The sequence below is a fragment of the Somniosus microcephalus genome, unplaced genomic scaffold (genome assembly GCF_052327205.1).
Source record: "Somniosus microcephalus isolate GS21.2 unplaced genomic scaffold, FLI_Smic_1.0 unresolved_chr8, whole genome shotgun sequence".
NCBI lineage: Eukaryota > Metazoa > Chordata > Chondrichthyes > Squaliformes > Somniosidae > Somniosus > Somniosus microcephalus.
In genome coordinates this window covers 14,206,984-14,279,072 of record NW_028225186.1, presented here as the reverse complement: position 1 = coordinate 14,279,072, position 72,089 = coordinate 14,206,984, and the positions used below count along the sequence as shown (strand labels likewise).

Sequence of the window (72,089 nt, the reverse complement as noted above, 5' to 3'; positions counted from 1 at the left end):
AAAGACATTATCGGCCCAGGAAGGCCAGTTAAGCTATCACCGACTCCCGTTATGAAGACAAAACACCCCTGCAGAGAGTTCTGCCCGCCAAAATTACTACAAAGACAGGACTATGATTTGGCGGGAGATCAGAATGTTCCAAAAAGTATAACTGTGGATTGAGTAAAGTCCATCAGGGGTTCGACTCTTCTGCTTCGACTCTTCTGCTTTGGTACGGAACGTGATTGTTTCGTGGTTCGGTAAACGGTGTCCAGCGGGGTGTTCAGCCATGTGTTTCGCGACTTTGGGAGGTTCGGCCATGCAAGGCCCGGCCATGACAAGAAGACGACGAGAAGAATTCGGCTTGGAAGCCAGCTCGGCCAGGCAAGGCTCGGCCACGATGGGAAGACGACGAGGGAGGCCCGGGTACTTTTGTCGGGAGATCATCGATGACCTAGGCCGGAGAAGAAGACACTCAGGGCCCGGGTACTCCAGTTCTTCAACATCACATCGGTAATGGATCCATCCGTGGTGAGCGCTCACCAAGGCTGTATTGGCTGCCTCCTCGCAGGAGAACCAAGAGGAAAACAAGTTGCGCCAGAAACTTCCAAACCCATGTGACGATGGAAAGCTGTGTTGAAAGGCTGCAAAGCTTTTTTCGCAATTCTTAAAGTGGTGAGCATGATCCCGAGTCTCTCAAATCGAAACTTAGTTAGGTTTAGGGGAGGGGGTTAAGGGTAATTGTAATGTGTTGCCCCTTTCACGATGTGCCGTGTGTTCCCCATTTCTATAGAGTTAAGTTTATAGATGTGTGCATGCTAGTAGTTGCTTTAATCATGGAGGAGTACTGATTCATCAGCTGAGGGAGGGTGGTAGGTGGTAATCAGCAGGAGGTTTCCTTGCCCATGATGTTCCTGTGTAACAGGCTTGAGGGGCTGAATGGCTTCCTCCTTTTCCTGCATAACAGGCTTAACAGACTGAATAGCCTCCTCCTGTTCCTGCATAACAGGCTCGAGGGGCTGAATGGCCTCCTCCTGTTCCTGTTTGATAGGCTCGATGGGCTGAATGGCCTGTTCCTGTTTATGTGTAACATACCCGATAAACTGATTGTCCTCCTCCTGTTCCTTTATAACAGACTCGAAGGGCTGAATGGCCTCCTCCTGTTCCTGTATAACAGACTCAAGGGGCTGAATGGCCTCCTCCTGTTCCTGTGTAACAGGCTCAAGGGGCTGAATGGCATCCTCCTGTGCATGTATAACAGGCTCGAGGGGCTGAATGGCCTCCTTTTTTTCATGTATAATGGGCTTGCGGAGCTGAATGGCCTCCTTCTATTCCTGTGTAACCTGCTCGAGGGGCTGAATGGCCTCCTCCTGTTCCTGACTAACAGGCTTGAGGGGCTGAGTGGCTTCCTCCTTTTCCTGTATAACACGCTCGACAGGCTGAATAGCCTCCTCCTGTTCCTGTATAACAGGCTCGTGTGTCTGAATTGTCTCCTCTTCTTCCTGTGTAACAGGCTTGAGGGGCTGAATGGCCTCCTTCTGTTACCGTGTAACAGGCTCGAGGGGCTGAATGGCATCCTCCTGTGCATGTATAACAGGCTCGAGGGGCTGAATGGCCTCATCCTGTTCATGTATAACAGGCTTGAGGGGCTGAATGGCCTCCTCCTGTTCCTGTATAACAGACTCGTGTGTCTGAATTGCCTCCTCCTGTTCCTGTGTAGCAGGCTTGAGGGACTGAATGGCCTCCTCCTGTTCATGTGTGGCAGGTTTGAGGGGCTGAATGGCCTCCTGGTTTTCCTGTGAAACAGACTTGTGGGTCTGAATTGCCTCCTCCTGTTCATTTATAACTGGATCATGGGTCTGATTTGCCTCCTCTTCATCCTATGTAACAGGTTCGAGGGGCTGAATGGAGTTGTACTGTTCTTGTACAGATCTTGTATCGCTGAACGGCTTCCTCCTGTCCAATGCAACAGGCTCGAGGCATTAAAAGCCTCCTCTTGTCCCTGTGTAACAGGTTCGAAGGGCTGAATGGCCTCCTCCTGTTCCTGTGTAAAAGGGTCATGGGACTGAATGGCCTTCTCCTGTTCCTACGTAAAAGGGTCATGGGACTGAATGGCCTCCTCCTGTTCCTATGTAAATCGGCCATGGGACTGAATGACCTCCTCCTGTTCCGATGTAAAACGGCCATGGAACGGAATGGCCTCCTGCTGCTCCTGTGTAACAGAGTCAGGGTTTGAGAGGACTCAGAGGGAAAGTGTCGGGGCGGCAGATTCCCTTCTCTGAATTAGCGATTTACTGCAAAATGTATCTTCGGTGAAGGAAACACCAAACCCTGATCCAAAATCTGACTCTGGTGGGACTTAAACCCACAACCTTTGAATGTCTTAATCTGTCATACAACTAGAATTCCAATGCGCTATCCATTGCGCCACTGTGCCAATTACATAAAAGTGCATTACAAAAGCAAAATAGTGTTGATGCTGGAAATCTGAAATATAAACAGATGAAATGCTGGAAACACTCTGCAGGTCAGGCAGCATTCCATGTCTGTTTAAAAGGGATCTACTTTCAGTCCCGGATCATTCTGTGTCTGTTTAAAAGGGACATGCTGTCAGTCCCGGATCACTCTGTGTCTGTTTAAAAGGGACATGCTGTCAGTCGCGGATCATTCTGTGTCTGTTTAAAAGGGATGTGCTGTCAGTCCCGGATCATTCTGTGTCTGTTTAAAAGGGATGTTCTGTCAGTCCCGGCTCATTCTGTGTCTGTTTATAAGGGATGTTCTGTCAGTCCCTGGTCATTCTGTGTCTGTTTAAAAGGGATGTGCTGTCAGTCCCGGATCATTCTGTGTCTGATTAAAGCGGATGTTACATAATATTATAAAGTCTGCCCCACAGAAACAGTCCATTTGCACGAACTGGTCTCCACACGAGGCTCCTCCTTCTCTATTTCTCCTCACCCCCCGAAAAAACTAGAATCAGTAATGGTAACCATGAAACTATCGAATTGTCATAAAAACCCATCTGGTTCACTAATGTCTTTCAGGGAAGGAAATCTGCGTCCTTACCTGGTCTGGCCTTTGTGTGACTCCAGCCCCATAGCAATGTGGTTGACTCTTAACTGCCCTGTGAAATGGCCTAGCAAGCCACTCAGTTGTAACAAACCGCTACGAAACAAAATAATAACAATGTAACTGGACGGACCACCAGGCCTGATCCATATCAGCCTCCTCCTGAGGTCCCCACCATCACAGAAGCCAGTGTTCAGCCAATTCGATTCACTCCACGTGATTCTGCGTCGGGTGTCTCACCTCCTGACTCCCCAAAGCCTTTCTACCATCTACAAGGCACAAGTAAGGAGTCCGATGGAATACTCTCCACTTGCCTGGATGAATGCAGCTCCAACAACACTCAAGAAGTTCGACACCATCCAGGACAAAGCAGCCCGCTTGTTTGGCACCCCATCTACCACTTTAACCATTCACTCCCTCCACCACCGGCGCACCGTGGCTGCAGTGCGTACCATCTACAAGATGCACTGCAGCAACTCACCAAGGCTTCTTCGGCAGCACCTGCCAAACACGCAACCTCTTCCACCTAGAAGGACAAGGGCAGCAGGCGCATGGGAACACCACCACCTCCAAGTTCCCCTGCAAGTCACACACCATCCTGACTAGAAGTATTTCGGCCGATCCTTCATCGTCGCTGGGTCAAAATCCTGGAACTCCCTCCCTAACAGCACTGTGGGAGTACCTTCACCACACGGACTGCAGCGGTTCAAGAAGGCGGCTCACCACAACCTTCTGAAGGGGCAATTAGGGATGGGAATTTAATGCTGGTCTTGACAGCGCACCCACATCCCATAAACGAATTAAAAAAAGTCCTATCAGCATATCCTTCTATTCCTTTCTCCCTTCCTCTTAAATGCATCTGTAGTATTCGCCTGAACTACTGCATTCTCAGCGCTCTTTGGGCAAAGAAGTTAATCCTGAATTCCCTGATGGATTTATCGGTGAGTTGTTGTGACCTGTCGTCTCTGAGCTATTTCCTGACTCACTCACAGTAGGAAGTATTTTCATACAGCTAATGTGCAGCTGCGATGGCCGAGTGGTTAAGGCAGTTGGATTTGTAAATCCAATGGGGTTTCCCTGCACAGATTCGAGCTGCTCGCAGCGACTTTGATGCAGATTCTTTATTTTATTTCATCTGCTCCCTGTGGCGATCACTGGCCCCGAAATTGATCAGAATTCCCTCCACTGCACTTTATTGCACTGATTAACCCAAAGCTGTTGTTCCAATTGAAACACTAATAAATTATCGGCATTAGTTAGATATTGTGGATTTGTTGGGAACTAGTGAGCAATACACAGACAAAGCAGCATCAAAAAACCAATTAATAAAGAGCCCTGCAGCGTTTGGTAGGGATTCACCTTCAGCTACTAAGTGGGAACACGGTTTGGTTTTATAAAACTGAACACGAATTAAAAAGTGTGTAATAAGACTACGACAGGACTCGAACCTGCAATTTTCTGATAACCTCAGCATTAATAGTAAAGTCAGATGCTTTATCCATTAGGCCACGCGGGCACGAGCAGTAGCTCGCAGATCAGATGACATCTGCGGACAGAGAAATACAGGGTCAACCTTCCAGTTCCTTGAGCTCTCGGCAGAACTAAGGTTTTGAAGCTTTGCTTCAAAGTATTGCAGCTCCAATCTTTTCAGCAAATAGCAAAATTAAGAAACGACCCACACCATCAAAAAGTAAATGGCCCGCACGGGGATCGAACCCGTGACCTTGGCGTGATTAGCAATACGTTCTAACCTACTGAGCTAACCATCCTGACTTCACACAATTTGCTGTTAAATTCAATTTATGTTGATTTTTGGTATTTGTCAATTGACTTCGAAGGCTGTAAAAGAAAGACTCTGATTTCAACAGTGCCTTTCACCTCAGGACGTCTCAAAGCACTTTACAGCCAATGAAGTTGTAGTCACTGTTGTAATGTAGGAAAAACAGCAGCAGCCAATTTGTGCACAGCAAGCTCCAACAATGTGATAATCGAGGATAACCTGTTTTAGTGATGTTGATTTCAGGATAAATTTTGGCTACAGGACACCGGGGCAAAGCTCACCACCCCCTGCTCTTCTTCCAATAGTGCCATGGGATCTTTTATGTCCACCCGAGAGGGCAGAGGGGGCCTCAGTTTTGGAATTGTATTGAGCATTCACGATGCTGAGAGGGTCGTGGATAGCACATTTAGTGAGTTGGTCACACCGCAGGGAAGGGTTGCACAGGAAGAAAGGAAATGGGTGACCACCAGGCGGAGCAATAGAAGCAGGCAGGTAGTGCAGGAGACCCCTGTGACCATTCCCCTCTCAAACAGGTATACCGATTTGGATACTGTTGAGGGGGATGACTCACCAGGGGAAGGCAGCAGCAGCCAACTTCCTGGCACTGGGGGTGCTCCTGCTGCCCAGGAAGGGAGGAAAAAGAGTGGGAGAGCAATAGTAGTAGGGGATTCTATAGTAAGGGGAACAGATAGGCGTTTCTGTGGCCGTAGACGTGAATCCAGGTTGGTTTGTTGCCTCCCTGGTGCCAGGGTCAAGGATGTCACTGAACGGCTGCAGGGCATTCTGGAGGGGGAAGGTGAACAGGCAGAGGTCGTGGTCCACATTGGTACCAACGACATAGGTAAAAAGAGGGATGAGGTCCTGCAGCAAGAATTTAGGGAGCTAGGTGGAAGATTAAAGAGCAGGACCTCAAAGGTTGTAATCTCTGGATTACTCCCGGTGCCACGTGCTAGTGAGTATAGGAATAGGAAGATAGAACAGATGAATGCGTGGCTAAAGGGATGGTGCAGGGGGGAGGGCTTTAGTTTCCTGGATCACTGGGCCTGCTTCTGGGGAAGGTGGGACTTGTACAAGTCGGACGGTCTACACCTGAACCAGAGGGGGACCAATATCCTTGCGGGGAGGTTTGCTAGCACTGCTGGGGGGGGTTTAAACTAACTTGGCAGGGGGATGGGATACAGAGTGGAGCTATATTAGGGGGTGATTTACAGCCAAATACAGAGGAAAAAACAAGTCAGCTGGGAAGGCAGAGAAAATATGTGAGGGCAAAAGGGAATATGGCAAGGCTGGAAGGCATTTATTTTAATGCAAGGAGTCTTGCAAATAAGGTGGATGAACTGAAGTTGTTGTTGAACACATGGGAGTACGATATTGTTGCTATCACGGAGACATGGTTGAGGGAGGGTCAGGACTGGCAGCTCAATATTCCGGGGTATAGAATCTTCAGGAGAGACAGAGTGGGTTGTGAAAGGGGAGGGGGTGTTGCTATATTAATTAAGGAGTCGATTACTGCTGTAAGGAGGGATGATATATTAGCGGGTTCCTCTAATGAGGCCATATGGGTAGAAATTAAAAACAAAAAGGGGCAAGCACCTTGCTGGGAGTGTACTATAGGCCCCCAAACAGTCAGGAGGAGATAGAGGAACAGATATGTAGGCAAATCTCAGAGAAGTGCGAAAATAATAGGGTAATAATAGTGGAGGATTTCAACATTCCCCAATATTAATTGGGATAGTCAGAGTGTGAAAGGCTTAGAGGGTGCAGAATTCTTAAAGTGCATCCAGGAGAGCTTTTTGAGACAACATGTAGAAAGTCCTACAAGAGGGGGGGCGGTACTGGACCTAATTCTAGGGAATGTAGCCGGGCAAGTGGTGGAAGTGTCAGTAGGAGAGCATTTTGGCGACAGTGAACATAATTCGGTGAGATTGAAGGTGGTCATGGAAAAAGACAATAACGGCCCGGAAATAAGGGTTCTAAATTGGGGGATGGCCGATTTTAATATGAAAAGGCAGGATCTGGCCAAAGTGGACTGGGAGCAGCTACTTATAGGAAAATCCACATCAAAGCAGTGGGAGGCTTTCAGAAGGGAATTAGAGAGAGTACAACGCCAACATGTTCCTGTAAAGGTCAAGGGTGGGACCAACAAGCAAAGGGAACCTTGGATGACAAGGGATATACAAAAATGCATTTGAAAAAAAAGGGGGGCTTTTGGCAGTTACAAAAGACTGAAGACGGAGGAAGCCCTAGAGGAGTATAAAAAGTGCAGGGGCATAATTAAAAAAGAAATTAGGAGGGCGAGGAGGGGCCATGAAATAACACTGGCGAGCAAAATAAAGGAAAATCCTAAGATGTTTTATAAGTATATTAAGGGCAAGAGGATAACCAGGGAAATGGTAGGGCCCATTGGGGACCAAAGTGGCAATCTGTGTGTAGAGCCAGATGATGTAGGCGGGGTTTTAAATGAATTTTTTGCATCTGTGTTCACTATGGAGAAAGATGATGTAGACATAGAAATCGGGCAAGGGGACTGTGACATACTTGAACATATTAGCATCGGGAGGGAGGAGGCACTAGCGGTTTTAGCAGGCCAAAAAGTGGATAAATCCCCAGGCCCGGACGAGATGTATCCCAGGCTGTTGTGTGAGGCAAGGGAGGAGGTTGCAGGGGCTCTGACACAAATTTTCAGAACCTCTCTGGCCACAGGGGATGTACCAGAGGACTGGAGAACAGCTAACGTAGCACCATTATTCAAGAAGGGTAGCAGGGATAAACCAGGGAATTACAGGCCAGTGAGCCTAACATCTGTGGTAGGGAAATTATTGGAAAAAATTCTGAGGGACAAAATTAGTCTCCACTTGGAGAGGCAAGGATTAATCGGGGATAGTCAGCATGGTTTTGTCAAGGGTAAATCATGTCTGACAAATCTGATTGAATTTTTCGAGGGGGTGACTAGTTGTGTGGATGAGGGAAATGCTGTGGATGTGGTTTACATGGACTTCAGTAAAGCTTTTGACAAAGCCCCGCATAGGAGACTGTTCAAGAAGGTAAGAGCCCATGGGATCCAGGGTGCCTTGGCGCGTTGGGAAACAGGAGGCTGAGAGGTGACCTTTAAAATTATTTAAATTATGAAGAGGTTTGATATTTCAAATTAATGAACAGATCCGCTTCGCACAGGGTCCAAACCATCACGCCTAAATCATATTGAACTTCAAGACCAACGCCGCAACCAATCAGATATCGCAGCTGAAAATACTCCTCTTTGAAACAGGCCCAGATGCAGAATGATCATAGAATCATAGAATGGTTACAGCACAGAAGGAGGCCATTTGGTCCATCAAGCCCGTGCTGGCTCTCTGTACGAGCACTTCAGCTAGTCCCACCCGCACACCTGCCCATGCCCCGCAGCTCTGCAATTTTTGCTCATTCAGGTACTTACCCAAGTCCCTTTTGAAGGCCGTGATTGAATCTGCCTCCGCCACCATTTCCAGTTACTAACCATCACTGCGTAAAAAAGTTTTTCCACGTGTCGCCTCTGGTTCTTCTGCAAATCACATTAAATCTGTGCCCTCCGGCTTTCGAACATTCTGACATAAGAACATAAGAAATAGGAGCAGAACTAGGCCATTTGGACCTTCGAGCCATTATCTGCTCTAACTAGACCGCTCATGATTTTGAAATGGCCCGGGACTGACATGATCTGTACAAACAGCACATCCCGTTTAAACAGACACGGAATGATCCGGGACTGACAGTACAACCCTTTTAAACAGACACAGAATTACCCGGGACTGACAGTACATCCCTTTTAAACAGACACGGAATGACCCGGGACTGACAGTACATCCCTTTTAAACAGACACAGAATTACCCGGGACTGACAGTACAACCCTTTTAAACAGACACGGAATGACCCGGGACTGACAGTACATCCCTTTTAAGCAGACACAGAATGATCCGGGACTGACAGCACAACCCTATTTAACAGACACAGAATGATCCGGGACTGACAGTACATCCCTTTTAAACAGACACAGAATGACCCGGGACTGACACCACATCCCTTTTAAACAGACACAGAATGATCCGGGACTGACAGTACATCCCTTTTAAACAGACACAGAATGACCCGGGACTGACAGCACATCCCTTTTAAACAGACACAGAATGATCCGGGACTGACAGCACATCCCTTTTAAACAGACACGGAATGATCCGGGACTGACAGTACATCCCTTTTAAACAGACACGGAATGATCCGGGACTGACAGCACATCCCTTTTAAACAGACACAGAATGATCCGGGACTGACAGCCCATCCCTTTTAAACAGACACAGAATGATCCGGGACTGACAGTACATCCCTTTTAAACAGACACAGAATGATCCGGGACTGACAGCACAACCCTTTTAAACAGACACAGAATGATCCGGGACTGACAGTACATCCCTTTTAAACAGACACAGAATAACACGGGACTGACAGCACATCCCTTTTAAACAGACATAGAGTGATCCGGAACTGACAGAACATCCCTTTTAAACAGACACAGAATGATCCGGGATTGACAGTTGATCCCTTTAAACAGACACAGAATGAATCACTTTCGTACTGGGACAAGTAAGTCGTTTGTATCATTCAGTCCAAAAAAGCTGATGGTTAGGAATTTCCTGAATTGATGAACCACAGGCAGCCTTCAGTTGTTTGTAAAGAAACAGACTTTCTAACATGCACCGTGACTGTTAACCCACCAGGTGGGGCACATTCGCCATCATTTTTAAAGTATACTGATATTAATAGCAATTTTTGTTAAACAAGTCTATTATTTTCCCCTAATACCCTGGTCTAGCAAAAGACTATCGAACTCAGATATACAATCATTAAATGATCTAGCAATAACTGCCTTTTGTGGGAGGGAGTTCCACACTTCGACCTTTCTTTGTATGAAGAAATGTTTCCTAATTTCTCTCTTGAACGGCCTGGTTCCTATTTTAAGGTTTGGTCCCCTTGGCCTAGACTCTACCTCACCCCCCCGCACCCCACACCTGCCCTCCCACCCCGCCACCCCCATCCCTCGCCCCAGTGGAAAACGTTTCCCTCTGTCTACTCTATCAATTACCTTCAATATCCTAAAAATCAGAATCTGCCCACATGGCAGACTGGTAACACAGGTAAACGCCCAAAGGATCCAAGGAAAGTGACAAGTTGGAAGCAAAGGGTCGTGGTCGATGGGAGTTTGTGACTGGAATGCTGTTCAGTGGGGTTTAGGAGGGCTCAGTACTAGGTCCCTTGCTTTTTGTGTTATATCACTGATTTAGACTTCAATGTAGGATTAAGAAGTTTGCCGATGTTGTATAAACATTGTCCATGTGGTTGTTAGTGAGGAAGAAAGCTTCAGACTGCAGGACGTTATCAATGATTTGGTCAGGTGGGCAGAAAAGTGGCAAATGGAATTCAGTTCGTGGAAGTGAGAGGTAATGCATTAGGAGAGGGCTAACAGGACAAAGGAATACACAATAAATGGTAGGATATTGAGAAGCGTAAAAGAACAGAGGGACATTGGAGAGCATGTCCACAGGTCCATGAAGGTAGCAGAACAGGTAGAAAAAGTGGTTAAGAAGGCAATTGCAAAAGACTGCGGATGCTGGAATCTGAAATAAAAACAAAAAGAGCTGGCAATATTCAGCAGGTCATTATTTCAGATTGCCTGCTGAATATTTCCAGCATTTTCTGTTTTTATTTCAGATGAGCTGCTGAATATTTCCAGCATTTTCTGTTATTATTTCAGATGAGCTGCTGAATATGAGAATACCATTGTCAAGGAAATAGAAACAAGAAACTGTGAAGGCAGCAAGAAGTAAAATAAAAAGGCTAAACTGATCTTTGGCTGCTAATATGGCTGGCGCCCACAATGTTACACCTTGCTGTTAGAAACAATGTAAGGCAGAGTGCAGAAGTTATACAGACAATAGGCGATCAGAAAACACATTACCGTGATTGCAAACGCATTACCATAATGTTTAGGTGATCGGGAACCCATTACCAGGATATTTACTTAACTGTAACCCATTCAGTAAAATGTGACTTCTTTATTTCAAACTGCCAGGCCAGGAAATCAAATTAACTGTATACGTGCACAGCTCGGGATTGGTGCAGACTGTACGATGTGTTAATGTCTTCTCAAATGCAAGTATAATAATGTAACACACTGTAGGACAAACTGCTTGCTCTGTTGGATTCGCAGACTCTTGCAGGAGTCGGTGTCGATATATCAGAGTAAGACTCCGCGGATAATAAATCGTTTGAATTCTCCAGTTGTTCGACTCAGTGTTTACTGAACCAGACTGAGGGTAAAAGAATCCGTTCTAACATTTGGGGTCAGAAGTGGGATCACAACGGACAGTCACCGAGAGTTTGCGAACTAGGAGCTGAATCGTCTCAGGCGTGGAGGGAGGAAATGGGCCCCCGATGTGAGTAACTTTTGTACTGCCTCGGTTTTCCTCCGATTCCGCCAGTCCGACGATGAGTCGGCCAATCGCTAACTCCCGTGTGGTGTCCCGCCGAGATCCAGGTCAGTCTGGCGAATACTGGAAGGGATAGGTGATTAGGTCAGTGATCGGATATCACTGAGGGTCAGTGATCGGATATCACTGAGGGTCAGTGATCGGATATCACTGAGGGTCAGTGATCGGGTATCGCTGAGGGACAGTGATCGGGTATCGCTGAGGGTCAGTGATCGGGTATCGCTGAGGGTCAGTGATCGGGTATCGCTGAGGGTCAGTGATCGGGTATCGCTGAGGGTCAGTGATCGGATATCTCTGAGGGTCAGTGATCGGGTATCGCTGAGGGTCAGTGATCGGATATCTCTGAGGGTCAGTGATCGGATATCACTGAGGGTCAGTGATCGGATATCGCTGAGGGTCAGTGATCGGGTATCGCTGAGGGTCAGTGATCGGATATCGCTGAGGGTCAGTGATCGGACATCACTGAGGGTCAGTATATGTACTGAGGGAATAACTAGGAACTGTGTAAACTTAGAAATAACACTTGTGTCAGGTAAAGAGTGTCGACCTTGTATCTCACTTGGCCCGCCTAGGCTCTGAACAAGTTTAAAACGCGACTGTGTAAAGTTCACAAGGGGAGTAAGATGGGCAACTGTTTAGATACCACGACTGAATCGGGTAGCGCCTTACAGACCCTTTGTGAACAACATCCTGACAAAGCGAAGCAACTCAGACAGTTGTCGGGAGGATTGAATAAGAAATTAGGAAGTGATCAATGGCCACTAGGAGGAACTAAGAATCTAGATGCCGCTAAAAAGGCTCAAGAACTAATTTGGAAAAGTAACAGGGGTACCACAGCCAAAGAACTAATTGCCCTATGGAGACAGTACTGCCAGGAACTGAAAGAAACTTCCTTGTTAGCAAGCTGGCAGGATAATGCCTTAAAATTAGGAATAGCACTTACAGGGGGAGGGGTAGTCAAATCAGTAGAGGTATTGAAAAAGGAATGCGCTCATGAGAAACGCTCAAAACAGGAGTCTGAAAAGACCACGAGCGAGCCTGGAAAGGCTGATAAGAGTGGATTACGTAATCCAATGGTTGGCCTTGCCTTGACAGAGGGAGATGGTGATGATGATTTGGACGAATGGAATCACAGGGCTCAGGTTGTTTCCCACGCTACCCCCCCCCCGTACGTTAACATTTATCCCCCGGTGGCACCCGCACCAGCTGTACAAACCACCGCGCCGACACCTCAAGTCTCTGCCAGTGCCGTTTCCCCGCCGCCGTCAGTCACGGTTCAAGTAAATAATCCCCCGCCGGTGCAGATGGGAGACCAACAACCGGGTCCCCAGTATACCGACCCTGTTGCCTTTTACACCCGACTCAGGACTAAGAATAATCGGCCCCCGACGACACCCTCCCCACCCCAACCCAGTCCATCAAGGTCACGAAAACGGAGAAATCAAAGGCAGATGATTCAAAGTCAGAGACTAGAGAGTCAGAGCCAGAGTACCCTCAAGGCTTTAAGGTCCTTTTTAAAGTGTCGGGACCATAGTGACATTGACATTGGAGATTCAGGAGATGACTTGTCATCCCTGGAATCACGATCCGATACCGAGAGACCCGCCAGACATAAACCGACACCCCGGCAGTTGCCGGTGAGACAAATGCCTAACCCTGCCTTTAACGCAAATATTCCAGTGGCCGCCGATAACCCCCGAACCATAGGTATCTTCTACCCCTGGAAACCTAACGAGATAATGGCTATCTTAGCCGGGATGCCAGATAGGAAGAAATCCCCCACCTTGTTTGTAGAATTCCTCCGGACTACTATACTCGTCTATAATGCTGAATCAAGAGACTTATGGGCGTTAGTACAGCAGATCTTGAATCCCGCCGAACATGCAAGGTTAACCTAGGCTTTGAGGATCATGCCACATGAGAGGCTCAACACGCACAGAGTGCTGCTCGTGAACGCGCCATACTCACTGCTTTAACCACCACCCTGCAGAAACCCATTGATATATCCAAGGTGTTGGATACTAAACCACGAAAGGGCGAGGGAGCAGAGGAATTCCTAGAGAGATTCTCTGAGGTATATCGGAGTCAGTCAGGAGATGCTAATTACCGGAACGGAGCAAACTCACCACAATACTGTGCTATCCTGATAAATTGTCTACCAACCTCGGTGTCTGAAGCAATTAAGACTAACAATATGGACTGGTCAGAGAATAGTCCCAGCCAGATGGCCAGGGCAGTGAAATATTATTGGAAAGAGAGTAAGAGTCAGGAGAGTCAGCCCCAGGTCAAGGTCAAGACTGAGTACGTGATAAAAAAGGAAGAGCCGAAGCCCACCCAAGATGTGATAGGATATCAGACAGAGCTCCAGTACTGCGTCCCAGGGTGGGTTGATAGACAAGGGTACAGAGATACCAGCCATCCCAACGGACCAACCGTCCCTAATTATGGCCCACCCTACGCTCCCCCAAGACAAAATTTCTGCGATAGAGGAAGAGGAGGGAGGCAAGCAGGGTCAGATACCTGTTTTAATTGTGGCCAGCAAGGCCATTGGAGCAGGGAATGTCCCTCCCGAAGACAAGGAAGAGGGGGCCACATGCAAGGACAACGGGGAGGTTGACAGGGAAATCGGGGACGAGGAAGATATACAGACTTCTCCCAGAATAATCCGTTTCCCCAGTACTGACTAGCCAACCTCGTGGCGAACGGGTTCCAGTCAGACAAGGAGCCCCTTTCTATCCCTGCTGATTGAAGGGAGCCGACATACGTTTCTGGTAGACACCGGAGCTGCTATGTCATCTGTCCGATCAGAGCTCAATCTCCCTAAATCCGGGAAGACACAAAGCCTGTCCAGATTCCAAGGACAAGTGTGCCAGTACTCAATATCAGAACCAGTTGAAGTAACATTTCAAAATGAGTCTGTGAAACACCAATTCATGATCACAAATGGGCTGGATTGCAATCTCATGGCCAGAGACCTGTTATGTGCATTTCAATTAAGAAGCATTGTACTACTATCAACCCAGCATGTTTTCTCACAGAACCACCCCTCGAACAAACAGACCCAGGACATGATTGTTTATTTTTAATCACAGAAGATACCTCCGTCAGTGAGGATCTATCTGATGCCCCAATGCAGAGTCCTGACACAACCATGTATGTAGATGGAAGTGCGTCCGTCAGTCCCCTTGGGAAAAGACTTTCTGGATATGCAATCGCAGATCAGGACAGTGATACTTTGGAGTCTGCCGCCTTTGAGTTTCCGTATTCCGCCCAACAAGCAGAACTGTTCGCATTAATACGAGCTTGTATCTTAGGGAAGGACTTAAAGGTTAACGTTTATACAGACTCGAGATATGCCTTCGGAGTGGTTCATGATTTCGGACAATTATGGAAAAACAGAGGGTTCCTAACCTCTGCAGGAACACAGATATCCCATCAGAAATTAGTATCTGATTTGCGACAAGCCCTCATGCTATCAAAACAGATCTCCGTGATAAAGTGCTCCGCACACACAGCAGGACAGACCCCTGTAGATATAGGGAATAGATGCGCAGACCAGGAAGCTAGGGAAGCATCCCAGGAACAACGAGTGGTTGTGCCTAGAATGATGAGCCAGACTAAAAGCTCAAATAAAAGCAAGTCTCCCTCGGAAAAGCCAATGCCAACCATCCAAGACGTCATTAAGTTACAGGAGGACGCTCCTGACCGTGATAAGGGACTGTGGAAACAGCTCGGTTGTACATATGATTGTGTGTCTAAATTATGTGTCACCCCTGCCGAGCAAAACCTGTAAGTCAGATGAGCTAGCATTATGGGTTATTGAATGTATACACTTTGCAACTCATTGTGGTACCAGAGCAACTAGTGACACGTTATTAGCTACATGGTGGCATTCTAGATTACAAGCTCTGGCTCAAGGTATTAGCAGTCGCTGCCTCATTTGTCAGCAGCACAACCCGGGAAAAGGCATACCTTGTGAAATGGGTAAGACGCCGTTACCCACGGGTCCCATTGAGACCCTCCAGATGGACTATATTGAGTTAGAAAGGTGTCAGTGTTATAAATATGTACTGGTTATTGTTGATTTATTTAGTAAGTGGATTGAGGCCTACCCGACTACGGATAACAAAGCCTCCACTGTTGTAAAAGTTTTAATGAGAGAAATTATTCCAAGGTACGGAATTCCAAACCGATTAAGTTCAGACAACGGCCCTCACTTTGTGGGTCTGGTAAACAAGGAGTTCTGCACTCAAATGGGCATCCAACAGCAGCTACATTGTGCCTATAGGCCACAGGCCGCCGGACTGGTCGAGCGGGCTAATCAGACCTTGAAAAATAAACTTGCCAATTTACAGGCCGAGACGGGAACTACATGGCTCAAATTACTCCCCGTGGCCTTGTTCCAAATACGTACTATCCCGGCTGGTGCCACCCCAACTGCTGCCAAAGTAGAGGGAAAGAGTGCTTGGGTCCGCCTCCACCACTGTAAAATTGTCAGTAATGCTATGCCTAAAACTTAAAGAATGCTAACCTCTCTTGCTTCCAAGAAATCTCTCCCTAAACAGACGTGCCGCGCCGACCAGCCATGCAGACGTCGCTGTGGATCCCCTCTATCAGTGCCCTGATCACCCTTGGAATAACTCAACGGCCCAGAAGGTGGACATGCCGGCAGAACCAATCCAAGCGGGTACACCACCTATGCCACGGAGACGTGCTTCGGTGCAATGATGATAACCCAGGCGGGTTCGGGAAATGGAACATGATCAACTGGGACACCTACATTGGGCTTATTAGACAGCCCCACCGCTCGCTAATGCTGAGATACATACACAGAGGAACATTGCCATGCCATTGGACCAAGTGTAAATTTGATTACGTCTGTTGACGCCAGGTGACCAAGTCTGTTACTGCAGGACCATGCAACAGAACTACCGATACCAAAGGACAAAGCTGTTATCCAAAGTCCAACCAGGAAAAGAAAAGAAATGGACTGCCCCTATGAGCAGCTTCGACTATTCGAGGGTAGAAGGTACCCTCACAAAGAGACGTAAACGAGATCTCCAACACATTTTCCCTGAAGAAACCCCGACGGGCAACCTATTCCTCCAGACTCACACAGCCCTATACTCACCAGAGTCAATTGTTTGTTATCCGCCCCTGATATCTGTTGAGGGGGTGTTTACCCCAACCCCGGTTATTGTTCCCCCGGACTTTCTTTTAGATGCTCACCTTCTCCCTCCCACAAACAATATAACAATACCCTATACCATAACCCCACCCGCCAATTGCCTGAAACCAAGCAGGAACCCTGGTGGCTATGAGAATAGTTGGAATGGGACGGGCTATGGCTGTAGGTCAGTATGGGTTAAGCAGAACTACACCTGCTTGATGACACGCTGCCTCCACCATCAGTGTACGATAGGACCAGACACCGGTAGCTGCACATGTGAGCAATCCGTATGTGTGTCAATAACCGAAGGAGTACAAGTTTTATGTGGAGAAGGGGATGGGACAACTCTGAAGGTAGGGGGGGAAACCTTTATGCTAGTAAAAATAGCTAATACCCAGCCTACTGATACTCGTGAGATCCAAGGTTTTGACTATTTCCTTCCCCCGAGCCATTTAAGCACAAGGCAGGAACACGTATCTGTGATATATACCAAACCAGGCTACTTTTTCTTGAGCCAAGGAAAAGCCACTAATTTCATGGTAGTAGATACCGCCCCCAGACGGTAGCCATCGCTACCTTAACCCCTACCACAGTACCCTGCCCCTCCCAATGGACATCCCACCGAAAAATAGTAGTCAGGGCAGCCTCGAAAGAGTTTTGCTCCAAGTGGAAAAATCCTGAATCCCTAGGAGGACACAGAACCTCTATAGGATATGGATTTGCTGGCCTGTTCTCTATAGGCTATATTGGAGCCTATCTGGCCGCCAATAACCGGAACTACCTTATCTGTGGCCTCACCATCCTGGGTAATGCTACCATGGGGGCCCTCGACGCAGTCACTAAAGAATTGTCGGAACTCAGGTTATTCACTATGCAAAACAGATATGCCCTAGACTACCTGCTGGCCCGAGAAGGTGGTGTCTGTGCAATAGTAAAAGGTAAATGCCTTATGGGAGTCCGAGACCAGACAAAGAACATCACCCACTTTATCACTAAGATAAGGGAACAAATGGATAATATGAAGGAAGCAAGTAACTGGGGAGATTGGGGATTTGGAGGATGGTATGACTGGTTGATAAATATGGCTATGTACCTACTAGTTGCAATCGCCTGTATTTTTATTGGACTAGCAATCATGAAATGTGTGCTAGGAAGAATGCAGCTAGCTTTGGAAAAAATAGGTAGCCCAAAGATGTTAATGGTAAGACTGACCAATGAATGTGAAATGAAGGAAGTAAAGTATGATGACAATGAAGAATTTGATCGATTAATAAGATAGACGTCACTGAATAACGGTTGGTTATCATAGAATGATAAAAGGAGGGATTGAGAATACCAAGGTCAAAGAAATAGAAACAAGAAACTGTGAAGGCAGCAAGAAGTAAAATAAAAAGGCTAAACTGATCTTTGGCTGCTAATATGGCTGGCGCCCACAATGTTACACCTTGCTGTTAGAAACACTGTAAAGCAGAGTGCAGAAGTTATACAGACAATAGGCGATCAGAAAACACATTACCGTGATTGCAAACGCATTACCATAATGTTTAGGTGATCGGGAACCCATTACCAGGATATAAACTTAACTGTAACCCATTCAGTAAAATGTGACTTCTTTATTTCAAACTGCCAGGCCAGGAAATCAAATGAACTGTGTACGTGCACAGCTCGGGATTGGTGCAGACTGTACGATGTGTTAATGTCTTCTCCAATGCAAGTATAATAATGTAACACACTGTAGGACAAACTGCTTGCTCTGTTGGATTCGCAGACTCTTGCAGGAGTCAGTGTCGATATATCAGAGTAAGACTCGGCGGATAATAAATCGTTTGAATTCTCCAGTTGTTCGACTCAGTGTTTACTGAACCAGACTGAGGGTAAAAGAATCAGTTCTAACAAATATTTCCAGCAGTTTCTGTTTTTCTTATTGGTTAAAAAGTCCTAGGGAATATTTTCCTTTATTAGGCGGCAGGTGGTTAAGAAGGCAAATGGTATCTTGGCTTTCATAGCGAGAGGGTTTGAGCACAGGAACAGGGATGTCTTGCTGCAGTTGTACAGGGCCTTGGTGAGACCACATCTTGAGTACAGGTAGACTATCCTTTATCCGAAAACCTCGGGACCAGCCGAGTTTCGGATAAAGGAGAATTTCGGATTTCGGAAGGTGGGTCGGCAGGGGTCCGCGGGGGGGGGGTCGGCGGGGGGTCGTGCGCACGACTTACGCTGACGCTCAGCGTAAGTCAGTCGGGGCCGGCGGGGTCCGCGGGGGGGTCGGCGGTTGTCGGGGTTGTCGGTTGGCGGGGCCGGCGGGGTCCGCGGGGGGGTCGGCGGTTGTCGGGGTCGGCGGTTGTCGGGGTCGGCGGTTGTCGGGGCTGGCGGGGTCCGCGGGGGGGTCGGCGGTTGTCGGGGTCGGCGGTTGTCGGGGCCGGCGGTTGGCGGGGTCGGCGGTTGTCGGGGCTGGCGGGGTCGGCGGTTGTCGGGGCCGGCGGGGTCCGCGGGGGGGTCGGCGGTTGGCGGGGTCTGCGGTTGTCGGGGCTGGCGGGGTCCGCGCGGGGGTCGGCGGTTGGCGGGGTCGGCGGTTGTCGGGGCCGGCGGGGTCCGCGGGGGGGTCGGCGGCTGGCGGGGTCGGCGGTTGTCGGGGCCGGCGGGGTCCGCGGGGGGGTCGGCGGTTGTCGGGGCCGGCGGGGTCCGCGGGGGGGTCGGCGGTTGTCGGGGCTGGCGGGGTCCGCAGGGGGGTCGGCGGTTGTCGGGGCTGGCGGGGTCGGCGGTTGTCGGGGCCGGCGGGGTCCGCGGGGGGGGGGGGGTCGGCGGGGGGTCGTGCGCACGACTTACCCTTTAACCGAACTTCCGAAACCGGAACCCTCTAAAAACCGAAGGTTTTTTCGTTCGTACGCACGACTTACGCTGAACGAAAAAACCTTCGGTTTTTAGAGGGTTTCGGTTTTCGGAAGTCCGGATAAAGGGTAGTCTACCTGTATTGTGTGCAGTTTTGGTCGCCTTATCTGAGGAAGGACATTCTTGCCATGGAAGGAGTTCTGCAAAGATTCACCAGGCAGATAGCTGGGATGGCAGGAAAGATGTATGAGGGGAGATTGTGTCGATCGGGCTTATACTCACTGGGGTTTAGAAGAATGAGAGGGGATCTAATTGAAACGTATAAAATTCTGACAGGACTGGACTGACTAGATGCAGGAACGATGTTCCCGATGGTCGGTGAATCCAGAACCAGGTGTCACAGACTAAGGATAAGGGATAAGCCATTTAGGACAGAGATGAGGAGGAATTTCTTCATCCAGCGAGTGCTGAACCTGTGGAATTCTCTACCACAGAAGGCAGCAGAGGCCAATACATTAAATAAATTCAAGAAGGAGTTGGATATATTTCTTAAGGCTAAAGGGATCAACGGTTATGGGGAGAAAGCAGGGACCGGGTACTGTATTTGGATGATCAGCCATTATCTCATTGAATGGTGGAGCAGGCTCGAGGGGCCGAACGGCCTACTCCTGCTCCTATCTTCTATGTTTCTATGTTTGTATTAGCCAAGGCATAGAATTCAAGAACAGTCTGGTTATGTTTGAACAGTATAAAACACTTGTTAGGCCACAGCTAGAGTACTGCAGACAGCTTTGGTCACCACAGTACAGGAAAGATGTAATTGCCCTAGAGAGGGTACCAAGGAGATTTACTAGGATGTTGCCAGGACTGGAAAATTTTAGCTGTAAGTAATGATTGGATAGGGTTGGTTTGTTATCTTTGGAGCAGAGGAGGTGGAGTGGAGACATAATTGAGGTGCATAAAATTCTGAGGGGCCAAGATACAGTGGATAGGAAGGACCTATTTCCCTTAGCAGAAATGTCAATGATCAGGGGCGTAGATTTAAAGTAACTGGTAAAATCATTAAAGAGGAGTTGACAAGAACCATTTTCTGGAAGTCACTACCGATCACATTAATAGAAAGCACTATGGATATGTACTTGAAGTGCTGCAACCTACAGGGCTACGGACCCAGAGCTGGAAAGTGGGATTAGGCAAAATATCTCTTTTTCGTCTGGCAAAGACACGATGGGCCGAATGGCCTCCTTCTCTGGCGTAAATTTCTGTATTTCTATGATCACTGCCCTTAATCTTCAATATTCCAGCGAATACAAGCCTAGATTACGTGATCTCTGCTCATAGCCTAACCCTTGGAGCCCTGGTAACACACTCGTGAATCTGCACCGCACATCCTCCAAGGTCAATATATCCTTTCTAAGGTGCAGTGCGCAGAACTGTACACAGTGACTTAACCAGGCCTCTGTGCAGCTGTCACACAACTTCATTCCATTTATGTTGTGCAGGGAAGTTGTCTAATAGTTTGCATAGGTCATTTCACTGTTGAAAAGTTGCATTTGCACAGCTGCGATGGCCGAGTGGTTAAGGCGTTGGACTTGAAATCCAATGGGGTTTTCCCGCGCAGGTTCGAACCCTGCTCGCAGCGATTCTACTGCAAATTCTTTATTTTATTTCATCGGTTCCCTGTGGAGATCACTGGCCCCGAAACTGATTAGAATTCCCTCCACTGCACGTTATGACACTGATTAACCCAAAGCTGTTGTTCCAATTGGAAACACTAATTTGCCATCAATGAGAAATTGTGGATTTGTTTGAAACTATTTGCAAAGATCAGTGAGAAATTGACACATAAGACAGCACGTAAAAATTCCATTTAATAAAGAACCCTGCAATGTTTGGAAGGAAAAGAGTGGAAACGCGGTTTGGTTTTCTAAAGTTGAACCCGAATTAAAAAGTGTGTAAAACGACCGCAGCAGGACTCGAACCTGGAATCTTCTGATAGCATTCAGAATTTACACCGAAGTCAGACGCCTTATCCATTAGGCCATGCGGCCACACAAAAGTAGACTCAACAAATCCTAATAATGAGTGATTAAACTCCGTTACTGTGTTCATTTCATTAACAACAGAGAATACTGGAAACACTCAACAGGTCAGGCAGCATCGAGTGAGGGAGAAACAGAGTTAACCTTTCAGGTCGAACCCTTCGTCAGAGCAGGAAAAGGTTAGGGAAGAGGGATTTTTAAGCAGGGGTGGGTGGAGGCGAGGTAAGAACAAAGGAAATGTCTGTGATAGAATGGATGGCAGGAGAGATTGACTTACAAAAGGGATGATGGTGCAAGGCAAAAGGAGAGGTAATAGGACAAGTTAACGAACAAAAGATGGCTCAAGATGAGGTGTGAATGATTATGGCAGAAACATTAACAACTGTCATGTGAGGAAAAATGAGAACAAATTAAAAAAATTAAAGAAATACAGGGGCCAATTTATAGTCTGAAATTGTTGAACTCAATGTTAAGTCCAGAAGGCTGTAAAGTGCCTAATAGAAAGATGAGGTGCTGTTCCTCGAGCTTACGTAGAGTTCATTGGAACAGTGCAACAGGCCAAGGAAGGAGAGATCAGAGAGGGAGTGGAGCAGATAATTATAGTGACAGGTGACCGGAAGCTCGGGGTCACACTTGCCGACTGTTCTGCAAAGAGGTCACCCAATCTGCATTTGGTGTCACAATGTAGATTCAGCGAATACAGTAACTAAATTGTAAGAAGTACAGGTAATCGCTGATTCACCTGGAAGGAGTGTTTGCTGCCCTGGGCGATGGGAAGGAAGGAAGTAAAAAGGGCAGGTGTTGCATCTCCTGCACTTGCATGGGATGGTGCCGGGCGAAGGAGAAGGGGTGTTGGGGTGATAGAGGAGTGGACCAGGCTGTCATGGAGAGAGCGGTCCCTTCGAAATGCTGAAAGGGAGGAGGGGAAGATGTGTTTGGTGGTGGGATCATGCTGGAGGTGGTGGAAATGGCGCAGGATGATCCGTTGAATGTGGAGGCGGGTGGGGTGAAAGGTGAGGACAAGGGGGGAACCCTATCATGTTTCTGGGAGTGAGCGGAAGGGGTGAGAGCAGTCGTGCGGGAAATGGAACAGACTCGGTCGAGTGTCATGTCAACCATGGTAGAGGGGGATCCTCAGTTGAGGAAAATGGAAGACATACCGGAAGCACTGGTATGGAAGGTGGCCTCATCAGAACAGATGCAACAGAGACAGAGAAACTGGGAGAATGGAATAGAATGGAATGGATAAATCCCCAGGGACTGATAATCTACATCCTAGTGTACTTAAGGAAGTGGCCCTAGAAATAGTAGATGCATTGCTGGTCATCTTCCAAAATTCGATAGACTCTGGAACAGTTCCCATGGATTGGAGGGTAGCTAATGTTACCCCACTATTCAAAAAAGGTGGTAGAGAGAAAACGGGGAATTATAGACCGGTAAGCCTGACATCGGTAGTGGGGGAAATGCTATGTGGATGTGGTGTATTTGGACATTCAGAAGGCTTTTGAGAAGGTCCCGCACAAGAGATTAGCGTGTAAAGTTAAGGCACATGGGATTGGGGGCAAGGTACTGACTTGGATAGATAACTGGTTGGCAGACAGGAAGCAAAGAGTTGGAATGAACGGGTCTTTTTCCGAGTGGCAGGCAGTGACTAGTGGGGTACCGCAGGGATTGGTGCTAGGACTCCAGTTATTCACAATATATATTAATGATCTAGAGGATGGAACTAGATGTAATATCTCCAAGTTTACAGATGACACAAAGCTGGGTGGGCATGTGTGCTGTGAGGAGGATGCCGAGAAACTCCAGTATGATTTGGACAGGTTGGGTGATTGGGAAGAAGCATGTCCGATGCAGTATAATGTGGATAAATGCGAGGTTGTCCACTTTGGTGGCAAAAACAGGAAGGCAGATTATTATCTGAACGTCAATAGATTGGGAGAAGGGGAAGTGCAACTAGACCTGGGTGTCCTTGTGCACTAGTCGCTGAAGGTAAGCATGCAGGTGCAGCAGGCGGTTAAGAAGGCAAATGGTATGTTGGCCTTCGTAGCGATAGGGTTCGAGTACAGGAGCAAGGATGTCTTGCTGCAGTTGTACAGGGCCTTGGTGAGACCACATCTTGAGCATTGTGTGCAGTTTTGGTCGCCTTATCTGAGGAAGGGTGTTCTTGCCATGGAGTGAGAGCAGTGAAGATTCACCAGACTGACACCTGGGATGGCAGGAATGACATATGAGGAGAGATTGGGTTGATTGGTCTTATACTCGCTGGAGTTTAGAAGAATGAGAGGTAATCTCATTGATACTTATAAAATACTAACAGGACTAGACAGACTAGATGCAGTAAGGATGTTCCCGATGGCCGGGGATTCCAGAAACAGGGGTCACAGCCTAAGGATAAGGGGTAAGCCATTTAGGACAGAGATGAGGAGGAATTACTTCATCCAGAGAGTGGTGAGCCTGTGGAATTCTCTACCACAGAAGTCAGTGGAGGCAAATTCATTAAATATATTCAAGAAGGAGTTAGATATATTTCTTAAGGCTAAAGGGATCAAGGGATATGGGGAGAAGGCAGGGACAGGGTACTGAATTTGGATGATCAGCCATGATCTCATTGAATGGTGGAGCAGGCTCGAGGGGCCGAATGCCTACTCCTGCTCCTATCTTCTATGTTTCTATGTTTCTATGAGTCCTTACAGCAAGCGTGGTGGGAGGAATTGTGGTCCAGGTAGCCGTGGGAGTCAGTGGGCTTATAGTGGGTGTTGGTCGATAGCCTATCCCCAGAAATGGAGACAGAGAAGTCGAGGAAGGGAAGGGAAGAGTCGGAGATGGACCATGTGAAGGTGAGGGAAGGGTGGAAATTGGAGGCAAAGTGAAAGAAATTATCTAGTTCAGAGCGAGAGCAGGAAACAGCACCAATACAATCATCGGTGTACCGGAAAAAGAGGTGAGGAAGGGGACCTGAGTAGGACTTGAACAAAGAATGTTCCACATATCCCACAAAAAGGCAGGCATAGCTAGGGCCCATGCAGGTACCTATAGCAACATCTTTGATTTGGAGGAAGTGAATGGAATCAAAGGAGAAGTTGTACAATGTGAGAACAAGTGCAGCCAGGCGGACAAAGGCGGTGGTGGATGGGGACTGGTGGGGCCTCTGTTCAAGGAAGAAGTGGAGCCGCTTAAGGCCGTCCTGGTGGTGGTTGGAGGTGCAGAGGGAATGGACATCCAGAGTGAAAAGGAGACGTTTGGGGCCAGGAAACTGGAAACTGTTAAAATACAGAGGGTATTGGAAGAGTCGCGCATGTCGGTGGGAAGGGACAGGACAAGTCGAGAAAAAATAGAGTGAAGATAGTAAGAAATCAGTTCTGTGGAGCAAGAACAGGCTGCAGCAATTGGTCAACCAGGGCAGTCCTGTTTGTGGATCTTGGGAAGGATGCAGAAGTGGGCAGTGCAGTGTTGAGGAACTGAGAGATTGGCGGCCATGGGGGGAAGATCTCCAGAGGAGATGAGGTCAGTGACAGTCTTGGAAACAATTGCTTGATGTTCAGTAGTGGGGTCATGGTCCAGGGGGAGGTAGGAGGAGATGTCAGTGAGTTGCCGTTCAGCCTCCGGATGGTAGATGACGGTTTTCCAAACAACAACAGCACCACCTTTGTCAGCAGGTTCAATGACAATGTTAGGGTTGGATCTGAGAGAACGGAGTGCTGCAAGATCATAGGGAGTTAGGTTGGAGTGGGTGAGGGGAGCAGGGAACTGGAGATCGCCGATGTCATTTCAGTCCCATTCTATGCACTCCAAACCAACAGAGAGAGTAGACAATGGTAATGCAGTAGATGTAATTTATCTGGATTTTCAGAAGGCCTTCGATAATGTACCCCATAATAGACTGATGAACAAGGGCAGAGAATTCAGAGTCAGGCGAGAAGTAGTGGAATGGATTGCTGGCTGGCTTAAGGAGAGAAGGCAGATAGTCTGACTACCGGGTAGTTTATTCACAGTGGCAGAAGGTGGGTAGTGGTGTTCCACAAGTATCAGAGCTGGAGCCACTGCTGTTCGCAATTTATATTAACGATTTAGACTTAGTGATCAGAAACACAATTTATAAATTTGCAGATGACACCAAATTGGGGGGAATAGTCAATACTGGGGAGGACTGCAACAAGTTACAGGAGGACATTAATAAACTTGCAGAATGGGCATAGCATTGGCAAATGAATTTGAACACAAATAAGTGTGACGTATTTCATTATGCTAGGAAGAATAGGGAGGTCAGCTTAAAAGATCTTTAAAATTATGAAAGGTTTTGATAGAGTGGATACAGAGAGAATGATTCCACTTGTGGGGAAGAGCATAACTAGAGGCCATCAATATAAGATAGTCAGCAAGAAATCAAATCGGGAATTCAGCAGAAACATCTTTACCCAGAGAGTGGTGAGAATGTGGAACTCGCTACCACAGGGAGTGGTTGAAGCGAATAGTTTAGATGCATTTTAGAGGAGGCTAGGTAAGCAAATGTGGGAGAAGTGCATAGAGGGTTATGCTGATAGATTTAGATGAGGAAAGACTTGAGGAGGCTCGAGTGAAGCATAAACGGAGGCATGGACTGGTTGGACCGAACGGTCTGTTTCTGGCGGTATGTTAATAATGAGTGATTAAACCCCGGGATTGTATTTATTTCAGTTCTATTCTTTGCACTCCAAACCAATCAGCAGCTGTGAACCGTTCACTGATTGAAATACGAGAAGTCCCGATGGATCTGGAATTGTTCATTTAATGTTGGAAACGCTCCGCAGGTCATAACTCAGGATTTCCAGCTTTGCTTCAAAGTATTGCAGGTCCCGTGTGAGTTTCCATCCAAACTTTTCAACAAATAACAAAATCAAGAAACTACTCTCTCTACCAAAAATTAAATGGCCTGTACGGGGATCGAACCCGCGACCTTGGCGTTATTAGCACCACGCTCTAACCAACTGAGCTAACCGGCCATTGGGTTTGGTTCATATGTATAAGCTTATATTTTCGAGACTCTAGCTGACGATTTCCTGCATTAATCTTTCAGCATACACCTACAGTTGTCAATCATACACTATCCTATCGGCAAATACTGTACATATGGCACTGTGTGCCACACATGACAACAGCCAACACAAGTGCCAGGCAATGGCCAGCTCCAACAAGCGAAAGTCTAACCACCGCCCCTTCACATTCAACAGCAAGACCATCACCGAATCAGCTACCACCATTACCAACAAAAGCTTGCATTTATATAGCACCATTAACGTAGTAAAACGTCCTAAGGCGCTGCACAGGAGTATTTTCAGACAAAACATTTGACACCAATCCACATAAGGAGAAATTCGGGCAGGTGACCAAAAGCTTGGTCAAAGAGATAGGTTATAAGGAGCATCTTAAAGGAGGAAAGAGAGGTGGACAGGTTTAGGCAGGGAATTCCAAAGCTTAGGGCAACAGGAAGGTTGAGCGATTATAATCAGGGATGCTCAAGAGGGCAGGATTAGAGGAGCGCAGATATCTCAGGGGGTTGTGGGGTTGAAGGAGATTACAGAGATAGGGAGGGGCGAGGCCATGGAGGGAACAGAAAAGCAAAATATTATTGAAATGGAGAGAGACTACAGAATGCTGCGGTTAAGAGGGATCTAGGTGTCCTCGTACATGAAACACAAACAGTTAGGATGCAGCAATTAAGAAGGCAAATGGAATGTTGGCCTTTATTGCAAGGGGCATGGAGTATATAAGTCGGGAAGTCTTGCTACAACTGTACAGGTGAGGCCACGCCTAGAGTACTGCATACATTTTTGTTCTCCTTATTTAAGGAGGGATATACTTGCATTGGAGACAGTACAGAGAAGGTTCTCCAGGTTGATTCCTGGGATGAAGGGATTGTCTTAGAGGAAAGGTTGAGCAGGTTGGGCCTATACTCATTGGAAGTTATAAGAATGAGAGGTGATCTTATTGGAACATATAAGATTCTGAGGGGGCTTGACAGGGTAGATGCTGAGAGGGTGTTTTCCCTCATGGGGGAATCTAGAATCAGGTGGCATAGTTTCAGAATAAGGGTTTGTCCATTTAAGACGCAGATGAGGAGGAATTTATTCTCTCAGAGGGTTGTGAATCTTTGGAATTATCTACCCCAGAGAGCTGTGGAGCCTGAATCATTGATTATATTCAAGGCTGAGATAGACAGATTGTTGAACTATCGGAGAGTCAAGGGTTATGGGGAACAGGCACAAAAGTGGAGTTGAGGCCAAGATCAGATCAGCCATGACCTTATTGAATGGTGGAGCAGGCTCGAGGGGCCGAATGGCCTACTCCGGCTCCTATTTCTTATGTTCTTATGTTCTTATAAGGGCAGCCGGTGCATGGGAACACCATCACCTCCAAATTCCCCTCCAAGTTACACACCATCCCGACGTGAAAATATATCACCATAACTTCATCGTCGCTAGGTCAAAATCTTGGAAATCCCTCCCTAACAGTACTATTGGAGTACCTTCACCACATTGACTGCAGTGGGTCAAGAGGGCTTCTCACTACCACCTTCTCAAGGGCAATTAGTGATGGGCAATTAATGCTGGCCTTGCCAGCGATGCACAAGTCCTAGGAACAAATTACATTAAATTAAAATCGTCACGACTGGATGTGGCAGGATTGCAGAGCTTTGATCTGATCCGTTGGTTGTTGGATCGCTTCGCTCTGTCTACACATGCTGTTTCCATAGCTTAGCATGTGTGTAGTCCTGTGTTGTAACTTCATGAGGTTGTCAGCTCATTTTCAGTTCGCCTGATGCTGCTCCTGAAATGCTCTTCTACACTCCTCATTGAACCAGGGTTGGTCCCCTGTCTTGATGCTAATGGTAGGGTGAGGGATATGCCGGTCCATAAGGTTACAGATTGTGGCGGAATACAATTCCAAAACTGATGCCCCCTCTGCCCTCTCGGGTGGACATAAAAGATCCCATGGCACTATTGGAAGAAGAGCAGGGGATGATGAGGTTTACCCCGGTGTCCTGTAGCCAATATTTATCCTCAAATCAACATCACTAAAACAGGTGATCCTCGATTATCACATTGTGGGAGCTTGCTGTGCACAAATTGGCTGCTGCTGTTTTTCCTACATTACAACAGTGACTACAACTACAACTACAACTACATTGCCTGTAAAGCGCTTTGAGACGTCCCCAGGTGAAAGGCGCTGTAGAAATCAGAGTCTTTCTTTTACAGCCTTCGAAGTCACAGAATCACAGAAACCCCACAGTGCAGATAGAGGCCATTTCGGCCCATCGAGCTTGCACCGACACATATCCCACCCGATCCCCGTAACCCCTGCACCAACACATATCCCACCCTATCCCCGTAACCCCACGTATTTAATCCCCCTAACACTAAGGGTCAATTTATCATAGCCAATCAACCTAACCCGCACATCTTTGGACTGTGGGAGGAAACCGGAGCACTGACAACTGACAAAAACCAAAAATCAACATAAATTGAATTTAACAGCAAAAGGAGTTAAGGCAGACCGGTTAGCTCAGTAGGTTAGCGCGTGGTGATAATAACGCCAAGGTCGCGGGTTCGATCCCCGTACGGGCCATTTACTTTTTGATGGTGTGGGTAGTTTCTTAATTTTGCTATTTGCTGAAAAGATTGGAGCTGTAATACTTTGAAGCAAAGCGACAAAACCTTAGTTCTGCCGAGAACTCAAGGAACTGGAAGGTTGACCTTGTGTCTATCTGTCCACAGATGGCGCTGGTACTCCTACTGTTCGTGTGGCCTAATGGATAAGGCGTCAAACTTCGGTATTAATTTTGAGTTTATCAGAATATTGCAGGTTCGAGTCCTGCCACGGTCTTTTTACACACTTTTTAATTCGTGTTCAGTTTTATAAAACCAAACCGTGTTCTCACTTACCAGCTGAAGGTGATTCCATACCAAACACTGCAGGGCTCTTTATTAATTAGTATTTTTGATGCTGCTTTGTGTGTGTATTGCTCACGAGTTCCCAACAAATCCCCAATATCTAATTGATGCCGATAAATTATTAGTGTTTCAATTGGAACTTTGGTTTAATCAGTGTAATAAAGTGCAGTGGAGGGAATTCTGACCAATTTCGGGGCCAGTGATCGCCACAGGGAGCCGATGAAATAAAATAAAGAATTTGCATCAAAGTCGCTGCGAGCAGGGTTCGAACCTACGCGGGGAAACCCCATTGGATTTCGAGTCCAACGGCTTAACCACTCGGCCATCGCAGCTGCACATTAGCAATGCGAAAATGCTTCCTACTGTGAGTGAGTCAGGAACTAGCTCAGAGAAGACAGGTCATAAATACTCACCGATAAATCCAGCAGGGAATTCAGGATTAACATCTTTGGCCAAAGAGCGCTGAGAATGCAGTAGTTGAGGCGAATACTACAGATGCATTTAAGAGGAAGGGAGAAAGGAATAGAAGGATATGCTGATAGTTTTTTTTAAATTCGTTTATGGGATGTGGGTGCGCTGGCAAGGCCAGCATTAAATGCCCATCCCCAATTGCCCCTTGAGAAGGTGGTGGTGAGCCGCCTTCTTGAACCGCTGCAGTCCGTGTGGTGAAGGTACTCCCACAGTGCTGTTGGGGAGGGAGTTCCAGGATTTTGACCCAGCGACGATGAAGGATCGACAATATACTTCTAAGTCAGAATGGTGTGTGACCTGGAGGGGAACTTGGAGGTGGGGGTGTTCCCATGCGCCTGCTGCGCTTGTCCTTCTAGGTGGAAGAGGTTGCGTGTTTGTCAGGTGCTGCTGAAGAAGCCTTGGTGAGTTGCTGCAGTGCATCTTGTAGATGGTACGCACTGCAGCCACGGTGCGCCGGTGGTGGAGGGAGTGAATGGTTAAGGTGGTGGATGGGGTGCCAATCAAGCGGGCTGCATTGTCCTAGATGGTGTCGATATTCTTGAGTATTGTTGGAGCTGCACTCATCCAGGCAAGTGGAGAGTATTCCATCACTCTCCTTACTTGTGCCTTGTAGATGGTAGATAGGCTTTGGGGAGTCAGGAGGTGAGACACCCGACGCAGAATGCCTAGCCTCTGACCTTCTCTTGTTGTCACAGTATTTATGTTCAATGGTAACCCCCAGGATGTTGGTGGTCAGCTCCTTTGTTCATGTTGGACCAAGGTTTTAATGAAGTCGGGAGCCGAGTGCTCTTGGCAGAACCCAAGCCGGGCATCAATGAGCAGGTTATTGGTCAGTAAGTGCCACTTTACAGCACTGCGGATGAAACCTTCCATCACTTTGCTGATGATTGAGACTAGAGAGTAGACTGATGGGGTGGTAATTGGCTGGATTGGATTTGTCCTGCTTTTTGTGGACAGGACATACCTAGGCAGTCTTCCACATTGTTGGATAGATGCCAGTGTTGTCGCTGTACTAGAACAGCTTGGCTGGAGCACAAGTCTTCAGAATGATAGCCGGGGTGTTGTCAGGGCCCAGAGCCATTGCTGTATCCAGTGTGCTCAGCCGTTTCTTGATATCACGTGGAGTGAATCGAATTGGCTGAAGACTGGCTTCTGTGATGGTGGGGACCTCAGGAGGAGGCTGATATGGATCAGGCCAGTTGATCCGTCCAGCTTCATTTTTATTATTTTGTTTCATAGCGGTTTGTTACAACTGAGTGGCTTGCTAGGCCATTTCAGAGGGCAGTTAAGAATCAACCACATTGCTATGGGACTGGAGTCACACAAAGGCCAGACCAGGGAAGGACGGCAGATTTCTTTCCCTGAAAGACATTAGTGAACCAGATGGGTTTTTACGACAATCCGATAGTTTCATGGTTACCATTACTGATTCTAGTTTTATTTGGGGGGTGAGAAGAAATAGAGAAGGAGGAGCCTCGTGTGGAGACCAGTTCGTGCAAATGGACTGTTTCTGTGGGGCAGACTCTATAATATTATGTAACACCCGTTTTAATCAGACACAGAATGATCCGGGACTGACAGCACATCCCTTTTAAACAGACACAGAATGACCAGGGACCTACAGCACATCCCTTTTAAACAGACACAGAATGATCCGGGACTGACAGCACATCCCTTTTAAACAGACACAGAATGATCCGGGACTGACAGCACATCCCTTTTAAACAGACACAAAATGACCAGGGACTTACAGCACATCCCTTTTAAACAGACACAGAATGATCCGGGACTGACAGCACATCCCTTTTAAACAGACACAGAATGACCAGGGACTTACAGCACATCCCTTTTAAACAGACACAGAATGATCCGGGACTGGCAGCACATCCCTTTTAAACAGACACAGAATGATCCGGGACTGACAGCACATCCCTTTTAAACAGACCCAGAATGACCAGTGACTGACAGCACATCCCTTTTAAACAGATACAGAATGACCAGGGACTGACAGCACATCCCTTTTAAAAAGACACAGAATGATCCGGGACTGACAGCACATCCCTTTTAAACAGACTCAGAATGACCCGGGACTGACAGCACATCCCTTTTAAACAGACACAGAGTGATCCTGGACTGACAGTACATCCCTTTTAAACAGACACAGAATAATCCGGGACTGACAGCACATCCCTTTTAAACAGACACAGAATAATCCGGGACTGAAAGCATGTCCCTTTTAAACAGACACAGAATGACCCGGGACTGACAGCACACCCCTTTTAAACAGACACAGAATAATCCGGGACTGACAGCATGTCCCTTTTAAACAGACACAGAATAAACCGGGATTGACAGCATGTCCCTTTTAAACAGACACAGAATAATCCGGGACTGACAGCATGTCCCTTTTAAACAGACACAGAATGATCCGGGACTGACAGCATGTCCCTATTAAACAGACACAGAATGATCCGGGACTGAAAGTAGACCCCTTTTAAACAGACATGGAATGCTGCCTGACCTGCAGATTGTTTCCAGCATTTCATCTGTTTACAGTTCAGATTTCCAGCATCAACACTATTTTGCTTTTGTAATAGAACTTTACGTAATTGGCTCTGTGGCGCAATGGATAGCGCATTGGACTTCTAGTTGTATGACAGATTAAGGCATTCAAAGGTTGTGGGTTCGAGTCCCACCAGAGTCGGATTTTGGGTCAGGGTTCGGTGGTTCCTCCACTGACGGTACATTTTGCAGTAAATCGGTAATTCAGAGAAGGGAAACTACCGCCCCGACACTTTCCCTCTGACTACTCTCAACCCCTGAGTCAGTTACACAGGAGCAGGAGGAGGCCATTCAGTCCCATGGCCGTTCTACATAGGAACAGGAGGAGACCATTCAGTCCCATGACCCTTTTACACAGGAACAGGAGGAGGCCATTCAGCCCCTTTAGCCTGTTATACAGGAACAGGAGGAGGCCATTCAGCCCCTCGAGCCTGTTACACAGGGACAAGAGGAGGCCTTTAACGCCTCGAGCCTGTTGCATTGGACAGGAGGAAGCCGTTCAGCCATACAAGATCTGTACAAGAACAGTAGAACACCATTCAGCCCCTCGAACCTGTTACATAGGATGAAGAGGAGGCAAATCAGGCCCATGATCCAGTTATAAAGGAACAGGAGGAGGCAATTCAGACCCACGAGTCTGTTTCACAGGAACAGCAGGAGGCCATTCAGCCCCTCAAACCTGCCACACATGAACAGGAGGAGGACATTCAGTCCCTCAAGCCGGCTACACTGGAACAGGAGGAGGCAATTCAGACACACGAGTCTGTTATACGGGAACAGGAGGAGGCCATTCAGCCCCTCAAGCCTGTTATACATGAACAGGAGGAGGCCATTCAGCCCCTCGAGCCTGTTATACATGCACAGGAGGATGCCATTCAGCCCCTCGAGCCTGTTACACAGTAACAGGAGGAGGCCATTCAGCCCCTCAAGCCTGTTACACAGGAACAAGAGGAGACAATTCAGACACACGAGCCTGTTATACAGGAACAGGAGGAGGCTATTCAGCCTGTCGAGCGTGTTGTACAGGAAAAGGAGGAAGCCATTCAGCCCCTCAAGCCTGTTAGACAGGAACAGGAGGAGGCCATTCAGCCCCTCGAGCCGGTTACACAGGAATAGGAGGAGGCCATTCAGCCCCTCAAGCCCGTTATACATGAACAGGAGGAGGCCATTCAGCCCCTCGAGCCTGTTATACATGCACAGGAGGATGCCATTCAGCCCCTTGAGCCTGTTACACAGGAACAGGAGGAGGCCATTCAGCCCCTCGAGCCTGTTATACATGCACAGGAGGATGCCATTCAGCCCCTTGAGCCTGTTACACAGGAAAAGGAGGAAGCCATTCAGCCCCTCAAGCCTGTATCACTGGAGCAGGAGGAGGCCATTCAGCCCCTCGATCCTGTTATGCAGGAACAGGAGGAGGCTATTCAGCCTGTTAAGCCTGTTATGCAGGAAAAGGAGGAAGCCATTCAGCCCCTCAAGCCTGTTACACAGGAACAGGAGGAGGCCATTCAGCCCCTTGAGTCTGTTACACATAAATAGGAAGAGGCCATTCAGCCCAACGAGCCTATCATACAGGAACAGGAGGAGGCCATTCAGCCCCTCGAGCCTGTTATGCAGGAACAGGAGGAGGCTATTCAGCCTGTTTAGCCTGTTATGCAGGAAAAGGAGGAAGCCATTCAGCCCCTCAAGCCTGTTACACAGGAACAGGAGGAGGCCATTCAGCCCCTCGAGTCTGTTACACATAAATAGGAAGAGGCCATTCAGCCCCACAAGCCTGTTATACAGGAACTGGAGGAGGCCAATCAGCCCCTCGAGTCTGTATCACTGGAACAGGAGGAGGCCATTCAGCCCCTCGAGCCTGTTATGCAGGAACAGGAGGAGGCCATTCAGCCCCTCGAGCCTGTTATGCAGGAACAGGAGGAGGCTATTCAGCCTGTTAAGCCTGTTATGCAGGAAAAGGAGGAAGCCATTCAGCCCCTCAAGCCTGTTACACAGGAACATCATGGGCAAGGAAACCTCCTGCTGATTACCACCTACCACCCTCCCTCAGCTGATGAATCAGTACTCCTCCATGTTGAACACCACTTGGAAGAAGCACTGAAGGCAGCAAGGGCACAGAATGTACTCTGGGTGGGGGGCCTCAATGCCCATCACCAAGAGTGGCTCGGTAGCAGCACTCCTGACTTAGTGGTTCGAGTCCTGAAGGATATGGCTGCCAGTCTGGGCCTGCGGCAGGTGGTGAGGGAACCAACACGAGGGGAAAACCTACTGGACCTCCTCCTGACCAATCTACCTGTCACAGATGCAAAACAGTTCAAAAAGTATTCATTGGCTGTAAAGCACTTTAGGATGTCCTGAGGTCGTGAAAGCCCTGTAGAAATGCAAGTCCTTCTTTTACAGCCTTCAAAGACAAAGTGACTTAGCTGGCAAAGACCAGAAACAGGGACGGTACTATAGATAAAACTTACAGATGGGCTGGTTAGCTCAGTTGATTAGAGCGTGGTGCTAATAACGCCAAGGTCGCGGGTTCGATCCCCGTACGGGCCATTTATTTTTCGAGGGAAGGTTAGTTTCTTAATTTTGTAATTTTTGAGCAGTTTAAAAGTTTTAAAAGTTTGGAAGGAAACTCACACGGGACCTACAAAGCTGCAAAATCTTAGTTCTACCGAGAGCTCATGGACCTGAAAGGTTAACCCTGTGTTTTTCTGTCCACAGATGTTCCCTGACCTGTGGAGTGTTTCCAACATTTAATGAACAATTTCAGATCCAGCATCTGCTGCATTTCGCTTTTTATTTTACCGCAGTGTCCTCGCGTCTATTAACAAAAGTCAAAAATAAATTGTAGCTACTGGAAAATGGGTATTATTGTCACTGTCAGCATTGGTGGTTCAGAGGTAGAATTCTCGCCTGCCATGCGCGAGACCCGGGTTCGATTCCCGGCCAATGCAGGTTAAAATTTTTAACAATTTATTTCAGAGCAAACACATCACATGAAACATTAATAATAAATTAGCTGTTCCTGTGTAACTGGATCAAGGGAATGAATGGCCTCCACCTGTTCCTGTGTAACAGGCTTGAGGGGCTGAATTTCCTCCTGTTACATTGTAACAGGCTCGAGGGGCTGAATGGCCTCCTGTTCCAGTGTAACAGGCTTGAGGGGCTGAATGGCCAGTTCCTGTGCAACATGCTCGAGGGGCTGAATGGCATCCTCCTGTTCCTGTGTAACATGCTCGAGGGGCTGAATGGCCTCCTCCTGTGTAACAGGCTCGAGGGGCTGAATGGCCTCCTGTTCCAGTGTAACGGGCTCGAGGGACTGAATGGCCTCCTCCTGTTCCTGTTTGACAGGCTCAAGGGGCTGAATGGCCTCCTCCTGTTCCTGTTTGACTGGCTCGATGGCCTGAATGGCCTCCTCCTGTTCCTGTTCGACAGGCTCGAGGGGCTGAATGGCCTCCTCCTTTTCCGGTTTGACAGGCTCGAGGGGCTGAATGGCCTCCCCCTGTTCCTGTTCGACAGGCTCAAGGGGCTGAATGGTCTCCTCCTGTCCCGGTTTGACAGGCTCGAGGGGCTGAATGGCCTCCTCCTGTTCCGGTTTGACAGGCTCGAGGGGCTGAATGGACTCCTCCTGTCCCGGTTTGACAGGCTCGAGGGGCTGAATGGACTCCTCCTGTTCCGGTTTGACAGGCTAGAGGGACTGAATGGCCTCCTCCTGTTCCGGTTTGACAGGCTCGAGGGGCTGAATGGCCTCCTCCTGTTCGACAGCCTCAAGGGGCTGAATGGCCTCCTCCTGTTCCGGTTTGACAGGCTCGAGGGGCTGAATGGCCTCCTCCTGTTCCAGTTCGACAGGCTCAAGGGGCTGAATGGCCTCCTCCTGTTCCTATTGAACCATGTTTCAGGCACTAATGTGGCTGATGTTCCGATTGTGCCCTCTGCTGTCCCGGCGCAGAAAGAAACACAGTGCCAGTGTCTAAAACCCAAAGTCCTTGTACTTTCTTTCTTTCTTCGAATCTTTCTTTCATTTCTTCTTTTTCTGTGCCATATGCTCCTTATTCTATTGTTGCTTAGTGATATATGTGTTCATATTTGCCAGTTTCAGCATGTTCATTGCTTCTGCTGCTTTGAATTATGTCGAAAAAGTGAACTGAATTTCTCCACCTGTGTGAAGCATCCTCGTGTTCGAAGCTGTTTTGGTTTCAATCAAACAAACGCACAGATTACTCGAACTCGCTGAGACTTTCCTGGCCAGTATTTGTTTCTTGCTTCCTTGCATTTGGAAAGGCCTAGGCTTCATCCCCGGACTGTGCTGAGGGAGCTGACCTGAGCCTGGGCAGCGGTTACAATTGGTGTCTGTGGCCCTGTGTTAGGGAGAGGGTGAATGAGCCTGGCTTCTTGTCCACTCGCCCTGCTGGCTGTGGGCAATGGCTGAGCAGAGGACCAGTTGTGATGGGTTTCAGCAGGAGGGGAGAGGTGGAGAAGGGAAGTTGTAAAGATAAAGAAAGGGGCTCCCAGCTGTTACAGCTGCTGCTGCCCACAGTAGGCAGTTTGGACAGTGGGTTACCACAGCCCATGACACACACGAGCCAATCCAGCCTCCTCGTGGACTGCCTTCACTCACACTTCTCCTTTTTAAGATGAAACTGTCATTTCATTCATGTGATGTCTAAACCACATCCCCTCTGATTGTCATTTCAAAACCATTGCACTTACAGTCTCAGCTCAACATCGGCAAACCCCAGCAGCAAGCAGGTGAGATTTACAATCTCTTAATGATCAATGATCTTTCACAGGAACGTGTTAAATCAGTGCTATGTTGTTAAAGTCAACACAGGATGTCAAGGTCTTAGAGAGGGTGCAGAGGAGATTTAACAGTATGGTACCAGGGATGAGGGAATTCAATTATGTGGAGAGACTGGAGAGGCTGGGATTGTTCTCCTCAGAGCAGAGAGGGTTAAGAGGAGATTTGATAGAGATGTTCAAAATTATGAATCGTTTTGATAGCATAAATAAGAAGAAAGTGTTTCCACTGGCAGAAGATTCGGTAACCAGAGGACGCAGATTTATGGTGATTGGCAAAAGAACCAGAGGTGACATGAGGAATCATTTTTTTTAAGCAGCAAGTTGTTGTGATCTGGAATGCGCTGCCTGAAAGGGCGGTGGAAGCAGATTCAATAGTAACTTTCAAAAGGCAGTTGAATAAATACTTGAAGGAAAAACATTACAGGGCTATGGGGAAAGGGCAGGTGAATGAAATTAATTGCAGAGCTCTTTCAAAGTGCCGGCGCAGGGCTATGGGGAGAGAGTGGGGCACTGGGATTTATTTGGGATTGATACAGGTCTATGGAGTGAGAGTGGGGCAGTGTGATTAGTTTGTGATTGATACAGGTCTATGGGGTGTGAGCGGGGCAGTGGGATTAGTTTGGGATTGATTCAGGGCTATGGGGTGAGAGCGGGGCAGTGGGATTAGTTTGGGATTGATTCAGGGCTATGGGGTGAGAGCGGGGCAGTGGGATTAGTTTGTGATTGATACAGGTCTATGGGTTGTGAGCGGGGCAGTGGGATTAGTTTGGGATTGATTCAGGGCTATGGGGTGAGAGCGGGGCAGTGGGATTAGTTTGTGATTGATACAGGTCTGTGGGGTGTGAGCGGGGCAGTGGGATTAGTTTGGGATTGATTCAGGGCTATGGGGTGAGAGCGGGGCAGTGGGATTAGTTTGTGATTGATACAGGTCTATGGGGTGTGAGCGGGGCAATGAGATTTGTTTGGGGATTGATACAGGGCTATGGGGAGATAGCGGGTCAGTGGGATTAGTTTGGGATTGTTACAGGGCTTTGGGGAGAGAGCGGGACAGTGGGATTAGTTTGGGATTGTTACAGGGCTTTGGGGAGAGAGTGGGGCAGTGGGATTAGTTTGCGATTGACACAGGTCTATGGGGAGATAGTGGGTCAGTGGGTTTAGTTTAGTATTGCTGTGGCAAAGACCCAGAATTAACACAGTGGGCCGAATGGTCTCCTCTGCTCTGTAAATATCTATTGTTGGAGACTCCTCGGCAGCTTTTAACACACCATTTGGTGTACATTTCCTCTCCATATTCTTCTCTAAATGTTCACTGACGGTTCCTTCACAGCTACCCAGGCTCCCTGTTTTTCGTGTTAGCAGCAAATGTCGATACGTCTGCCTCCTGTACCCAAGTCCAGATTGTTGAAATGGCAAGAAGGGCAACGGTCGCAGCAGTGATGCAGGGGGGCCAACTCTTTACATCGTCCAGTCAAAAAAACACCCAATAACTACCGCACCCTGCTTTTGCCTTTTAACCAGCTTCCTGGTTTCTAGAACGGTTTCTAGTTGAGTATTAATTTTATCCCATATAAGGACATAGAAACATAGAAACATAGAAGATAGGAGCAGGAGTAGGCTATTCGGGCCCTCGAGCATGCTCCGCCATTCAATGCGATCATGGCTGATCATCCAAATTCAGTACCCGGTCCCTGTTTTCTCCCCATATCCCTTGATCCCTTTAGCCTTAAGAAATATATCCAACTCATTCTTGAATATATTTAATGAACTGGCCTCTACTGCCTTCTGTGGTAGAGAATTCCACAGGTTCACCACTCTCTGGGTGAAGAAATTCCTCCTCATCTCAGTCCTAAATGGCTTACCCCTTATCCTTAGACTGTGACCCCTGGTTCTGGACTCCCCGGCTATCGAGAACATCCTTCCTGCATCTGGTCTGTCCAGTCCTGTCAGAATTTTATAAGTTTCAATGAGATCCCCTCTCATTCTTCTAAACTCCAGCGAGTATAAGCCCAATCGACCCAATCTCTCCTCATACGTCATTCCTGCCATCCCAGGTATCAGCCTGGTGAATCTTCGCTGAACTCCTTCCATGGCAAGAACATCCTTCCTCAGATAAGGCCACCAAAACTGCACACAATACTCACGATGTGGTCTCACCAAGGCCCTGTACAACTGCAGCAAGACATCCTTGTTCCTGTACTCAAACCCTCTCGCTACGAAGGCCAACATACCATTTGCCTTCTTAACTGCCTGCTGCACCTGCATGCTTACCTTCAGCGACTGCTGTGCAAGGACACCCAGGTCTCATTGCACTTCCCCTTCTCCCAATCTATTGCTGTTCAGATAATAATCTGCCTTTCTGTTTTTGACACCAAAGTGGATAACCTCGCATTTATCCACGTTATATTGCATCTGCCATGCTTTTGCCCAATCACCCAACCTGTCCAAATCATACTGGAGTTTCTCGGCATCCTCCTCACAGCACACACGCCCACCCAGCTTTGTGTCATCTGCAAACTTGGAGATATTACATCTAGTTCCCTTGTCTAGATCATTATTATATATTGTGAATAGCTGGGGTCCAAGGACCGATCCATGCGGTGCCCCACTAGTCACTGCCTGCCGCTCGGAAAAAGACCCATTTATTCCAACCCTTTGTCAACTGTCTGCCAACCAGTTCTCTATCCAAGTCAATACCTTGCCCCCAATCCCATGTGCCTTAACTTTACACGCTAATCTCTTATGCAGGACCTTATCGAAAGCCTTTTGAAAGTCCAAATACACCACATCCACTGGTTCTCCATTATCTATTTTACCAGTTACATCCTCAAAAAATTCCATTAGATTAGTCAAGCACGATTTATCTTTTGTAAATCCATGTTGACTTTGTCCGATCCTGTCACTGTTTTCCAAGTGCTCTGCTATTACATCTTTTACAATGGACTCCAGCATTTTCCCCATTACCGATGTCAGGTTTACCGGTCTGTAATTCCCATTTTTCTCTCTACCACCAGTTTTGAATAGTGGGGTAACATTAGCTACCCTCCAATCTATGGGTACTGTTCCAGATTCCATTGAATGTTGGAAGATGATCAGCAACGCATCTACTATTTCTAGGGCCACTTCCTTAAGTACCCTAGGATGTAGATTATCAGCCCCTGGGGATTTATCGGCCTTCAATCCCGTCAATTTCCCTAACACCATTTCCCTACAAATACTGATTTCTTTCAGTTCCTCCCTTTCATCAGACCCTATAAGACCATAAGAACATAAGAAATAGGAGCAGGAGTAGGCCAATTGGCCCCTCGAGCCTGCTCCGCCATTCAATAAGATCATGGCTGATCTGATCCGAGCCGCCAATCTACTATCACTGAACCATCTCCTGAATCTAACAGAATTAGACACACGAAATCGGAGCAGGATCAGGCTACACAGCCCCTGGGCCCGCTCCGCTACCCACAGGGCCATGTCCGATCCGAACCTAGACTCATGTCCAAATTCCTGCCCGCTCCCCGTAACCCTTAATTCCCTTTACTTCTAGGAAACTGTCTATTTCTGTTTTAAATTTATGTAATGATGTAGCTTCTACAGCTTTTTCGGGCAGCATATTCCATGGACCTACCACCCTCTGAGTGAAGTAGTTCCTCCTCATCTCAATTTTGAAAGAGCAGCCCCTTATTCTAAGACTATGCCCCCTAGTTCTAGTTTCACCCATCATCGGGAACATCCTCCCCGCATCCACCCGATCAAACCCATTCACAATCTTATATGTTTCAGTAAGTTCGCCTCTCATTCTTCTGAACTCCAATGAGTAGAGTCCCAATCTACGCATCCTCTCCTCATATATCCATCCCCTCATCCCCAGGATTAACAGAGTGAACCTTCTTTGTACTGACTCGAGAGCAAGTATGTCTTTTCTAAAGTATGGACACCAAAACTGTATGCAGTATTCCAGGTGCGGTCTCACCAATACCTTGTACAACTGAAGCAATACCTCCCTATTTTTATATTCTATCCCCCTAGCAATGAAAGCCAACATTCCATTGGCCTTCTTAATCACTTGCTGCACCTGCATACTAACCTTTTGAGTTTCATACACCAGGACCCCCAGATCCCTTTGTACTTCAGTACTTTCCAGTTTCTTGCCATTAAGATAATAACTTGCTCTACGATTTTTCCTGCCAAAGTGCATAACCTCACACTTTGCAGTATTGTATTCCATCTGCCAAATCTCTGCCCACTTACTTAGCCTGTCTATGTCCCTTTGCAGGTTTTTTATGTCCTCCTCACTCACTACTTTCCCTCCCATCTTAGTATCATCTGCAAACTTTGATATGTTACACTCGGTCCCCTCCTCCAAATCGTTAATATAGATTGTAAAGAGTTGGGGACCCAGCACTGACCCCTGCGGAACACCACTAGTTACTGATTGCCAGTCTGAGAATGAACCATTTATCCCAACTCTCTGCCTTCTGTTAGATAGCCAATCCTCTATCCATGCCAGAATATTACCCCCAATCCCGTGATTTTTTATCTTAAGCAATAATCTTTTGTGTGGCACCTTGTCAAATGCCTTTTGGAAGTCTAAATACACTACGTCCACTGGTTCCCCTTTATCCACCCTATATGTTACTTCCTCAAAGAACTCCAGCAAATTTGTCAAACATGGCTTCCCCTTCATAAAACCATGCTGACTTTGTCCTATTAAATTATGATTATCCAAATGTCCTGTTACTGTCTCCTTAATAATGGACTCCAAAATTTTACCTACCACAAACGTTAGGCTAACCGGTCTATAGTTTCCAGCCTTCTGTCTACTGCTCTTTTTAAATAAGGGTGTTACATTAGCAGTTTTCCAGTCTGCCGTGACCTTTGCTGAGTCCAGGGAGTTTTGGAAAATTATTACCAATGCATCACAATCCCTACCGCCACTTCCCTCAAGACCCTAGGATGTAAGCCATCAGGTCCAGGTGATTTAACCGGCTTGAGTCCCATTATTTTACCGAGAACCACTTCCTTAGTGATTTTGATCGTGTTTAGCTCCTCCCCACCTATAGCCCCCTGTTTTTCCAGTGTTGGGATATTCTTAGTGTCCTCTACTGTAAAGACTGATACAAAATATTCATTCAGTGTTTTTGCCATCTCCATATTTCCCACCATTAATTTCCCGGTCTCATCCTCTAAGGGACCAACATTTACTTTAGCCACCCTTTTTCTTTTTATATAACTATAAAAACTCTTACTATCTGTTTTTATATTTTTTGCTAATTTACTTTCATAATCTATCTTCCCTTTCTGAATCAATCTTTTTGTTATTTTTTGCTGTCTTTTAAAGTTTTCCCAATCCTCTATCCTCCCACTAGATTTGGCTACCTTATATGCCCTTGTTTTTAGTAGAATACTATCCTTAATTTCTTTACTTAGCCACGGATGGCTGTCTTTTCTTTTACACCCTTTTCTTCTCAGTGGAATATATTTTTTTTGGAAGTTGTAAAATAACTCCTTAAATCTACACCACTGATCATGTATCGTCTTACCCTTTAATCTATTTTCCCAATCCACTCTACTCAATTCCGCTCTCATACCTTCATAGTCTCCTTTATTCAAGCTTAGCACGCTTGTTTGAAATCCAACCTTCTCACCCTCTAATTGAATATGGAATTCAACCATGTTATGGTCACTCATTCCAAGGGGATCCTTTACTAGGACATTTTTAATTAATCCTGTCTCGTTACACAGGACCAGATCTAAGGTTGCTTGCCCCCTGGTCGGTTCAGTTACATACTGCTCAAGAAACCCATCCCTAATACACTCAATGAACTCATCCTCAAGGCAGCCCTGCCCAATTTGATTTGTCCAATTAATATGATAGTTAAAATCCACCATAATTATAGATGTTCCCTTATTACAAGCCTCAACTATTTCCTGATTGATACTCCGTCCAACAAAGTTGCAACTGTTCGGAGGCCTATAGACTACGCCCACTAGTGCTTTTTTCCCCTTATTATTCCTTACCTCCACCCAAACTGTTTCATTATCCTGATCTTTTGACCCAATATCATTTCTCTGTATTACAGTGGTTCCTTCCTTTATTAACATAGCCACCCCACCTGCCCTTCCTTCCTGCCTGTCCTTCCTGATCGTTAAATAACCTGGTATGTTTAATTCCCAGGCATTGTCACCCTGCAGCCATGTTTCTGTAATGGCCACAAGATCATACCCATATGTAGATATTTGTGCCATTAACTCATCTATTTTGTTACGAATGCTACGGGCATTCAGATAGAGAACTTTCAAATATGTTTTGTGACACTTAGTTCCTGCTTTTGCCCTTTTTATTACTTTACCTTTTACTCCATACCTTCTGCCCCTTCCTGACACGCTCTGGTTTTAATTTCCCCACTGCTACCTAAGTCTATGACCTTCTCTGTTGTCATTTGTATTATTTGCTCTCTAGGAACCTCCCCCCCACTAGTTAGTTTAAAGCTCTCTCTACAGCTCTAGTTATATGATCCGCCAGGACTCTAGTCCCAGCACTGGCCAAGTGAAGCCCGTTCCAACGGAACAGCTCCCTCCTGCCCCAGTACTGGTGCCAGTGTCCCAGGAAGCAAAACCCATTTCTCCCACACCAGTCTTTGAGCCACGCATTTAACTCTCTAATTTTATTTGTCCGAGCCAAATTCGCTCGTGGCTCAGGTAATAATCCAGAGATTATTACCCTTGAGGTTCTGTTTTTTAATTTGACCCCTAGCTGCTCATACCCCTTTAACAGAACCGGCTTCCTAGTCCTATCTTCGTCGTTTGTCCCAACATGTACCAAGACAACTGGATCCACCCCCTCCCACTGCAAGTTTCTTTCCAGCCCAGAGGAGATGTCCTTAACCCTGGCACCGGGGAGGCAACACAGCCTTCGGGACTCTCGCTCTCGGCTGCAGAGAACTCTATCTATCCCCCTAATAATACTATCCCCTACCACTACAACATTTCTATTTACTCCCCCCTCTAGAATGGCCCCCCGTTCCACGGTGCTGTGGCCAGGTTGCTCATCCTCCCTGCAGTCCCTGCTCCCGTCAGCCATGGCTCAGTGGGAAGCACCCTTGCCCTGAGTAACCCTCGCTCTCCCCACTCCAGTGACTTGAGCACAAAAATCCAGGCTGACACTCCAATGCAGTACATAGAGTGTGCTGCACTGTCGGAGGCGCCGTCTTTCAGATGAGATGTTAAACCGAGGCCGTGTCTGTCCTCTCAGGTGGGTGTTAAAGATCCTATGGCACTATTTCGAAGAAGAGCAGGAGAGTTCTCCCCTGAGTCCTGGGCCAATACTTATCCCTTAATCAACACAACTAAAACAGATTATCTGGTCATTATCACACTGCTGTTTGTGGGAGCTTGCTGTGCGCAAATTGGCTACCACATTTCCTACATTACAACAGTGACTACACTTCATTGGCGCTAAAGCGTTGGGACGTCCTGAGGTCATGAAAGGCGCTGTAGAAATGCAAGACTTTCTTTTTTCTTTCTCTGGGTGCTCACCCACCACCAATGTTAGGCCGACTGGTCTGTAGTTATCTGATTTATCCCTTTCACTCTGATTGAAGAGAGTTGTTATATTGGCAACTGCAGGCATGTTGTTCAGCTTCCATATCCAAGGCTTACATAGAATTTTACAGCACAGACACAGGCCATTCGGCTCGACCGGTCCACGCCAGCGTTTATGCTCCACACGAGCCTCCTCCCACCCTATTTCATCTCGCACTATCACCACATCCTTCCATTCCTTTCTCCCTCAGGTCCTTATCTAGCTTCCCCTCAAATGACATTCGCCTCAATCACTTCTTGTGGTAGCATCTTCCACATTTTCACCACTCTTTGGGTAAAGAAATTGCTCCTGAATTCCCTACTGGATGAATTAGTGACTAACTCATATATATGGCCCACAGTTTTGGTCTCCCCCCACAACTAGAAATATCTTCTCTCTGTCTACCCTATCGAACCCCTTCATAATTTAAAAGACCTCTATCAGGTCATCTCTCAGTCTCTTTTCTAAAGAGCCCCAGCCTGTTTAATCTTTCCTGATAGTTGAAACCTCTCAGTTCTGGTACAAACCTTTTGTGCAGCTTCTCCAGTGCCTCTATATCCGTTTTGTAATATGGGGACCAGTGCACAGGATGTTTGGAGCATTGTCCTCAAAGCCTCTGTTATCTCCTCTCTGTCTTCCCTCAGTATCCGTGAACACAGTCATCAGGGTCTGGGGCCTTTGGCACTTCAATACAAAGAGGAAGCAGATCTTAATGAGAAAGTAGCCGTGGCCTGGGAGAGCCGCAGGTGATGATGGAATGGGCGAGGTATGCAAGAGTGTGAGGTGTTCAGAGGAGTAAGGGGTCTTCAGGGAGCTGGTAATATCTGGACAGAAAGGAGCCTTCCGCATATCACAAATATTAAACATGGGAATGGCTTTTCAGAGTAGTGGAGAACAGAGTAACAGGTTAACTGATTTGCTTAATTTCTACTAAACTGACAATGTAAACCATCTCTGACTTTACAGGCTGTTCTGGCAGCGACAGAGAAAAAACATCTCACACCCACGGAATTTTTCTTGAGTGAGGTCCTGCAAAACATCTGAACCCTCGGACGGAAGAAGGAGGCTGTGATGTTGAGACTGAGCGTTGACTGGCTGCTGCTTCTCTGTGCCCTCTCCTGCAATGTGTTGGTGCCCACAGTCCCCGGGTACACTTTCAATAACTGCATGCAGGTTGCGAACCACAATGGTACATTTCAGTGCGTCCACCGCTTCCTGAAACAGGTCTCTAGTGCCGTGTCCGACCTCCCAGCCAGCACCGTGCACTTGAACATCTCCCACAACTGGCTCACCCAACTGCAAGCGGACAGCTTCCACAGCCTGTCCAAGCTGCTCACCCTGCGGCTGGATTACAATCGGATTGAGAGTGTTTGCTGCGGTGCGTTCAGTAATCTCACCAGCCTACTGACCCTTAACCTGTCCTACAACAGTATCTCTCGTCTGAACTCTTCGGGCTTCCAAGAACTTGAAAAGTTAGATCAACTCCTGCTCCATCACAACCGCTTAGTCACAGTTGAACCCAAAGCCTTCGCTGCATTGGACAATCTTCAAACACTTGTCTTAAGCTCCAATAAACTCCAGAATTTCTCCCATCTGGTGAGCGCTGTCTCTGGGCTCAGTAATCTGACGCTCCTGGATCTGGGCAACAATCAACTCGCCTCCCTGCAACATCGCACCGCCCTCCCACCCTCCCTCCGAAACCTCTCCCTCTCTAACAACTCTCTCACAACATTTGACTGCCAACGGAACTTCCTCAGCAACAATCTCAGGTTGGATCTGTCCAATAACAAACTCTCCAATGCTTTGGAATTTTCTAAAGTTGTCCTGAGGAACATCTCGTGTTTGATCATCAAGAACAACCCCTTAAATGTCACCGAGTTTCTCAAATCTGCAAACCTGGATCTACAGAATGTTCAATACTCTGGGTTAAGGCTGCACAACCAGAGTCAGCTGTCCAACCTGTGCCACTATCTGGGTCTCAGGACTATGAAGAGCCTGGTCCTGCAGAACAATCAGATCTTATTCCTCCCTGCCCATTCCCTATCCCAGTGCCCACCCATGACCAGCTGGGATTTATCACACAATCTCCTCACATCTGTGGAGTGCTTTGAATTTGCATCGAAAAGAAAGCAAGTTGTTTCTTTCATTATCCAGCACAACAGAATCATCAAGTTACCTTCCTGTTACAAGGATGGGAAGGCAGTCGCGGTGTTTCCCAAGCTGTCGCTCCTAACCTTTCGCTACAACAGGATTTTCACCATTTATAGTCACGCCTTCTCTTATGCTCCACATCTCCGGACCCTAAAGCTGAACATTAACAACATTGCTGTCATCAACAAGGCTGCCTTTTCTAACCTCACCAACTTGCAGGAGCTCCGACTCGACAACAACCTCATAACTGACATCTATGAACACACCTTCAGCAACCTTGGGAGTCTCAGGAATCTCAATCTCAGAAACAACAGGATCTCAATTGTTTTCAGCAAGGTGTTTGCAAATCTCAATAACCTGAACACATTGGACCTGGGAGGAAACAAAATTCGAAGCCTCACCAGCCAGTCTTTCTGTGGATTACACAACCTGACCAAGCTTTATCTCGATAGGAACTGTATAACCCGTATCAGCAGGGAGATCTTCGACATCCTCCCATCATTAGGAGTGTTGGACTTGGACAGTAACCGGATCAGATACAACACTGGCCTGATTGCAGCATCTCCCTTTGTTAACCTCACAAAGCTCTACATTCTCAAACTACAAGCCCAGCAACCCTACGGCATCAACATTATTCCTCCAAAGTTTTTCAATGGCCTCATCTCTTTAAGAGACCTGTATATAGGAGAGAATAAAATGTCACTGTCCAAAGATGGATTTGAAGACCTGATCAATTTGAGAATCCTCTCCATGCCCGATGCTTGCAATGGGATCCACAGTCTGAATCCAGGGATCTTCAAGAATCTCCAGAGTCTAGAGAGACTCAACCTTGAAAATGTCGGCCTCCAATCCATGTCTCTTGCCGTCTTTGGAAACCTTTCCAACCTCAGGACATTGTTCTTGGGGAAAAACGCCATTCAGATCATCAATAGCACGGTTGTGGAACACCTGCCCTCCCTGACCTACCTGGATCTACGGAAGAACCCGTTCCCCTGCACCTGTGACATCAGTTGGTTCCAAAACTGGTCCCTGTCCAACCCCAGGGTGCAGGTTATCTATTTTTACAACCAAACATGTGCAGATCGGCCAACTGAATACTTGTATAAGTTTGATGCTCGCGTTTGTTACTTGGACATTGGGCAGATCATGTTCCATATAACTGTGCCGGTCTTGATCTTGTTCATGTTCATCCCTATATTCTACAGCAAAGGGTACTGGCACATCAAGTATGTGTTTTATATTTTCCGATCGTGGTTGAATGACCACAGAGGGAGAGGAGAGAGTCAGCAGTCCTACAGGTATGATGCATTTATCTCCTATAATTCTCAGGACAAAGACTGGGTTCTGCAAGAGTTGGTGCCAAACCTGGAAACGAGAGGACCTCAAAGCTTCAAACTCTGCCTCCACCACAGAGATTTTGAGCTGGGCAAATATATCATCGACAACATCGTGGACAGCATCTACCAGAGCAGGAAGACCATCTGTGTGATGAGCCGCAACTACCTGTACAGCGAGTGGTGCTCCATGGAACTGCAGCTAGCGAGCTACAGGCTCTTCCATGAGCTGAAAGATATCATCATCCTGATCTTCTTGGAGAAGATTCCAGATGCTGAACTCTCAACCTACCACAAGATGAGAAAGGTCATGAAAAAGAAGACCTACATCCAGTGGCCATCAGACATCGAAGCTCAAAAATTGTTTTGGGTCAAAGTGAGAGAAGCGATTAAAGGCTCCAACTGGGCCAAGGAGGGGAATGCCGCTGCTGAAAGTTAAGCTTCAAGGCCTAGAAATCCGCAGTCTTACCGCAGGCCCTTAACGCCCGATTCGGGGAAACATGGCAGCTGCCGCACTTCCCATGTGTTTTGGAGTTCGCCGCTCAACTTACCGCCCTGTGTTAATTGCGAACAACTCCCCCAGTGGCTGCAGAATGGCCAGTGGAAGGCTGCTGACTTTCAGTGGGGGAGACTGCAAATGGCCTTGCAGGACGACCTCGAGCAGCTCTGGCCCTAGAAGGCCTGGCTGTAGACTGCACCACCTCGGCATGGGCGGCAGCAGCCTAGGCTGGCTGGCAGGCAGCGGCAAGGGCAATGGTAGAGTGGCAGAGGTGGGAACAGGAGTGCTGTCATCCTGAGAGAGAGCAGCAGGTTCCTGCTCCCCAGATCCACTGCCACTCTCCCCAGGGTGGTGCCTCAACATTCCTAGCAATCTGTTGGTGGCCAGATGGCTGGGCGGCTGTGACACCCTGCAAGACCCGTTCAACACTGGTAAACCCAGCCATGGTGGCAGCAGTCTGAGCTTGGGTGGCAGCAAACTGAGGCTGCGGGAGAGCACTCTGATACAGCGTGATCTTACAAGTGGCGCTCCAAATGGAATGACAATGAGGTGCTGCTGCACCAAAGAACCTTCCCGTTAAGTAGTGGAGAAAGCCGAGGCCTAACATGACTTGCAGTCGGACTGCACCCGATATTGGCCCATCTGTTGAGTGGTAAAGCAATGAGCAGCGGGTTTAGTGCTCAGATCAGCACTATAATCATGTAAAAGAGCACTCAGCATGAATTTTGCGTGCTACTTAGACCACTTTGTCCAGACGCAGCTAAGTAACGCTGGGCCATGACTCTGCCCGTTTTCAGGCCATATCCGATTTCTTGGCCCGTGTTCCTCAAAGCCCCTTTGGTTCGAGTGGCAGGGCACCCACTCATCTCGGAACCCGCTGCCACACGCTTCCATCCACCTCTGACACAGTCCCTCCTTATTGTTAATCCTGTCATTGCTGCTATTAACCCAGGATAAGGCAAATGTACAGACACACAATGTTAGCACAGAATAAAGCCTTAACCATCTGGCCCCCGCATGTCGGCTCATTGTCGTCTTTCCATCCAACATCTGCTTGAATCTGGGCCAGACTGATGGAGTGAACGACTCCTCGGTCCGTGGTAATCTGACACTGGTGGACATCAATCCACAGCACAAGACTGTCCACACTGGAGCCCAACAGGAGATCTCACTCACACTCCCAATGGCCTGAGAATTGGCCGGTGTGAGAAATCCAGCTAACAAACCTTTCATATTATCCACTAATTTTGATACAAGACTGGCTCCCATGACAGGATAGCACTGGTGCTACCCATTGCAGGTAATTCCAGGATATACCTGCAGTGACGGTTATTACAGGTAATGTCCAGATACCCCTGGTGAGACAGTGATTACAGGAAATGCCCAGATACCCCTGTTGGGACAGTGATTACAGGTAATGCCAAGATACCCCTGGTGGGACAGTGTTTACAAGAAATGCCCAGATACCCCTGGTGGGACGGTAATTAGAGGTAATGCCCAGATACTCCTGGTGGGATGGTAATTACAGGTAATGCCTGAATATCCCTCATGTGAAGTTGATTACAGATAATGCCCAGATACCCCTGGTGGGACAGTGATTACAGGTAATGCCCAGATACCCCTGGTGGGACAGTGATTACAGGTAATGCCCAGATACCCCTGTTGGGACAGTGATTACAGGTAATGCCCAGATACTACTGGTGGGACGGTGATTACAGGTAATGCCTGAATATCCCTCATGTGAAGGTGATTACAGGTAATGCCCAGATACCCCTGGTGGGACAGTGAATACATGTAATGCCCAGATACCCCTGGTGGGACAGTGATTACAGGTAATGCCAAGATACCCCTGGTGGGACAGTGATTACAGGAAATGCCCAGATACCTCTGTTGGGACAGTGATTACCGGTAATGCCCAGATACCCCTGGAGGGACGGAGATTACAGGTAATGTCCGGATACACTTGGTGGGACAGTGATTACAGGAGAAGCCCAGATACCCCTGGTGGGACAGTGATTATAGATAATGCACAGATACCCCTGGTGGGACGGTGGTTACCGGTAATGCCCAGATACCCCTGTTGGGACAGTGATTACAGGTAATGCCCGATACTACTGGTGTGAAGGTGATTACAGGTAATGCCCAGATATCCCCGGTGGGACGGTGATTAGAGGCAATGCCCAGATACCCCTGGTGGGACGGTGATTACAGGTAATGCTCAGGTACCCTTGGTGGGATAGTGCTTACCGGTAATGCCCGGATACCCCTGGTTTGAAGGAGATTACAGGCAATGCCTGGATACCCCTGGTGGAACAGTGATTACAGGTAATGCCTTGATATTCCTGGAGAGACGGTGATTACAGCTAATGCCCGGATACCGCTGGTGGGATGGTGATTACCGGAAATGTCTGGATACCTCTGCTGGGAGAGAGACTGCAGGTAATGCCCAGGTACCCCTGGTTGGACAGTGATTGCTGGCAATGCCCAGATACCCCTGGTGGGACAGTGATTAAAGGTAATGCCCAGATACCCCTGGAGGGACGGTGATTACAGGTAATGCCTAGATACCCCTGGAGGGACAGTGATTACAGGTAATGCCCAGATACCCCTGGAGTGACGGTGATTATGGGTAATGTACAGATACACCTGGCGGGACGGTGATCACAGGAAATGCCCATATATCATTGTGGGACAGTGATTACAGGTAATGCCAGGATACCCCTGGTGGGACAGTGATTACAGGAAATGCCCAGATACCCCTGGTGGGACGGTGATTACAGGTAATGCCCAGATACCCCTGGTGGGACCGTGATTACAAGTAATGCCCAGATAACCCTGGAGGGACGGTGCTTACAGGTAATGCTGGGACACTCATGGTGCGACGGTGATTACAGGTAATGTCTAGATACGCCTGGTGGGACCGTGATTACAGGTAATGCCCAGATAACCCTGGAGGGACGGTGATTACAGGTAATGACGGGATACTCATGGTGGGACGGTGATTTCAGGTAATGCCCGGATACCCCTGGTGGGACGGTGATTACAGGTAATGCCCGGATACCCCAGGAGGGACGGTGATTACAGATAATGCCCAGATACCCCTGGTGGGACAGTGATTATAGGTAATGCCCAGATACCCCTGGTGGGACGGTGATTACAGGTAATGCCCGGATACCCCTGTTGGGACTGTGATTACAGGTAATGCCCAGATACCCCTGGTGGGACCGTGATTACATGTATTACCCAGATAACCCTGGAGGGACGGTGATTACAGGGAATGCCGGGATACTCATGGTAGGACGGTGATTTCAGGTAATGCCTGGATACCCCTGGTGGGCCGGTGATTACAGTTAATGCCCAGATAACCCTGGAGGGACGGTGATTACAGGTAATGCCGGGATACTCATGGTGGGACGCTGATTACAGGTAATGTCCAGATACCCCTGGTTGGACGGTGATTACAGGTAATGCCCAGCTAACCCTGGAGGCACGGTGATTACAGGTAACGCCGTGATACTCATGGTGGGACGGTGATTACAGGTAATGTCCAGATACCACTGGTGGGACTGTGATTACAGGTAATGCCCAGATAACCCTGGAGGGACGGTGATTACAGGTAATGTCCCGATACCACTGGTGGGAAGTTGATTACAGGTAAGGCCCAGATACATCTGGTGGGACGTTGATTACAGGTAAGGCCCGATACCCCCGGCTCTCTGTGCAATGAAGCACGCTGTCAGCCCCAGGGCTTTCCTCAGACGGTTGTGTGCTGTCTTGGGTACAGTCCTGGGCAATCCCTGTTACTAGGGTACGCTCCCTGGGCACTCTCTGTTACTGGGGTAGAGTCCTGGGCACTCTTTGTTGGGGTTTACAGGTGAGTGTTGGGCTGGTGTATACAGGTGAGGGTTGGGCTGGGGTGTACAGGTGAGGGTTGGGCTGGGGTGTACAGGTGAGGGGTGGGCTGGGGTGTACAGGTGATGGGCTTGCTGGGGTGTACAGGTGAGGGGCGGGCTGGGGTGTACAGGTGAGGGTTGGGCTGCGGGTGTACAGGTGAGTGGTGGGCTGGGTGTACAGGTGAGGGGTGGGCTGTGGCATACAGGTAATGGTTGGGATGGGGTGTACAGTTGAGGTTTGGGCTGGGGTGTAGAGGTGAGGGTTGGGCTGCGGGTGTGCAGCTGAGTGGGGGGCTGGGTTGTCCAGGTGAGGGGTGGGCTGGGGTACACATGTGAGTGTTGGGCTGGGATGTACAGGTGAGGGTTGGGCTGGTGTGTACAGGTGAGGGTTGGGCTGCGGGTGTACAGGTGAGTGGTTGGCTGGTGTGTACAGGTGAGTGGTGGGCTGGGGTGTACACGTGAGGCTTGGTCTGGATGTGTACTTGTGGGGGTTGGGCTGGGGTGTACAGGTGAGCGTTAGGCTGGGGGTTGACAGGTAAGGGGTGGGCTGGGATTTACAGGTGAGGGTTGGGCTGAGGTGTACAGGTGAGGTGTGGGCTGGGGTGTACAGGTGAGTGTTGGGCTGGGGTGTACAGGTGAGTTGTGGGCTGGGGTGTAAAGGTGAGTGTTCGGCTGTGGGTGTACAGTTGAGGGTTGGGCTGGTGTGTACAGGTGAGATGTGGGCTTGGGTGTACAGGTGAGGGTTGGACTGGGGGTTTACAGGTGATCGTTGGGCTCGGATGTACAGATGAGTGTTGAGCTGGGGGTACAGTTGAGGGGCGGGCTGGTGTTTACAGGTGAGGGGTGGGCTGGGGTGTACAGGTGAGTGGTGGGCTGGGGTCTACAGGTGAGGGATGGGCTGGGATATACAGGTGAGGGGTGGGATGGTGTTTACAGGTGAGAGGTGGGCTCTGGTATACAGTTGAGGTGTGGGCTGTGGTGTACAGGTGAGGAGTGGGCTGCGGGTGTACTGGTGAGGGTTGGGCTGGGGGTGTACAGGTGAGAGTTGGGCTGGGGGTGTTCAGGTGAGGGTTGGGCTGGGGTATAGAGGTGAGGGTTGGTTTGGGGTGTACAGGTGAGGGTTGTGCTGGGGTGTACAGGTGAGGGGTGGGCTGGGGTTACAGGTGAGGGGCAGGCTGGGGTGTACAGGTGAGTGTTGGGCTGCGGGTGTGCAGGTGAGTGATGGGTTGGGGTGTAAAGGTGAGTGGTGGGCTGGGGTATACAGGTGAGGGTTGTGCTGGGGTGTACAGTTAAGGGTTGGGCTGGGGTGTACATGTAAGAGTTGGGCTGCCGGTGTGTAACTGAGTGGGGGGCTGGGGTGTACAAGTGAGGGGTGGGCTGGGGTATACAGTTGAGGGTTGGGCTGGGGTGTACATGTCAGGGTTGGTCTGGATATGTACTGGTGGGGGTTGGGCTGGGGTGTACATGTGAGAGTTGGGCTGGGGGTGTAGAGGTGAGGGGTGGGCTGGGGTGTACAGGTGAGGGTTGTGCTGTGGGTGTACAGGTGAGGGGTGGGCTGCGGTGTACAGGTGAGCGTTGGGCTGGTGTGTACAGGTGAGCGGTGGGCTGGGGTGTACAGGTGAGTGTTGGGCTAGGGTGTACAGGTGAGGGGTGGGCTGGGGTGTAGAGGTGAGTGTTGGGCTGGGGTGTACTGGTGAGGGGTGGGCTGAGGTGTACAAGTGAGGGGTGGGCTTGGGTGTAGAGGTGAGGGTTGGGCTGGGGGTATACAGGTGATTGTTGGGCTGGGGTTTGCAGTTGAGAGTTGGGCTGTCGGTGTACAGGTGAGGGTTGGGCTGTGGTGTACAGGTGAGGGGTGTGCTGGGGTGTACAGGTGAGTGTTGTGCTGAAGTGCACAGGTGATCGTTGGGCTGGGGTGTACAGGTGAGGGTTGGGCTGGGGTACAGGTGAGGTGTGGGCTGGGGATTTACAGGTGAGTGGTGGGCTGGGGATGTACAGGTGAGGGTTGGGCTGGGGATGTACAGGTGAGGGTTGGGCTGGGGGTGTACAAGTGAGGGTTGGGCTGGGGTGTACAGGTGAGGGTTGGGCTGGGGATGTACAGGTGAGGGTTGGGCTGGGGGTTTACAGGTGAGGGCTGGGCTGGGGTGTACATGTGCGGGGTGGGCTGGGCGTGTGCAGGTGAGGGTTGGGCTGCGGGTGTACAGTTGAGGGGCGTACCTAGAATGGATTTTAAAGCTGTTGGGCTGGGGAAGGTCTGGGCGTGGAAACGAATGTTAGCTCACTCCCGCACTCCACCGCTGGCTCCAGCTCTCTCCCGTACTGTTGTCTTTGGCTCAGTCCTCTGGCGTGGACCCTCCTGACTCAAGAGGCGAGGGAGTGAGACCCACTGAGCCACGAATGAACTGAGAGGCTCTGAGTTGCTGCATTATTGGAGGAGTTTGTGAAAGAAGCTGATCACTAGAATCGTCGCATTCTGACAGAGGGAAGGTCATTGAGGAAGAAGATAAAACTGATGGGCTGAGGTCTTGAACATGTTGTCGCCTCCCATATCCATGCCCATCTTTCCCGCAACTCCTTGTTTGAATCTCTCCAATCAGGTTTCCACTCCTCCCACAGCAATAAAACGGCCCCACAAAGTCACAAATGGCATCCTCTGTGAGTGGGACCGTCGTGCACTGTCCCTCCTTGTCCATCTCAACCGGTCTGCAGCCTTTGACACGGTTGACCACACTAACCTCCTCCAATGTCTCTCCACTGCCTTCCAGCGTTGTGGGACTGCCCTCTCCTGGGTCCAACCTTCCCTATCCAAACGTAGCCAGAGAATCTCCTGTAATAGCTTCTCTTCCTCCTCCTGCACCGTCACCTCTGGTGTCCCCTAAGGGTCGATTCTTGGCCCCCTGCTGTTTCTCATCTACATGCTGCCCCTCGGAAACATCATCCAAAAACACAGTGTCAGGTTCCACATGTGCGCTGACATATCCACTACCTCTCCCGAACTCTGCACTGCCTATGATTTGTCATGTTGACATCCAGTTCTGGATGAGCAGAAATTTCAGCCGATTAAATATTGGGAAGGCCGAAGCCACTGTCTTAGGTCCCCGCCACAAACTCTGTTCACTAGCTACGGACTCCAGCCCTCCCCCTGGCCACTGTCTGAGGCTGATCCAGACTGTTCGCAACCTCAGTGTCCTAGTCAATTCGAAGGAGAACTTCCAACCCCACCTCTAACGTCACCCGACTCCGCCCCTGCCACAGCTTATCTGCTGCTAAACCCCTCATCCATGACTTTGTTACTTCTAGACTCGCCTATTCCAATGCTCTCCTGGCCGGCCTCCCATCTTCCTTACCTAAGGAAGGGTATACTTGCCATAGAGGGAGTACAATGAAGGTTCACGAGATTGATTCCAGGGATGGGAGGACTTTTGTATGAGGGGATGAGGGGATGGACATATGAGGAGAGGTTGAGTAGATTGGGACTCTACTCATTGGAGTACAGAAGAATGAGAGGCGATCTTATTGAAACATATAAGATTGTGAAGGGGTTGGATTGGGTGGATGCGTGGAGGATGTTGCGATGATGGGTGAAACTAGAACTAGTAGGCATAGTCTTAGAATAAGGGGCTGCTCTTTCAAAACTGAGATGAGGAGGAACTACTTCACTCAGAGGGTGGTAGGTCCATGGAATATGCTGCTGCAAAAAGCTGTACAAGCTACATCATTACATAAATTAAAAATGGAAATAGACAGTTTCCTAGAAGTAAAGGGAATTAAGGGTTACGGGGAGCAGGCAGGAATTTGGACATGAGTCTAGGTTCGGATCGGACATGGCCCTGTGGGTAGCGGAGTGGGCCCAGGGGCCGTGTAGCCTGATCCTTCTCCTATTTTGTGTGTCTAATTCTGTTAGATTCAGGAGATGGTTCTGTGATAGTAGATTGGCGGTTCGGATCAGATCAGCCATGATCTTATTAAATGGCGGAGCAGTCTTGAGGGGCCGATTGGCCTACTCCTGCTCCTATTTCTTATGTTCTTATGTTCTTATTAAGAGATTGAGTAACCTAGGCCTGTATTCTCTTGAATTCAGAAGAATGAGACGGGGTCTCGTTGAAACATACCTAATTATTACAGGGCTTGATAGGGTGGATGCTGGGAGAATGTTTCCCTTGGCTTGGGAGCCTAGAACCAGGGCCACAGCCTCAGGATAAAGCGTAGGCCATTCAGGACTGAGATGAGAAGAAATTTCTTCACACAGAGGGTGGTGAATCTTTGGAATTCTCTAACCCAGAGGGCTGTAGAGGCTCAGTCATTGGGAATATTCAAAACAGAAGTTGATAGATTTCTGACTAGTAAAGGCATCAAGGGATATGGTGATAGGGCCTGTCATAAGAACATAAGAACATAAGAAATAGGAGCAGGAGTAGGCCAATCGGCCCCTCGAGCCTGCTCCACCATTCAATAAGATCATGGCTGATCTGATCCTAACCTCAAATCTTCTATCACTCTGCATCCACCCGAACCCATGTGATCTCCCGGGAGAGGCGAAAAACCAGATAAAGACCCAATGGCCAATTTGGGAGAAAAAAATCTGGGAAATTCCTCTCCGACCCATCTGGGCGATCGAAATTCTTCCAGGAGATCACTCTGTCCCTACATTTTCTACAGTACTTCCCTTCTGTAAAGGCGATCTCCACCCCAGCCAGGAACAGGAATAAAACCATCTCCTGAAATCTAACAGAATTAGAACACAGTAGGAGCAGAACAAGGCTACACGGCCCCTGGGCCCGCTCCACTACCCACAGGGCCATGACCATTCCGAACCCAGACTCATGTCAATGGAGTTGAGGCAGAAGATCAGCCATGATCTCATTGAATGGCGGAGCAGGCTCAAAGGGCCGATTTGCTGAATGCTGCTCCTATGTCTTATGTTCTTATGTTCCACCCTCTGTAAACCTGAGCTCTACCAACGTTGTCCGCATCCTGACTCACACCAAGTCCCGCTTTTAATGATCAATAACATGTCATTCTATAGTGGACACTAGGTGGATCCGTAGAGCTGTGTAGAGCTGTATATAGCTGTATGTATAAGACTACACTACCCAGCTGTATGTATATTAAGACTTCATTACCCATGAGGCACTAGGCTACCCACAAGCCAGCAGTCAAGATGGAAGCCTCTACAGATATTGTACCTAGTCCACATGTGCTCAATAAAAGCGTCTAGCAAAAGCTAGCTGTGTTCATAATAAGAATGTCTATTTATTAATGAACATAAGATGGTACCAGGATGGTGAAGATCTGCTGAAAATTGTGAAAAGCGACATGGAGAATTTGAAGCCACCAGAGCGTTTGAATCTCACAGGAAACATCGACTACAATTGGCAGACACTTAAACAACAATTCGAACTCTACATTGCAGCCATCGGATTCGGTACGAAGCTAGACGCAAGAAAGATAGCGTTGCTGCTTATGGTTGCAGGCCCACAGGCGATAGAGGTATTTAATACATTTGTATTTAATCCAGAGGAACACAGAGAAAAATTAGAAGATGTGCTAAAAATATTTGATGCACATTGCTCTCCCAAAAAGAATGAGACCTATGAAAGATAAATCTTCTGTTCTCGGACACAGCAGCAAAATGAGACTTTTGATAGCTTTATAACTGATCTGAAACTGAAAGCACAGACATGTAATTTCTCTGAGCTCAAAGCATCCATGATTCGTAACCAGATTGTGTATGGTATTCATGATAAAAAAAAGTCAGGGAATGTCTGTTGAGAGAAACCGAACTAAATTTGGAAAATGCGGTGAAAATATGCCAAGCCAGCGAGCTAGCTCGAAAGCACACGAAGACTTTCAGTGAAATCAATAATGATGCGATTGTAACGAGTGATAATGCTGCTGTCGGTGCTGTGTCCTACAAGGGGAAGAAACGTGGGCAGAACAGAAATGAAAAGAAAACGGAGGATGAAATTTTTAATTGTAAACGCTGTGGTTACAAACACCAGTTAAGACAATGCCCAGCATTTGGAAAAATGTGCACAAAGTGTAATGGAAAGAATCAATTTACCAAACAATGCTTTTCAAAAGTAAAAACTAAGAAAGGGCAACGAGTTAATGTAATTGAGGACACTGATTTAAATGAGACATTTTTGTACGAATGGTGTCATGTGACAATATCAAAAAGGATACAGAAAATGTGCAGCCCTCAGAAATGGACAATGCTGGACATAAAGTTAATGCAGTAAAAGAGGACAAATGGATGATCCCACTGCAGGTAAATGTAGCATTAGTTACCTTGAAGCTAGACACTGGGGCAAAAGCAAACTTAATCAGTATGAGTGACATTAACAATATGAAAGAAAAGCCCAAGATAAAGAAAAAGTCAGTACCACTGAAAGAATATAATGGACAGAAAATAGATTGCTTAGGTGTATGCAGACTTAAAGTGACAGTCAAAGACAAAGTGCATCATCTCATGTTTTCTGTTGTGGCTGAAAGACTTGATTCGATACTAGGTGACAAAGCTTGTGAAGACTTAGAACTGGTCAAGAGAGTCTACCGTATAAACTGTGCCATAAGCAGACCAGATGACTCAGGTGATGAGGCAGAGAGCCCATCAAGGATGAAAAGGCCAAAGGGAATCCATGTCTTCAAAAAGCCTAGTTTCTCCAAGAAGAAAGAAAAAGACTTTAAGGTCAAAGAGAAGCCAAAGGAAGAAAAGCACAAAGAGGAAAAACAAAAGGAGAAAAAGTCCAAAGATATAACCGCAGCAGATGTTGTTAAGCAGTGGAAAGAGAAAAAGAAAAAGAAGAAGCCTGCACCAGAGCAGGAAGCAGTTCCGGTGGATACTCCTTCTTCCCTCAGGTCAATCTTTGGTGTTCCATTAGCCGAGGCTGCTGAGAGGACTATGCTGTATGATGGGATCCAGCTGCCAGCAGTTTTTCGAGAGTGCATTGACTACATTGAGAGTTATGGCATGAAGAGTGAAGGAAACACTGAAACCCTCTCCAAGCAAAGATCGCAAGGAGACCTCGATCTATACAAGAGCAGATTGATGACAATGCCGCAACTGCATCATGTCATTCGCCGCCAGAACAATCTCATGAAGACACATCAGACTTACCCGTGTTGAGAAGATCCACACGTGAAGTAAAAAAGCCTGATAGACTTAATCTTTGGGTACAATGTAAAGCTTTGAAAATGTGTTGACTGTTTTGAAAATGTTTATGTTTATAGAGCACTAACAAAAGTGTTACTGATATTATCTTTACTGTTTTCTTGAAAATTGATTGATATTGATTTTGTTAAACCTCAAAAAAGGGGGATGTAATGATCAATAACATGTCATTCTATAGTTGACACTAGGTGGAGCCATAGAGCTGTGTAGATCTGTATATAAGACTACACTACCCAGCTGTACATATATTAAGACTACATTACCCATGAGGCATTAGGCTACACACAAGGCAGCAGTCAAGATTGAAGCCTCTACAGACACTGTACCTAGTCCACATGTGCTCAATAAAGTAACTAGCAAAAGCTAGCTGTGTTCATAATAAGAATGTCTATTTATTAATGAACATAAGACCACCGATTTTTGAAACTCCTCAGCTGCTTCCTCGCAGGTCCGCTCTGGTCGGGCCTCGTTCGCTGAATCAGACGGCGCTCCCCAACTGCCGCCGGCTTTTGAAACTCCTCAGCTGATTCCTCGCAGGTCCGCTCTGGTCGGGCCTCGTTCACTGAATCAGCCGCCGCTCCCCAACTGCCGCCGGCTTTTGAAACTACTCAGCTGCTTCCATGCAGGTCCGCTTTGCTCGGGCCTCGTTCGCTGAATATCATATCTGTTTACCTCTATTTGCGCAGCTAATTCATCCAATTTAGTACGAATGCTCCTTGCAGAAAGACACTAAGCCTTCAGGCTTGTTTTGTTTATACTCTTAGTCATTTTAGAATTATTATTTACTGTGGCCATGTTAGATTTAAACCCTTGATTGCTCTGACTGCCACCTTTGCTTCTCTCCTTCCTGTCTTTTGCTTCTTTCATTGTTTCCCTTTCATCCGTCTCCCTGCTCCGGTTCCCAACCCCTGCCAGTTCAGTTTAAACCCTCCCCCAGAGCACTAGCAAACGGTCCCCCTAGGACGTCGGTCCCAGTCCTGCCCAGGAGCAAAGCGTCCAGATTGTACTGGTCCCACCTCCCCCAGAACCGGTTCTAATTTCCCAGGAATTTGAATCCCTGCCCCTTGCACCATTCCTCTAGCCACGTATTCAGCTTAAATATCCTTCTATTTCTACTGTGACTAGCAAGTGGCACTGGTAGCAATCCTGAGATTACTACCTTTGTGGTCCTATATGTTAATTTACCTCCTAAATCCCTATATTCAGCTTTTAGGACCTCATTCAGGCACCATGACAACTGGCTGTCCACCCTCCCCTTCCAAAATGTTCTGCAGCCGCTCTGAGACATTCTTGACCATTGCACCAGGGAGGCAACATACCATCGTGGAGTCACCTTTGTGGTGGCAGAAACGCCTAGCTATTCCCCTTACAATAGAATCCCCTATTGCTATAGCTCTAGCCCTCTGTTTCCTGCCGTCATGTGCAGCAGAACCACCCATGGTGCCAGGAGGTTGGCTGATGCGGCCTTCCTCCGATAAATGTAAGATGTCACACAACATCAGGTTTTGTCCAACAGCTTTATTTGTAGTCACAAGCTTTCGGAGCGCTGCTCCTTCGTCAGGCGAAGTGGAGAGATGCATAAAGACACAGCTTATATAGTCAGAGAATAATGTCAGATGTTTACAGGTAATCTTTCTAACCGCCATTTATCACACCTCGGCAGAGAGATAATCACAGCAATCAAAGGTGTGAATGGTGTTCAAACAGGTCAGTCAGGAAAACATTATATCAAAGAACAATGAGGTGGGGTCACAAGAGGTCAAATGATGCAGATGCTGGGGTCTGTGTGAAGAACAAAAAAACAGACAAAAAACATTTTTTATGCTGGAAATCACAGCAGGTCCAGCCGCATCTGTGTAGAGAGAACCAGCCAACAACGACTCGAGTCTGGATGACACTACGTCAGGTGGAGTTACATGTAGCGTGACATGAACCCAAGATCCCGGGTCAGGCCGTCCTCATGGGTGCGGAACTCAGCTATCAGTTTCTGATCGACGATTTTGCGTTGTCGTGTGTCTCAAAGGCCGCCTTGGAGAATGCTTACCCGAAGATCGGAGGCTGAATGTCCTTGACTGCTGAAGTGTTGCCCGACTGGGAGGGAACACTCCTGCCTGGCGATTGCTGTGCGGTGTCCGTTCATCCATTGTCACAGTGTCTGCATGGTCTCGCCGATGTACCATGCTCCAGGGCATCCTTTCCTGCAACGTATGAGGTAGACAACATTGGCCGAGGTACATGAGTGTGTACCACGTCCCTGGTGGGTGGTGTCCTCATGTGTGATGATGGTATTTGTGTTGATGATCTGGCATGTCTTGCAGAGGTTGCTGTGGCAGGGTGGTGTGGTGTCGTGGTCACTGTTCTCCTGAAAGCTGGGTAATTTGCTGCGAACGATGGTCTGTTTGAGGATAGGTGGCTGTTTGAAGGTGAGTAGTGGAGGCTTGGGGATGGCCTTAGCGAAGTGTTCGTCGTCATCGATGATATGTTGAAGGCTGCGAAGAACATGGCATAGCTTCTCTGCTCCGGGGAAGTACTGGACGACGAAGGGTACTCTGAGGACGTCGTGGATAGCACGTGTGATGAGTTGTTCACACCGCAGGTAATGGCTGCACAGGCTGGAAGGGAATGCGTGACCGCCACCTACAGACGCGGTCACGCATTCCCAGAAAACAGGTAGGTGACTGGTTGGTGAGTACTTTCACAAACTTATTCTAAGTAGAACTCAATAATTAAGCTAAATTGTAGTAAATAAAAGGGTATTGTAAGGGTTAAGTCATGGAAGGGCAGCTCGGACCCGTGTCATGCTTCTCCTGTGACATGTGGGAAATCAGGGACACTGTCCCTGACAACTATGTGTGCAGGAAGTGTGTCCAGCTGCAGCTCCTAGCAGACCGCATGGCGGCGCTGGAGCTGCGAATGGACTCACTCTGGAGCATACGCGATGCTGAGGATGTTGTGGATAGCACATTCAGTGAGTTGGTCACACCGCAGGTAATGGCTAGCTCAGACAGTAAATGGGTGACCAAAAGGCAGGGTAAAGGCAGGAAGGTAGTGCAGGAGTCACCTGCGGTCATCTCCCTCCAAAACAGGTTTACCGTTTTGGGTACTGTTGGGGGAGATGACTTATCAGGGGAAGGCACCAGCAGCCAGGTTCAGGGCACCATGACTGGCTCTGCTGCACAGAAGGGCGGGAAAAAGAGGGATAGGGCTATAGTGATAGGGGATTCAATTGTAAGGGGGATAGATAGGAGTTTCTGTGGCCGAGACTGAGACTCCAAGATGGTATGTTGCCTCCCTGGTGCAAGGGTCAAGGATGTCTCGGAGCGGGTGCAGAGCATTCTGAAGGGGGAGGGGGATCAGCCAGTTGTCGTGGTACATGTAGGTACCAACGATGTAGGTAAAAAGAGGGAGGAGGTCCTACAAGCTGAATTTAGGGAGTTAGGAGCTAAATTGAAAAGTAGGACCTCAAAGGTAGTAATCTCTGGATTGCTACCAGTGCCACGAGCTAATAAGTTTAGAGAGAGTAAGATAGATAAGCTAAATACGTGGCTTGAGCAGTGGTGCAAGGGAGAGGGATTTAAATTCTTGAGGCATTGGAACCAGTTCTTGGGGAGGAGTGACCTGTACCAAGGGGACGGTCTACACCTGAACTGTGAGGGAGCCGATGTCCTCGGGGTAATATTTTCTAGGGCGGTTCGGGAGGATTTAAACTAATTTGGCAGGGGGATGGGAACCTAGATAGTGGAAACGAGGGAAGTCATATGAAGTCAGAAATAAATGGTAGAAAGGTGAGAAGCAATAAGCAAAGGAGAGAAACACAAAGGGCCAAACTAATTCATAATGAGAGTGTGAAAAAAGCAAGCCTGAAGGCTTTGTATCTTAATGCTAGAAGCATTAGGAACAAGGTGGATGAATTCGTTGTGGAAATAGAGGTAAACAAGTATGATTTGATTGGGATTACAGAAACGTGGCTGCAGGGTGGGCAAGGCTGGGAACTTAACATCCAGGGATATACAATATTTAGGAAGGATCGGCAAAAAGGTAGGGGAGGTGGGGTAGCATTGCTGGTAAAGGAGGGGATTAATGCAATGGAAAGGAAGGATATTAACTCGGATGAAACGGAATCTGTATGGGTAGAAATGAGAAATAGCAAGGGGAGGAAAACGTTAGTGGGTGTGATATATAGGCCTCCAAATAGTAATATGGAGGTGAGGGAAGGCATAAAAAGGGAAATTAGAGAAGCGTGCGATAAGAGCACAGCTGTCATCATGGGTGACTTTAATTTACATATTGATTGGACTACCCAAATTAGTAAAAATTCTGAGGAGGAGGAATTCCTGGAATGTTTTCGGGACGGTTATCTAGACCAATATGTCGAGGAGCCGACTCGAGATCAGGCCATTTTAGACTGGGTATTGTGCAATGAGAAGGGACTTATCAACAATCTTCTTGTACGAGGCCCCTTGGGTCAGAGCGATCATAATATGATCGAGCTCTCAGTCGAGATGGAGAGTGAGGAAATTGAATCAGAGACTAAGGTCCAGAACTTAAATAAAGGGAATTACGAGGGTATGAGACGGGAATTGGGTAAGATTGATTGGGTGGTGTTTCTGGGGGGATTGACAGTGGATAGACAATGGCAAGCATTCAAAGATAGAATGGAAGAATTCCAGAACATGTTTATACCGGTTTGGCATAAAAATAAACCTAAAAAGGTGGCTCAACCGTGGATAACGAGGGAAATTAGGGACAGCATAAAATCAAAAAAAAGGGCATATCAACTGGCAAAAAAAAGCACCAGACCGGAAGATTGGGGGCAGTACAGGATACAGCAAAAGAGGACAAAGGGATTAATCAGGAAGGGGAAAATAGAATACGAAAGTAAACTTGCAGCAAACATAAAGACAGACTGCAAAAGCTTTTACCGGTATATCAGGAGGAAAAGACTGGTAAAATCCCAAGTCGGTCCCTTGCAGTCCGATTCGGGAGAATATATAATGGAGAATAAGGAAATGGCAGACCAATTAAACTCATACTTTGGTTCTGTATTCACAAAGGAGGACACAAATAACCTCCCAGGAATATCGGCAAACATAGGGACTAATGAGAGGGAGGAGCTGACAGAAATTAGTATCTCTAGGGATATGGTGTTGGGTAAGTTGAGGGGACTGAAGGCCGACAAATCCCCGGGGCCTGATAAACTACATCCTAGGGTACTTAAGGAGGTGGCCCTGGAGATAGCAGATGCTCTAAGGATCATCTTCCGGAACTCCATTGACTCGGGAACAGTACCCGTGGATTGGAGGGTAGCTAATGTTACCCCAATATTTAAAAAGGGGGGTAGAGAGAAAGCAGGGAATTATAGACCAGTAAGCCTTACATCGGTTGTGGGCAAAATGCTAGAGTCCATTATTAAGGATAAAATAGCAGAGCACTTGACAAATGGGGAAAGGATCGGACAGAGTCAACATGGATTTACAAAGGGTAAATCGTGTTTGACTAATCTGCTGGAATTTTTTGAGGAAGTAACTGGTAAAATAGATGGGGGAGAGCCAGTGGATGTGGTGTACCTTGACTTCCAGAAAGCCTTCGATAAGGTTCCACACAAAAGATTATCATGCAAAATTAAGGCTCATGGGATTGGGGGCAAAGTATTAACGTGGATAGAGAACTGGCTGGCGGATAGAAAACAGAGAGTTGGAATAAACGGCTCGTTTTCGGAGTGGCAGGCAGTGACCAGCGGGGTGCCGCAAGGATCTGTCCTGGGACCCCAGCTGTTCACAATATATATAAATGATCTGGATCAGGGAATTGGATGCAATATTTCCAAATTCGCTGACGACACTAAACTAGGAGGAGGGGTGGGCTCTGATGAGGATGTCAGGAGGCTACAGTGCGATTTGGACAGGTTGGGGGAATGGGCGGATACGTGGCAGATGCACTATAATGTGGATAAATGCGAGGTTATCCACTTTGGGGGTAAAAACAGGAGGGTAGATTATTATCTAAATGGCAATAGATTGGGAGATGGGGAAGTGCAGAGGGACCTGGGTGTTCTTGTGCACCAGTCACTGAAGGAGAGCATGCAGGTGCAACAGGCGATTAAGAAGGCAAATGGTATGTTGGCCTTCATATCAAGGGGGTTCGAGTATAGGAATAGGGATACCTTACTACAGCTGTACAAGGTGCTGGTGAGACCGCATCTGGAGTATTGTGTACAGTTTTGGTCGCCCCATCTGCGGAAGGATGTTCTTGCCATGGAAAGAGTGCAGCGGCGATTCACCAGGCTGATACCTGGAATGGCGGGAATGACCTACGAGGAGAGATTGAATAGTTTGGGCTTGTACTCACTGGAGTTTAGAAGATTGAGAGGGGATCTCATCGAAACATATAAAATTATGGCAGGCCTGGACAGGCTGAATTCAGAGAGAATGTTTCCAATGGCAGGGGAGCACAGAACCAGGGGCCACAGTCTAAAAATAGCGGGCAAATCATTTAAAACAGAGATGAGGAAGAATTTCTTCACTCAAAGAGTGGTGAGCCTGTGGAATTCCCTGCCACAGAGGGCTGTGAAGGCTAATTCAATAAATATTTTCAAGAGAGAATTGGATATATTTCTGAAGGCTAAGGGGATTAAGGGTTATGGAGAAAAGGCGGGGACGGGGTACTGAACTGGTAAGATCAGCTAAGATCTCAGACGAAGATCAGCCATGATCTCATTGAATGGCGGATCAGACTCGAAGGGCCGAATGGCCTACTCCTGTTCCTATCTCTATGTTTCTATGTAAGAACGGGATATGACGCTCGACTCATCGATCGACAGTTCCGATGGGCCACAGAGAAAAATCGCATAGACCTCCTCAGAAGACAAACATGGGACATGACCAACAGAGTGCCCTTCGTCGCCCAGTACTTCCCCCGAGGCAGAGAAACTACGCCATGTTCTTTGCAGCCTTCAACATGTCATCAATGATGACGAACACCTCACTAAGGCCATTCCCAACCCTCCACTGCTCGCCTTCAAACAGCCACCTAACCTCAAACAGACCATCGTTCGCAGCAAATTAACAAGCTTTCAGGAGAACAGCGACTACGACACCACACAACCCTGCCACAGCAACCTCTGCAAGATATGCCACATCATCAACACAAATACCACCATCACACGTGAGGACGGCACCCACCAGGTACATGGTACATACTCATGTGACTCGGCCAACGTTGTCTACTTCATATGTTGCAGGAAAGGATGCCCCGGAGCATGGTACATCGGCGAGACCATGCAAACACTGCGACAATGGATGAACGGACACCATGCAACAATCGCCAGGCAGGAGTGTTCCCTCCCAGTCGGGGAACACTTCAGCAGTCAAGGACATTCAGCCTCCGATCTTCGAGTAAGCATTCTCCAAGGCGGTCTTCGAGACACACGACAACGCAAAATCGTGGAGCAGAAAATGATAGCCAAGTTCCGCACCCATGAGGACGGCCTGAACCGGGATCTTGGGTTCATGTCACGCTACATGTAACTCCACCTGACGTAGGGCCATCCAGACTCGAGTCGTTGTTGGCTTGTTCTCTCTATACAGATGCAGCCGGACCTGCTGTGATTTCCAGCAAAAAAAATGTTTTTTTCTGTATTTTTGTTCCTCACACAGACCCCAGCATCTGCAACATTTGACCACTTGTGACCCCACCTCATTGTTCTTTGATATAATGTTTTCCTCACTGACCTGTTCGGACACCATTCACACCTTTGATTGCTGTGATTATCTCTCTGCCGAGGCGTGATAAATGGCAGTTAGAAAGTTTACCTGTAAATATCAGACATTATTCTCTGACTATATAAGCTGTGTCTTTATGCATCTCTCCACTTCACCTGACGAAGGTGCAGCGCTCCGAACGCTTGTGACTTCAAATAAAGCTGTTGGACTATAGCCTGGTGTTGTGTGACTTCTTACATTTGTCCACCCCAGTCCAACTCCGGCATCTCCACACCATGGTTCCTCTGATAAGCCATCCTCCCCAACAATATCTAAAGTAGTATACCTGCTGAGAGGTGTATGGCCTCAGGGACTACCTGCACTACCTGCCTGCACCTACTACTCTGCCTGGTGGCCACCCATTCCCTCCCGGCCTGTGCTGCCATTACCTGCGGTGTGAACAACTCATTACACGTGCTATCCACGACGTCCTCGTCATCGGGAATGCTCCATTATGTATCCATTCACAGCTTCAGCGCCGCAATGCGGTCTGCCAGTAGCTGCAGCTGGATACACTTCCTGCACACATGGTCGTCAGGGACACAGGAAGTGACTTTCTGTTTTCCCAACCAGTTCTCTATCCAAGACAGTAAATAACACCCCATCCCGTATGCTTTAAATTTGCATGCTAATTACTTATGCGGAACCTTATCGAAAGCCTTCTGAAAATCCAAATACACCACATCCACTGGTTCTCCCTTGTCTACTCTACCAGTTAAATCCTCAAAAAATTCCAGTAGATTAGTCAACCATGATTTATCTTTTGTAAATCCATGTTGACTTTTTCCGATCCTGTCACTGATTTCCAAGTGCTCTATTATTACATCATTTATAATGGACTCTAGCATTTACCCTACTACTGATGTCAGACTTAACGTTCTATAATTCCCCGTCTTCTCTCTACCACCTATTTTAAATAGTGGGGTTACATTAGCTATCCTCCAAGCCATGGGAAGTGATCCAGAGTCTGTAGTATTTTGGTTGATGACCAGCAATGCATCTAATATTTCTAGGGCCACTTCCTTAAGTACCATAGGAGGTACATTATCAGGCCTTGGGTATTTATCGGCTTTCAATTCCGTCAACTTCCCTAACACCATTTCCTTACAAATACTGATTCCATTCTATTCCTTCTCTCATTAGACCCTATGTTCCCCGACATCTCTGGTGTAGTGTCCATGTGTTGATAAAGACACTGAAGACAGGAGTTGGTTCATAGGTATTTACTAAGCAAAGTCTGGGGGGGGTTCTAACGGATATAAACAATATACAGGCTTATATAGCTCGAGTTTTAAGTACCAGCATTACAGCACACCTGGGGCTCTTAAAGGCACATACACCACAATTCCTCCCCAATTAGCTAACCAGTACATCATATTTTAAGTAATTATTAATTACATGTTATAAGCCAAATAATATACATTGCTGTAGTTAATTAATTATAAGTTAATCTCTCAGGAGGCTTCCTGACTTGGTCCGGATAACGCCTCGGGGGTGTAGTAGTTTCTGGTGGTGTAGTAGGTTCTTCTGGCAAGGCTGATTCGGCTTGAATGCCAGTGTCGGGTTCATCGGGTTCCAGTATCACCGGATCGGAGGTAGATATGGGTATCTCCACTTCATCATTAGATGTATAGAGTTGTTGTTTAGGTTGGCCCTTTTCAGATGACTTTATGATTTGGTCAGCATGGCGCCTTATTATGCTTTCTCCGATGTCCACGGTATACATCAGTGGTCCTAGTCGTGTGCAGATAGTTCCAGGCTGCCATTTCTCGGTACGGTAGTCCCGGGCCAAAACTTGTTGACCTATCTGGAAGGTTCTAGTTGGCCTTTCATTCATGCCTTGAAACTGTCGGTTCTCCACGTCCCTTCTGATGTTGGGCTTGATCAAATCTAGCCGGCATCTTAGGTTTCTATTGAAGAACATCATGGCGGGAGTTTGGTTGGTAACCATATGTGTTGCATTCCTGTATGCGAATAAGAAGTTATCCACCTTGTGCTGAAGTTATATGTCTTCATTACCCATGGCATTTATGGCCTTCTTGAAGGTCTGGACAAACCTTTCAACCAAATCCATTGGTGGCGGGATGGTATGGGGCAGACGTGTAGTGCTTAACCCCATTGTTTTTTAAGAACTTTCTGAATTCTTCGGACACAAATTGCGGTCCATTATCAGAACATATCTGTTCCGGCAGCCCATTCCTGGCAAATATGGTCCTTAATACTGTGATGTTTTTTTCCGTGGTGGTGGAGGACATCTTTATTACCTCCAGCCACTTGGAGTGTGCATCAACCGCGATAAAGAACATTGAGTCCATAAATGGACCAGCAAAGTCGATGTGCACCCTTTGCCAGGGAGATGAGGGCGACTCCCATGGATGTAGAGGGGCTTGTGGTGGAGCGTTTTGGACCTTCTGGCATCCTAGGCAGCTCTTGGTCATTTCTTCGATGTCTCCATCGATACCTGGCCACCACACAAAGGCCCTAGCTAGGTTCTTCTTTTTCACACCACCCAGATGCCCCTCGTGAAGCTCCTTTAGCAGTTTATCCTGGAGTTTGGGTGGAATCACCACTCTGGATCCATACATCAAGGTTCGTCGTCACACTGACAGCTCTTCTCTTCTTTGCGAGAATGCTGGCAACAATAGTTCGCCATGTGCTGGCCATCCCGTCACTGTTAAATCGTAGACCCGTGAGAGAGTCGGGTCATTTCTCGTCTCCGCTTCAATGGCAGAATTTATCACTGGTAGACATTCCACTATGGTAGAGTGGAACATCTCTACTGGGTCTAATGTAGGTGCCTCTTCTACCGTTGGCAACGGTAGGCACGATAAACCGCCAGCATTCCCATGCTGTTTCGACCCTTTGTATTCTATGTTGTATTGGTGTGCCCCTAGAAAAAGGAACCAACTCTGTAGCCTTTGCGCTGTCATAATCGGAACACCTTTTTAAGGGTTGAATATGGAGATGAGGGGTTGATGGTCAGTCAACAAGGTAAATTTTTGTCCGTGTAGGTAATGGTTGAATTTCTTCACTCCGCATACCAGGCTGAGTGCTTCCCTGTCGATTTGGGCATAGTTATGCTCAGCTGAGTTTAATGAGCGTGACGCAAAAGCTATCGGCCGTTCTGAGCCATCAGGGAATTTATGGGATAATACTGCTCCTATGCTGTAAGGGGATGCATCGCACGCCAGATTGATTGGCAGTGATGGGTTGTAATGAGCCAAAACTTCTTCGGAAAGAGATTAAGTCTTTGCATTTATGGAAGGCACGCTTACAGTCTTCGTTCCATTTCCAAATCACTCCTGTTTGTAAAAGTTCATTAAGAGGGTGTAGAAGAGTTGATAAGTTCGGTAAAAATTTATGATAGTAATTTATTAATCCCAGGAACGACCTTAATTGTGAAACACTTTCAGGTGCTGGGGCTTTTATAACCGCTTCAATTTTTTCAGGTGACTTATGCAACCCTTCATTATTAACTATGTGGCCACAATATGATATCTGATTTTGGAAAAAATCGCACTTGGGTCGATTCGCTCGTAGGTCCTGTTCTTTCAGCCAAGTGAGCACCTGCTCCAAATTGGCAAGGTGCTCGTTGTCGTTTTCTCCTGTTACAAGGATGTCGTCTAGTTAGCATTGAGTCACTGGAATCCCTTGCAGTACTTGCTCCATAGCTCTTTGCCAGATAGCTGGAGCTGATGCTACTCCAAAAACCAGTCGATTGTACTGGTACAGGCCTTTGTGTGTGTTTATCGTGAGATACTTTTTAGAGGCCTCCTCAACCTCCATCTGTAGATATGCCTGTGCCAAGTCAATTTTGGTGAAACGTTTCCCTCCGGATAGTGAGGCGAAAATATCTTCTATCCTCGGAAGAGGATACTGTACTGTGTGAAGGACCGGGTTTACAGTCACCTTGAAGTCACCACAGATGCGAATTTTTCTCTGTTCTTCAGATTTATCTTTGTTCAATGCTTTTTTCATGACTGGAACGATGGGTGATGCCCATTCGCTCCAATCTGTTTTGGGTAATACGCCTGCTTTTTCCAAATTCTCCAGCTCTGCCTCGACTGCTGGACGTATTGCGTATGGCACCGGTCTTGCCTTAAAACATTTGGGAATTGCTATATCTTCCACTTTTATTGAGGCGGTGATGCCTTTCAAGGTTCCTAGTTTCTCTTGAAACACTTCTTTGGCGTTGGCCAAGATGTCTTTTAATCGTTCAGGTATGATGTCATCATTGTTTTTTTCCTTACTGGTCACCGTCAGCCTGAATGGAGTGCCAGTCTAAACGTATCTTCCTGATCCATTCACGTCCCAACAACGGTGGACCACCACCTTGTAGAATGTATAAATACAACTTTTGTATTTCTTTGCCGTTGTATACAAGAGGCACACTTATTTTTCCATTGGGGTGTACATTCTGCCCCGTATATGTTTTTAAGATAATGGATGTGTCTTTTAGAGGTATATGCGAAAATAGCCTCTCGTAATCCCGTCGATTTATTACGGTTAGAGCTGATCCTGTATCTAGCTCCATTTTAACTGGGGACCCTGCTATTGTTAGG

The 72,089-nt window shown here is 47.7% G+C and overlaps 2 protein-coding genes and 4 non-coding genes across 6 annotated transcripts; 4 read left to right on the top strand and 2 right to left on the bottom strand.

Moving 5' to 3' along the window:
- Positions 1 to 17,052: 17,052 nt before the first annotated feature.
- LOC147085508 (syncytin-1-like) lies at positions 17,053 to 17,796 on the top strand (the record flags this gene model as incomplete). The annotated part of the gene is made up of 1 exon (XM_085979144.1): positions 17,053 to 17,796. A coding segment is annotated over one exon (744 nt), but the record flags the coding sequence as incomplete, so codon positions are not given.
- A 3,110-nt stretch (positions 17,797 to 20,906) lies between these two features.
- trnas-uga (transfer RNA serine (anticodon UGA)) lies at positions 20,907 to 20,988 on the top strand. Its single transcript has one exon. It is a non-coding gene; the product is annotated as a tRNA-Ser (tRNA).
- A 5,308-nt stretch (positions 20,989 to 26,296) lies between these two features.
- Positions 26,297 to 26,370, bottom strand: trnai-aau (transfer RNA isoleucine (anticodon AAU)). The gene has a single exon. It is a non-coding gene; the product is annotated as a tRNA-Ile (tRNA).
- Positions 26,371 to 29,569: 3,199 nt separating this feature from the next.
- On the bottom strand, positions 29,570 to 29,651 carry trnas-cga (transfer RNA serine (anticodon CGA)). Its single transcript has one exon. It is a non-coding gene; the product is annotated as a tRNA-Ser (tRNA).
- A 2,750-nt stretch (positions 29,652 to 32,401) lies between these two features.
- On the top strand, positions 32,402 to 32,494 carry trnar-ucu (transfer RNA arginine (anticodon UCU)). Its single transcript has 2 exons — positions 32,402 to 32,438; positions 32,459 to 32,494. It is a non-coding gene; the product is annotated as a tRNA-Arg (tRNA).
- A 13,296-nt stretch (positions 32,495 to 45,790) lies between these two features.
- On the top strand, positions 45,791 to 48,643 carry LOC147085503 (uncharacterized). Its single transcript, XM_085979104.1, has one exon. It carries the CDS (start codon positions 45,791 to 45,793, stop codon positions 48,641 to 48,643), a length of 2,853 nt encoding a protein of 950 aa, XP_085835230.1.
- The last annotated feature ends 23,446 nt before the right edge of the window (positions 48,644 to 72,089 follow it).

Coding starts and splice junctions, on each gene's coding strand:
- LOC147085503 (XM_085979104.1), top strand. CDS start 45,791: ATGTTGAGACTGAGCGTTGACTGGCTGCTGCTTCTCTGTGCCCTCTCC.